Genomic DNA, 62,048 nt, shown 5'->3' with positions numbered 1-62,048 from the left:
GGTGTCACCAGAGATGGATGGCCCTGGTGTCGTCGCACCTGTCCCTGTGGCTGTCCTCCTTAATCACTGGGAAACAGAGCTGTCAGACAGGACGCCGGCAGCGCCGCCATCTCTGGTAGAGAATCATTCCCGAATCCTCACGTGTGTGGTCCAAGAAATACAGGAAGCCTTTACTAGAGGCCGTGAAAGAGGCTCAGAAGAGGGGTCCTGAGAGCTGGGGTCTGGGAGGCGGGAGGCCAGGGGGCAGACCGGAGAGGGAAGGAGGCAGCTACAGCTCCTGACCCTGCACGTGGACCCCGCCAGCTGCTTTGTTTCCAGCATCCCACTGCAGCCCTCAAGGTCACCCCATTGTCCTGATGCACCACAGAACCAGGGGCAGAGGGGCCCTGCCCAAGGCCACCCCAGGCACATCGGGGAGTCCAGCCCAGGTATCTTTAACTCCAGTGTCTCTACATCCCTACCTATGCAGGGTCCGCTGGACAGAAAGTGTGTGGAGCCAAGTGAACATCCCTGGGAACTGGGGGTCATATAAAGACTCACGTCGGAGGCTTTTAACTCCACCATTAACTCCAGCCCCCTTGACTCCAAACTCCAACTTAGACCAGTGAGCGAATCACACAGAAACCATGGGAACATGCTTAGAAGATCAGAGGCTTCACACAGTGGTTATATTTCTATTAAAGTGCCTCCACCGAACGTCATTTCTTCTCAAACGTGAGACCTTAATGTAGGATTTGAAAGGGCAAGGAATTTTTATTAATATGTCTGTTTTTGCAAATGTTTCCCAAGGCCAGCTGCCAGGAGTAACAGAGACAGAGGCATCGTGCCCTGGAGGAGGCGGGACGTCCCCGGTGAGCCACCAGCTCCGGCTGCACGGGGTCCCGCCCTCCTGCTTTTGTAAGTGGAGTCTGCCCCGCACATGGCCACGCTCTTTCCTTCACGTAGCATCGTGGATGCTTTTGCTCCGCCATCCAAAAGCTGAGGAGTTGCAGCACAGATCAAAGGACCCACAAAGCCAGAAAGACTTACTATCTGGTTCTTTACAGGGAAAGTGTGCCGACCCTGCTCTAAATCAAAACGAGACAGGCTGTGAGAAAGCTGTCCCCATAACACAGACTACTGTGACCTCACCAAGCTCCTTTCCAACTCCGGGACTCCGCAATTCTCTGATTTAAAACGTGATTCAAGATCACCCTGTGCCCTCTCCTCCAAGCAAAGCCAGCGCTGCCTGCCACCTCCTGGACCAATTTGCTATCTTGCTCTCTTTCCCCACAAAGCAACCCTCTCTCCCCGACTGGGTCTCTCCGTGCATCAGGCAGAGGGCACTGCCTCTGCCCAGAACTGGCCCAGCCTCGGAGCTCCCTCTGCACCTAGGGGAGCCCCTGGGAGGGCAGAGGGCCCTGTGAAAGTTTGCCATCAGGGCGTGCCCCATTTCCGTCTAACAGGGAGTTGCCCAGGAAAACAGGTGGAGGCCAGGGGCCACTCAGCCCAGTGCGCCCACATCTTGCTGCTTCCCATCCATCGCTGGCCTGAGGACAGCCATGCCTTACCTCTACTCGGCCCCAGGGCCTCAAGAGCCCCCCACCCCCAAGGATGCCCGCATCACCCACTCCTCCGGCCAGAGCTTCGAGGAGCTGAGGCGGGCGTGCCTGCAGACGGGAGTCCTGTTTGAAGATGCAGACTTCCCAGCTAACAGCTCCTCTCTCTTCTACAGCAAGAGGCCCCAGATCCCCTTCGTGTGGAAACGGCCAGGGGTGAGTGCTACCAGGCGCGGTGGGGTCAGCAGATAGGGGGTGTGTGGCTCAGCTGCCCAAGGAGGGGGCAGCAAGGAAAGGACGGGCTGGGAGGGGTGGGCTACGCACAAACGGGACTCAGGCACCTGCCAGGTCCGCTGTCTAGAAGAAGTGAGGTCTGAAGGCAGGAATGATGCCCCGGGGACAGCAGGATGCTCCCAGTGGTGCCCCCAGCCCTGTGACTCCCCCCAGAGCCCAGGACCCAGGGTCAGAGAGGATCTTGTCTGTAGGTGGTAAGCGGGAGGCAAAGCTTTATCCAGAAGTGTCAGGTGACACGTTCCACCAGTGCCCAAGAGAAAACAGGCAGAGTCAGGCGGGAGGCAGCCCCCTCGCAAAACCCCTCGTGCTGACGCTGAGTTGATGCATGTGAGGTGTGCAGGGGCTTCGGGCTGGAGCCCAGGGTGCTTGGTGAGGACAGAAGCTCGCTGGGCAAGTGCTCAGGCCACGTGCAGTGGTCAGAAGGCACATGTAGCATAGATTGTCCCCCCAGACTGTGTGTCTCCCTTCCTGGGGGTGGGGCAGGTAGGGGGCCAGCATCCACACCACACCACACCTCCCCGCACCACCCACAGTCTGGAGGTGCTGGTCCCAAACAGCACCAGCTGGTGCCTGGAATGAGGAGTCAATATTTGCCAAGCTGGATGAGTCAGGGCTCCACCTCCTTCCCCCGGGTGGGCCCTGGTCTGGGCGTGGCTGCTGTGGGGCCAGGGTGCTGTGGGCAAGGCACAGGATACTGGACCAAAAGGGACCCTGAGTGTTGGTGCCACTCTGCCACTAATGTGTCCTGTGACTGCGGTCTTGTCATGAAAGTTGCCTCAGTCACCTCACCTGTAAGGTGTGAACTATAATGACCAATGTAGGTCTAATGTCCAGCACACAGAAGGTGTACAACAAATGACTGCTCTTGTTCTCACTGCTATTCCTAGCACCATCACCATCACCACCACCATCACCTTCACCACCATCACCACCTTCACCACCATCACCACCATCACCACCATCACCACCTTCACCACCATCACCATCTTCACCACCATCACCAGCACCATCACCACCATCATCATCACCACCACCACCATCATCACCATCACCACCATCATCATCACCATCACCACCACCACCACCACCATCATCACCACCATCACCACCACCATCACCACCACCATCACCATCACCACCATCATCATCACCACCACCACCATCATCACCACCACCATCATCATCACCATCACCACCATCACCACCATCACCCTCATCACCATCACCACCATCACCACCTTCACCACTATCACCATCACCACTATCCTCATCACCACCATCACCCTCATCACCATCACCACCATCACCCTCATCACCATCACCACCATCACCACCTTCAGCTCTGAATCTTATCACATGGACAGGTGGCACAGGGTTCACCATGTCAGCCTCTCCATCTCCCTACATTTAAACAGTGTTGGTGTTTTAACTAGACATGTCTATTTTATTTTTAAATTTTATTTATTTTATTTATTTAAATGGAGATACTGGGGATTGAACCCATGCATGCTAAGCACTCGCTCTACCACTGAGCTGCACACAACCCCCACAACACGTCTATTTTAAACCAAAAAACAAACACAAAAACCTCTGGGCTTTTCAGGGCCAGGCCCAAAGCACACACACAAGCCATTATTTACGCAGAGGTAAGCTCCTTATTGCTGTTTCCTGTTGTGGGCCATGCGTGCGCATGTGTGTGTGCGTGCACACCTACTTACCGTGCTGCCCTGGGTCAGGTGTAAGCTGCTTCTGGTTGTCTAGTATTTTCCAACAAGGCTGTCACGGAATGGCTAAGCCTTCCTTCTGAGAAATTCCTGCAGTTTCCTTCGCTTGTTACTGATCTCCCTGCCTCCTTCCTTAGTCTGTCAGGCCGCCCCTGCTGCGTCCAGGGGTCTGGCCATCCCCTGCTCGGCACCTTCAATGGGCTCGGCATTGCCCAGGAATGAGGCCAGGCTCCCCCACAGCCCTGTCCTGTGTGCAGCCTTCCCTGGTCCCCCAGTCGCCTGCAGGACCCCAGGGGACCCCAGCTATGGGAGGTGGTCCTCTTTACCCCTGATGTCCTCTCAGTGTGGCCCCGAATGGCGGGCGAGGCCCCCAGCCACAGCCCTGCCGCTTTGGACCCTTCTACTGCCTGCTGAGGGCCGGATGGTCCTTCGATTTCTCATAGCTGTGCTGCCGTCTGTCCTGAAACCGAAGCCTCTTTCAGAATCTTCTCCCCTTTGCCTTGTCTGCAGCGGACATCGCCCCCTCCGTCTTCGTTCCCAGAAGCCCCCTCAGGCCAGGCAGGGGCTTAGCATCACGACCCAGACGCCCGTGACGTCAGGAGCACGGGGGTGATGGGGCTGAGGTCCCTTTCACAGGACGGGGGCCCACGGTCGCTGGGATGGGGACGGGCAGGAGCAACAGGGAAGCGCTGAGTTCCAGTGTCCCTCCGCAAGCCTCTGTGGTTCGGGCGCTGTTTGCTTTTCTGCTCAGCACGTCTGTGGTGCCTGTCCCAGCAGCAAGAGCCCGGCCACCCGGTGAGACCGTGACAGGGGCGGGCGCCATGCCAGCACCACCTTCTTGTCAAACACAGCTGTGCGTGGGGGCGGGGGAGTGGCACCTGAGAACAAGCAGAAGCAGGAAAGTCAGGGGACATCAGGGAGTGCCCACCTGGGCCTGGGCGGGCGACAAGGTGAGGGCACCCAGTGGTGAGTCTGCACCAGGCCTCGTGGAGAGGGTGTGCGTCTCAGTGAGGAGGGTGGGGGTCTCCCGGCCGTATGGGCCACAGCCAGGGTGCAGTCCAGCTGAGGGCCTGCCTTCGGGCCTGTAGCCTGACTCAGCTCCCAAGTGCGCTGGCCTCAATTTTTCTCCCAGACTCCCTGCCTGGTCCCACCTGCCTTCATCCATGCCATTCCTGCCTCAACTTCTCAGCCTAAACCCAGACACGGCCCCCTGCAGGCACGGGTACCCCTCTAGCCCCGGCCACGTGGCCTGGGTGTCCCCGTGTGGCTCCTCCCAGTCCCCAGAGGCTGGCGCTACCCCAGGACACCCACTGGACACACAGCTGGGGTCTGCACACGGCTGTGGATCATAGGGCTCAGCTTCTCATATCTTGTTAGAAATATGGCTTATCCCTTTTCAGTATATTTTTATTGAAGTCTAGTCAGTTTACAACGTTGTGTCAGTTTCTGGTGCACAGCACAGTGCTTCAGTCATATGGGAACATACGCATAATCGTTCTCATAGTCTTTTTCGCCATAAGTTACTACAAGATAATTGAATATAGTTCCCTGTACTCTATTGTATAAATATGTTCAGCTTTTCCCCCTTTAAATGAAATGCTTCACAGGTCCTGAAAGCCAATATTCCCAGATGCTCAGCCCCCGGTCCTCCAGGAAGCCCACCTGCTGGCGCCCAGGCTGGCCTCCCTCCCTGGGCCCCTGAACCACACTCTGGGGTCACCTCCGGTCTGGGGAGATGCCTCTGATCTTCCTCTCACAGCACTGTAGTGTCAGGGGACGCTCATCCTCAAGCCTGCAGACAGCATTTCATGTGAACAAACACACCTGCGGGCCCCACACACATATGCAGGACACCCAGGCACACGTGCCACACACCGGAGCATGCACGCAGGGCACACGCACTCCCCATGCCTGCACGAGTCCCACGGTGCGCACGGGCGGCACCCGCACCTGACCTGCACCTGCCGGCATCCGTGCTAACGGGCATTTAACCCCCGCTCACAGCACACGCGTGCACAGAACCCCGTGACTGGTACACGGATGTACCGACCCACAGCAGCGCTGGACAGTCAGACATCCGGGATCTCACCAGTTTATACCCAATCGCTAATTGGCATTCACTTGGTGAGAATTTCTGCATTTTCACCTTTCGTGTTTTTCTCTATCCATTCACAGTTTGATGCAATTTGATAAAATTCTCCCGGATGAAACCAACAATTGCAAGATGGGAGCTGGGAGGCAGTGGCAGCTGCAGGCACACTTGGCGAAGGGGGGGGGGTTCAGGCCAGCAGAAGGCGGGGAGGGGCTGACAGCTGACAGCGAGGGTGGGGAGGAGGGGCCGCCATGCCCACAGCCCATCTGGCACCAGGAGGCCAGCGTCTGGCCCTGTGCAGGGCTGGGATCTGCCAGTCTTCAGGCTCCATCTCCATGCACCAGAGGAGTGGGAGCAGAGCTGGTTCAGCCCCTGGGGAGACTCCCCTGAGAGGGGCTTGGCTGTGCAGGCAGTGCCGTGGGGACTCTTGGGGTGCCCTTGGGGGCAGGGGCTCCAATACAGATTTGGCAACCAGCCAAAATGTCCCAACTGGAGGAGGGCGGTCTGTGTTCCACATGGCAGATGGGGACCCAGCCGGGAGAAGTTATGCCTGCCAGACCCCTCTGCTGACCAGAGAGGGCTTGCTGGGACCACTCCCATTGCCCTCAGTGTGCCTTTCCACCTGCAGATGCCCTTAGGAGCCAAGGTCAAGGAGGAGAAAACGCGTGGTGGGGGCAGGTCCTCATGGGCAAGACAGACTCGGAGGAGCCACCCCTCATTTACAACTGCCCACTCTGCCGTATTGGAGATGGGGGTCAGCTAATGCAAGACTCCTGAGGCTGCCAGGGCGGAGGCGGGGATCCAGGGCTGCTGTTCAGGATGCCCGTCAGACCCCAGCCAGACCTGGGCTTGTGGTACACAGATGGCACAGCATACTTCGGACACTCTCCCGGCTGAGTCTGCTGAAAGATTGTTAAAACTAACAAACCCACGGGCTGGCACATCCTGGAAATGCAGAGAGAGTGCTTTGCACTTCAGCTCTTTGTCCCGGGGACTCCTCCTCCCTTCAAAGGCATCAGTATCCTCCTCTGGTCCTTCAGGACCCAGAGCAGAGGAGAAGCAGAGTCCTGGGGAGCTTGAGGAAGACAGCTCAGGGCAAAGCTCTTCCCCAGGCACCCGTCCACCCCGATCGGGTGGGGAGTGGCTGCCTCCAGCCCTGCTTTCTGGAAATAGGTGGGGAAGTCTCTGACTCACTGCGCATTGGGATCCAGTTAAAGTCATGGGGCGGCCGCTGTGTACAGAGCTTCCATCTGCGCCTTCTCGTTTGCCAACTCCCCTTCCTGGACCTTTACATGATGCCCCTCAGCTCCCACGTCCCCGGGGAGCACCCCCAACCTATCCGGCTGAAACACCCCATCGCTCACCTTCACTCTGTCCTGGAGCTCAAACCTCCCGAACTTGAACGTCTGTTCACTTCTCCAGGGTCTGTCCCCAGACACTCGGCAGACACTTCCTCTTATTCTTTGCTGTAGCCCATGCCAGGGAACGGAGCCTGGTACCCCATCCCTCCCCCAAAAAGGAAAGAAGATACGATTCTTACGTAATTGTTTTCAAACACTTTTTGTTCGTGTTTCAGATGTATCCCCCTATATTATACATATATGATTATATTATATGGAAATACATGATGATGTGTAATATATAATAAGATACAGAATGCACTTTGATAAAATTACTTGAGAGATGGGAGAGGATATAGCTCAGTGGCAGAGCATGTGCTTAGCACGCGCAAGGTCCTGGGTTCCATCCCCAATACCTCCACTAAATAAATAAATAAACAAACAAACAAACAAACAAATAAACCTAATTACCTCCCTCGCCCCCCCAAAAAAATAAATAACAATTTTAAAAAATTATATGAGAGATCAATACACATAATCTCTCGTATATAGTACAGATATATAAAAAATTTCACCAAAACACATATTTTAAAAAAGAAAGAAGCTGGAGATGGCTGAGGGGGGATTTGTGCCCACTCCCAGGCACTGGCCTGTGGTGTGTGTATTACTTCAGTCTAAGAGGTGGACTTCGAAGCCCACAGGGGCTCAAAGCTCCCAAGTGCGGAGCTGGGACTTGAACCCGCAGCCCCCAGCTCCCAGCCCAGGTCCTGAGTGGCAACGGGGGAGCCAGGAGGGGCGGGGTCTATCTGGCCAGAGGGCGGCATGGAGGCGTGGCTCAGAAGGCAGGACCTCTCTCCAGGGGTGTGACTTACCAGGGACAAGCCCAGAGCGGCTTCCCTTCCAACCAAACAGCAATAATGCAGGAATTAAGGGGAAAAAAACCAAAACAAACAAACAAACAAACCCGCCTGTGTGGAACTGGTCCTCTGGAAGGTAAAATACGACCTGAAAGGGAAGAAGTAACCAGTTTGCCCAAGAGTATCTTCACTCTCTGCGTTGTCTCAGTGACTCCTTGGCTCCCCCTGCTGGCAGGAGAGTTTGCTCTGTAATAACATGAGGTTTCTTGACACTTTCAAAGAGACGAGAAGGAAAAGCACTGTTGAGGTTTATTGATTACATTTTGAAGGTTAAACATCCACAGTGATTTCTAAGGTTGTGACTGGCGGGTAGGGGTGGGAGGATTAGGTTGTTCGGAACATGACGCATCTTTGTAGGCGGTGAGCCAGTAAGACTGGAAGGGGCTTTAAAGTCAAGTCATGAGTCCCTGACGTTCACCAAGGTCGTTTCTCAGGTTACTTAAATTTTTTTCTCTCTCTCAATACCTAGAAACATTATACTGCTTGGTGTTAAAAACATCTTTACGTAACAAAACTGTAACGGTTTTCTTTAGCTGTCCTATATAGAAATAGAAGTAGAGATTTTCTTCACAAAACGTATGGAAGTAAATGTAAATTTTTTTAATTGAAATATAGTCAGTTACACTGTGTCAGTTTCCAGTGCACAGCATCATGTTTGTCATAAATACACATACATACATTTGCTTTCATATTCTTTTTCTTTATAGGTTACTACAAGATATACAGAAGAACCTTGTTGTTTAACTATTTTAAATATAGTAGTTAGTATCTGCAAATCTCCAACTCCCAATTTATCCCTTCCCACCTCCTTTACTCCAGGTAACTGTAAGTTTGTTCTCTATGTGAGTCTTTTTCTGTTTTGTAAATAGGTTCATTTATGTCTTTTTTTTTTTTTTTTTGGTTCCACAGATGAATGGTTTAAATGTCAACTTTTCATTGTACTCTGTTAACATAAAAGTTGTGGTCAAATCCACAGGGTATAGCATCATGGCTGCCTTTCAGCTCTCTTTGTCCCTTCTTGGGGGTAAAAAAAAAAATCAAATATAGGGAAAAGCCCCCTGGGCCGAGAAAGGAGAGAGCCCCTGCGCCTTCTGCGTCCTGCCGGCCCACCACGTGGCAGGACCTCACTCTGATAACGCTCTCCTTCTTCCAGGAAATAGTGAAAAACCCAGAATTTATTCTTGGAGGGGCCACCAGGACGGATATCTGCCAGGGGGAGCTTGGTAAGTGTGAGGGGACAGGGCTTGGAGAGATGGGGTTGAACGGACAGTCCTGGTCGGGGGGTCCAGTGGGAGCAGAACCAGGTCCCTGAAAACCCACAGGGCATAGGGTTTGGGACAACACTACTGCTGCCGCCCTCTGCCTCCTCCCTCCCTCCCTGCCGCCTCCCCAGTCTGCTGGTCTGGTCCCTGCTGAACGGAGCCGCTGACTCCAAGTCCCGTTTGCCCTCATTCCCCTCCTGGCAGGGTGGGGTGGGGGCGGTGACAGATGCACCTGTGGTCCAGGCTCGCAGCCCAGGAGTTTACAGAGAACAGAGGTTCCGGGCGCCCTGTCTTGGCTCTCTTACACTGTGACCGGGGCTGACACTTACATGAACTCGGTCACCTGCCAGGCACTCTAAGCACACATGGCCCCATTTCATCTTCCCAGCCACTCCCCTGGTTTTACAAATGAGAAGCCGAATCTGAGGGAAGTGAAATGACTTTTCCAAAGTCACGGGGGGGGGGGGGTAGGCAGAGGCAGGATCCCAGCTGGCTGTTAAGCATTGTGCCACCCTGCCTCCTGGGGGCTCATACTTTGGGGGAGCCCTCGCCCCCACCAGGGCAAGACAATCTCCTTCCTGTTACTGACTTGAGAGTGTCCCCAGGCCAGTTAAACTGAATCCTGCACTTTAGAATTTGCTCCAAAATTGGGCTAGGTTTACCTTTATCTACGGGAAAAAAAAGAAGAAAAAAAAGAAGAGAGAGACCTGAAAAAAATTACCAGTGGAGCAAACTCACTTACAGCCAAAGTTACCACCGTGGTCTCATGCTTAAAGTGGCCCGAGCTGGAACCTCCCTGCTGAGTGACCGACCTCCCCAACACAGAGCCCGGAGGCCACAGACCTGGAGTGAGGACAGCTGGCAGGCAGACAGATGGTGGGTCACAGGTAGATGACGGACCCAGGCAGAGAGAGGCGAGACAGAATTACACACGCTAGCTATAAATGACCTTTCTAAGAGACAGTGTTCACATTGGCCTTCACTTACCGAGGTTCTCCCTGTCCCTCCCCACGCCTCCCCTTTCTCAACCCGCCTCTCCCTCTGCCTGCCCTCCCCGCAGCCCCCTCCATTTCTCCGCGGTAGAAAATTCGGGGTTGACCTCCTTTGAGTTTGTAACATTGGTTCATATTTAACCTTGGTTGCAGGTTGATTATAAATTTTATTTTGTAACTCTTCTATGGCATCCAATACTGTTCGTGACATATGTGTACCCTATGAAGGAACACAACCAAATGTCCCTGGCACCCAAAAGAAGAACCAGAGCATCACCACCCCGTCGCCTGTCCTGCCCGCCCACAACACCCTGCACACCGCCATCCATCCAGCTGTCCAACAAAGCGACCCTCAGGGGTCCCTCTCCTGACCTGTGGTGGCCCATCAGTTCCACCCAACAGAGATAAAGCGATCTGGTTTTTCCCTTTGTTTTAAATTATGTCAGTAACATTGGCATCTGACTCTCTCCCTTCAAAAGCTCAGTGCATTTCTGGCTGAACAGACACTGAATGCTGCATTCTGAGGCCAGGAAAAGAAAAACGCTTCCCTACATGGAGAAGAGAGGGGCGGTCAGCCCACAGCAGGGGCCGCTCTTTCCAACTCTCGCCTGCCCTGACCACCCGAGAGCTGAAAGCAGGGACCACACCTGCAGGGCACAGTCAAGTTCGTAGAACAAATGGCCTTGAGAGCCTCCAGCCTGTGTCCCTTCCCCTTAGCACCTCCCCAAAGCCGGACCCAGCTGCCAAAGACCAGCCAATGCATTAGAAACCGAGGTGGCTTGGGGGCGACAATCACGCCTCTGGTGACATCCTCGGGAAGGTCAGGGGCAGAGGGACTCCTAAGTGGCTTTCTTGATACTTGACCCTCTCTGAGTCCCTTGCCAGCGATGACATCCAGAAGGGGTCATGTGACAATGCCCTAAGTCCCATGGACATGGTACTTTCCAGGGATGTGAATTCTGAGGAGGCCAAGTGTGATGGGGTTTTGAGTTCCATTGGCAGTGGTGTTAGCTACAGAAAGCAGATCTGGGAATAAAAGTGAGCGGTCCTGCCCAGCTGGTTAGCTGGACACTTCCAGATCCCTGCTCACACGTGGTTCACAGGCAGCGCCTAAACACGGCTGGGCAGAGAGGAGGCGCTGGCTGCATCCTCACCACGGGCAGGTGGATGCAGCGGGAGTCTGGGACGACACAGATGAAACACTGTCTGACTTTGACTTCGATTTGGAGCTTTCCTCTGGATGTTGGTTAACATGGAGACACAGCTGGGGAAATGAGTCAACAAATCTTGAAAATGCAAGATAATTGAAAGCAAATACCCACGGAGCTACATGTTTATGTGTGTATATATATATATGTATTTTAATGGAGGTACTGAGGATTGAACCCAGGGCCTCATGCATGCTAAGCACACACTCTACCACTGCGCTATACCCTCCCCTTCGACATCTGGGGAGCAGAAGAGCCAGGAGGGGAGGCAGAAGGGAGGACGGAGGTATCTGTTGGTCCTTTTTTTAAGTGCAGAAAAGATGCGGCCACATCTGGAAGGCCGCACACCCGCGCTGGCCTCGAGCCTTCCCATTTCGTGTGACTTGCTGGTGACGACGGCCTTCCCTTCGCAGGTGACTGCTGGCTTTTAGCTGCCATTGCCTCCCTTACGCTAAATGAAAGCGCGCTGGCTAGAGTCGTCCCCCCGGACCAAAGCTTTGGCCCCGGGTACGCCGGGATATTCCACTTCCAGGTAAGGGGGAACCGTGGCCAGGGGACTGACCTCTTAGGGGCCCAGTGTGACACCATGGGCCCCTTCGTGCCATGGGAATCCTGGAAGAAAGAGCCCCGATCTGGGTCAGAGCTCGTCCCAACCACATGCAAGCCCCACTTCGTTACGCAGTAGCCGTAAAAGCGTGATGGCCGCCCTGCAGGCGTTCTGTGGAACCATTTCAGGAAGCACCCAGGAAAACTCAAAGAGCTATTTTGGCAAATCAGGGGGTCCATTTGTTAAGAGTTTTAGTACGTGGAATTTCTCGGGCTTTAAGCATAAATGGTGTAAAATGATTATACGTCTTGGATACTGGAGTGTTTCTCAGAAACTGAGGGATTCTCCTTAGGAAAGAAATACAGATTTGGAAACATGAATGAGTTTCAAAAACTGAAAACTGAGAGGGTCCCCTGGAAGGCGGGCCCTGAGCGGCCCCATCCCACCCCGCCCTCGCTCCGAGATCTGGCCTGGCTGATCTGCACGCTGCCCCACAGTGTCTCTGCGGGCAAGCCACAAATACCCCCAAGAAAGCCTGAAGTGACACGCACGGGGAGGGAGAAGCCCCGCTGGGGCTGGCGGCATTCTCCGGGCTGTGCTCCCCACCCTGCACACAGCGCTGGGCGCATCACCCAGAGCCCCGAGGGGCGTATTCCCTAAGTGCACGCAGCTCTGCCAGGCACTGGCTGGCCCGGTCTGGTTGGGCTGAGGCACTGACAGTTGAGGTTCAGTATCCCCAGCAGCGCTGAGGGTCCCGGGGCCACGGGGGACCCGCCTCTCTGCCCCTGCTTCCTCCTATAGATCTATGTGCCACACACACGCACGCACGCACGCACGCACTCGTGCAGACATGCACACGCTCACGGAGGGAGAGGTGGAGGCCCGGCTGCGAGCTGATCAAACCTGTCCTGCCTTTGATGGGGACCCTGAGCCTTCAGCTGGGGTTTCCCTCAGGACCACGGGGCAGCTGGGTCCGAGGGAGAGGAGGCGGTGTTGTCAGTTTCGGCAGGTGGGCTGGGCCTCCCGAGGCCCAGCCCCCACGATTCCCGCCTCAACCCCGGCACCAGTTGTGGCAGCATGGCGAGTGGCTGGACGTGGTGATCGATGACCGACTGCCCACCTTCAGGGACCGCTTGGTGTTCCTGCACTCCGCCGACCACAGCGAGTTCTGGAGCGCCTTGCTGGAGAAAGCCTACGCCAAGTGAGTGCGGGCCCACCCCCACCCCCCAGGAAGCCCGGCCCCACCCCGACCCCCCGCGCCCCCTACCCCTGCATGCCGGCTTTGCTTAGAGCTTCTGCAGCGCGGGAGACAGGCTCTGGGGGCGCAGGTGCGCCGGGGCCCACCTGCTCGGGGGAGGTCAGGGTCAGGGATGGGAAAGGAGCCGCGGGGACAGTCTTCCTGTCAGGGCCCAGGTGTGCCCATCCTCCAGCACTGTGGTGAAGCGGCGGCACGTGTCCCCGTTTGTCTCCCTGGTCACAAATCTGGCCTTTGGAAGAGCAGGGAGGGCAAGTAGAGGGAAACTCTGGATGTGTGGACAAAACCTGGCTCCCCAGACTCCCCACCCTGCAGTGGTAGCTCGAACACCTGGGTTATTAACCATGTGGATAGTGAGACATCAGTTTTTACCCCTTCAGAATGCTCCTTCTTTCACTTTTTTAAGAAAACTGGTAAAATGTACCATTTTAACCTTTTTTAAAGGATACAGTTCCATGGCATTAAGCACGTTCCCATTTTTGTGCAACCGTCAGCACCATCCATCTCCAGAACTGTTTCATTTTGTAAAACTGTAACTCTGTGCCCATTAAACACCGACTCCCCACTCCCCCTCCCCTGCCCCTGGCAGCCACCTTTCTACTTTCTGTTCTCTTGGACTTGACCAGCCCAGGAATCTCATAGAAGCAGAATCGAGAAGACCGTTTTCAATCACTCAGCCCTAGCACCAGGTCCCTCCCAGGACCCTCGACTTCCAGCCACCAGCTCGTCAGCAAGAGGCCACAGCAGCCTGACTTCTGTGCTCAGGGGACAGCAGAGCTCCCCCGGGAGTCCCTCTTGGGCTCAGCCGAGATCTTCAAGCTGTGGGGATTCTGATCTCAGAGACAGGAACCAGGAAGCATGGTGGTGCTTGTACCTCCAAGTGGGGCATACAAGTGGCAAAATAATGTGAAAGTGAAGTTCAATTGACCCCGAAAATCATCAGGACAGGATTAAAGCCATTAAAGGAGAGCCAGAGGTGGCCGCCTTGGCCGCTGCCCCACCCAGGTCTGTGCAGACACCCTCAGTGCCACCAGACGGGCTTGAGGCGGGCAAGGGGGCCTTGTTTCCAGGCACAGTGGGGAACCCAGCCCCAGCTCTGCCCCTCGCTGAGTCCCCCCTCCCCATCCGGGAACCCTGGGGGATCCTCTTCAGGGCCAGCTGGGCAGGTGGTGGCTTCGTCCTCAGTAAGCCGAGCAATGGGCAACCCACCCCTGCAGCTGTGCGAAAGGCTTCGGTCAGGCTAGGTTTCCTAAAAAGGGAACCTTTCGTTTTGGGGTCATTAAAAGAGGCCAAACGCGGTTTGGGAGGACACCTCTTCACAGCACATAAGCACGTGGAAGGACGCCCAGTGTCATTTGTCGTTAGGAACCTGCAAATGGAGACAGTAATGAAACGTCACTACGCAGCTGCAGCACCAGATGCTGACGAGGATGCGGAGTAAGAGGAACTCCCATTCCCCGCCGCTGGGCATGTAAAATGGCCCAGCCACTTTGAAGCCCACTTGGTAATTTCTTACAAAATGTAACACTCTTACAAATGATCCAGCAATTGTACCCTTTGGTAAATGGGTTGGACAAACACTCACTTTTACCCAAGTGAGTTGGGCAAAAGCCTCTGTCACACAAAAACCTGCACACGAATGTTTACAGCACCAGCATTCATCGTTGCCGAACACCAGCAGCAACCTAGAAGTCCTTCAAGGTGAATGGACAAACAAAACTGGGGTACATCCAGCCAATGGAGTATTATTTAGTGATTTTAAAAAAGAGCTACCAAGTCATCAAAAGATACGGATGAATTTTAAATGCATACTGTGGAATGAAAGAAGCCAATCTGACAAGGCTACATACTGTGTGATTCCAGTTATATGACATTCTTGAAAAGGCACAGCTGTGGAGGTGGTAAAAAGGTCAGTGGTTGCCTGTGGTTCATCGGGGAGGGAAGGAGGGAAGAAGGGAAGGAAAGGTGGATTTGTAGAGCACAGGGATTTTTTTTTTAGGGCAGTGAAACTATTCTGTATGATACCAGAATGGTGAATATATGACTCCATGCATTTATCAAAGCCATAGAACTTCACAGCATAAAGAATGAGCCTTAATATATGTGAACTGAAAACTGATCTAGGAGAGTGAGGGAATCCCAGTAGGAAAAACAGCCTGTGACCAGTCTAATAGTATTTCAGACCCATGAAACAATGTGCTGAAGGGATGGGTGGGAAAGGTGCTGACCTAAGGATCTTTGGCAATGAGTGGAGTCTGTAAGACTGAAAGTGAGAGAGATTGTACGCAAGCACTGTACTCTAGCCGACAGAGCTGTTTCTCACAGGGCACAGGACGACAGTTCCAATGCCATTCTGTATATATGCTGACTTCAACAATGAAGCAAATGGATGGCAGATGGTGGAAGCTGATTTCTCACTGTTGGAGGGAGTGGTTGCAAAGAAGCCGGGGGAGGAGGCTAGAATGATGTGTGTGGTAGTGAATCAGTATGAACGCAGGTTTAGTTTAACAGAGGTGGTTACAGACAGATAAGTGTAACATACCAGAACGCACGCACGTGTGTCTATTTCCTTGCTTTGTCGGCCGGGAGGGCTTAGCAGCAGGGACAATCTCACAGCAACAAGCACGCCTGCCCCTCAGGTCTCAGTTTCTAATCCCGTTCTCCAGTCAGCGGAAGCAGGGCTCCATGGGGATAAGGCTGACTCTAGGACGGGGGCAGGAAACACTTAAGATGAGCCTTGAGTAAATTGTAGTGCCAGGAAGTGAAAACGTGCTTTAAACACGCACACGCACACACACGCGCGCACACACACTGAGAGGGTTATGTCAAAGGGACACAGGAGCCCACTGAAGGAGCTGAAAATCGCCAAAGCTGGAACCATCAGCACATTTACAAATAAGTCTAAAGTAGTATTGGATTATCAATCAAAGGATAAAATATTCATGAGTCCATGATTGAAGAAATAAGTGGGGGAGAAGAGACACGTCTCTTATACAGAAGAATTCCAAGTAATTTATGCAGACTCTCTGTCCTCAAGAAGGCGGAGCACACCCTGCCCCCCAAATCCTGCCAGAGAGGACAGCATGGAAGGGGAGAGGACAGTGACGTCACGGAGGAGAAACTTGATAGACATGAGACCTCTGCCAGGTGATCAAGGCGACATCACCGGTGACAAGTCATCATGTCTCTATGTACCCTCCATATGATGTGATAAGAACCGACTTCACCCCCGTGGTCTGCCTCCCCCAAACCCATCACCCCCGTCTGCTCATCCCAGCAGACAGATCCCAACCGAAGAACATTCTGCAGAGCACCTGACTGCTCCTCAGAACTGTCAAAAACAAGGGAAGCCCGAGAAACTGTCACAGCACAGAGGCGCCTCAGGAGACACGATGACCAAGCGTGATGTGGTGTCCCGGATGGGCTCTTGCAACAGAAAAAGCGCATGAGGTGAAATATGAATAAGGCAGGGGCTTTCATGATGGGGACGTTGGCCAGTCACCATCACAGATGCAACACACCGGTGTCAGAAGTTCATATGCAAACTCGCGATAAGGAGCCGACTCTGAGAAGAGCGGCCGGAGGACCCGGGGCAGGAAGCAAGAGCGATGTCTCCAGCTCCCTGTGGGCCTGACACAGCTAGCAGCTTCGTGGTCAGGCCCCCGTTCCACGTGAGATGAGACAGAGGCTCATTTAAACTTCCCAGCAGTCCTAGGAGGAAGGCTACAGCCCCACTTGGGAAGCGAGGGAGCTGAGCACCGGGTGAGTCGGCCCAAGATCACTCGGCTTGTCAGCGATGGCACTGGCCCTCGAACCTGCAGCCAGTCAGCGAGCCGCATCTGTGCTCTTTGCAGCACCCCACACTGCCTCCCGCATGGAACTCTCAGGATCTCTCATGTCCTCAGAGCTCCGGGTAAACCCCATACCTTCTTCCCACCTTCTTCCACACACCCGCTCCCCACCCCCAGCCAGGGCAAGACACGAATTGGTTTTGTTAGAAAAGCTAGAACGCTGGCTGAGGGGCGCCACCTGGTGGCCTTCCCGGTCCCCTGCAGCCGTTTCCCTGCTTCCCTGCCGCCCTCACAGGCTGAATGGGAGCTACGAGGCTCTGAAGGGAGGCAGTGCCATGGAGGCCATGGAAGACTTCACCGGGGGCGTGGCAGAGACCTTCACAACCAAAGACGCGCCACGGAACTTCTGTGAGATTCTCAACAAGGCCTTGAAGAGGGGCTCGCTGGTGGGCTGCTCCATCGATGTAAGTCCCTGGCTCGCCCGCACCCCAGGCGCTGCTCTCGGGCTGGAGGCCTGAGCCGGGTGGCCAGGCCGCACACAAGGAGGGGCATGTGTAGCGGGGCGGGGTGGGGGGTGGGGGGGGCAGGGGCAGTGTTTATTTATTTGAATTAAAATGAAAGTTTTTATTTAATGTTTTTCAAGTTACAAAAGGAAGGCATGCTTGCTGTATCAGGTGGAACAGTCCTGAAATCATACCTAGAGGCGAAATTCTATCTCCTTCCCCCAGTCAACCCCACCACCCCTCACCCGTGCCCTTCACACCTCCTACCTCACTCACACGACAGTCACACGCGTCTATGCCCCAACATAGGCGTGGGTCGGTTTGATTTTCCTAAGCGGAATCTTACTATACATTTTTCTGAAACTTGTTTTTTTCTCACTTCATATATCATAAAAAAGTATATCCATGGATAAAAATCTAACAGTATTTTTTTCTAATTTCTTTATATATACAGACACACTCACATACCATGTTACTTCATTTGTTTTTTGAAACCGACTCAGGTTTTCTAGTCCCTCTTGGATTAACCTGGGGAACTTTTTCTTTGCTAGGAAATTATCCATTTCCTCTGCCCTTTCAAGTTTGTGACATAGAATTGCGTGGAATACTGTATATGCTTCTTATTTCCTCTCTGGTGTGTGTTTCTTGTTACAAGTTGTTTTGTTTGGAAGCAAAAAAGTTAACTCTTCAGTGAAATCCAAGCAGGGCATGAGGGACCTCCCCCCCGCCCCCCGCCCCCCAATTCTGGGAAGAGGTGGGGAATTGCTGTATGTCAGTGCTAACCACTTAGGGTGTCCTGTGTACCTGTTTTATGTGCCCAGGAACAGGGCCCTCGCCTGGGGACAGGAGGGGCTGGGCCAGACACAGAGCTGAGTCTGGCTGGGGGCAGGGTGGAGGGCTGGTTTGACTTAAACACTGCTCTTTTTATGTTTCAGATCAGAAATGCTGCAGAATCTGAAGCCCGGACACCTTTTGGTCTCATTAAGGGTCATGCCTACACCGTGACGGGGGTTGACCAGGTAGGTGACAAGGACCCCTGTAGACAGGTTACGGGGACAGACTTGACAAAGCTATTTAATGCATTGACATTTAAACTGCACTTTCCGACATGACAGAGGATATCTTATCCAAAGAATGCAGGCTTATCTGACCTAGGCAAGCTGGAGGCAGTGGCGTAGTTCCGGTCCAAGTCCCAAACCCTGAGAACCAGGAGAACCAGTAAGTCCCAGTCCGAGGGCAGAAGAGGACCAAAGTCAGGCAGAGAGAGCAAAGCCTCCCTTCCTTTGCCTCTTTGGGCTATTCGGACCATCAACTGATTAGACGAGGCCCACCCACATTGGCAAAGGCCATCTGCTTTACTCAGTGCATCAATTCAAATGCTCATCTCGGCCAGAAACAGCCTCACAGACACACACAGAATCATGCACAATTAAACTTATGAGCACCCATGGCCTGGTCATCTTGACACATTAAATTAACTATCACAGGGAGAGAATATAGTTCAGTGGTAGTGCACATGCTTAGCATGCCCGGGGTCCTGGGTTCAGTCCCCACTACTTCCACTAAAAATAAATAAATAAATAAATAAATAAATAAATAAATAAATAAATAAATAAAACCTAATTACCCCCCCCCAAAAGACAAAATAAGCAAATTAAACAATTAATCATCACAAGTCCTCTTCTCTACAGCTGTAGTTGGGGGTAGACCTGATCCCCAGGGCCACCCAGACACCACACACCTCCACTCTGACTTCTGGCAAGCACTTGGTTTGGAGGAGAGCTCTTGAGGGATGCATGGGGTGCAGAGGGAGTCCTCCTCCCCCCTCATGGGGGAGGACGGGCAATGTGGCCAAGTGGGAGACGCAGTTGGAGTCTTCAGAATGTTAGCTCTCTGCCTTAGTTGTCTCCCCACCCCCGCCAGCCACAGGCCATCCAGCCCCTCCCTAGAGCAGGAGCGTGACTCCTAATGTCAGATCTTCTAAGTGTTATTCCAAGTGATGACAGAAACCTTCCGGTCACATGACACTGTTCAACTGCATTTGCTTTCTCTCCACCTGTAAGGGATCCACCTGCTCACACATTTCAGTGAATGGACCTCTTACCTGGGGAGCTTGGACTCTGGAGAGCTTGTATGAACTGAAATTATTTTTACACATAAAAAGGACAGTTCGTGACAAAGGCAGGAGAATAAATTGTCCTAAGAACTAAAATTCCTGGTTAGTTGATAAGTAGGAGTCTTGTACTCCCAGTCTCTTTCCTCCAAAACCTGTCTACCCACTGGTCCTCTTTCCAGCTCTGGGCAGAGCCTAAGGGCTGGGTCCTCTTTCTGAACTGGCTCGAGGGCTCCCAGTGTGGCAGCAGAGAGCCTCCTGTGACGCCTGAATGGGAGAGAATATCGGATTTAGAAGACTTGGAAGTGAGCTTTGTTTATTGGTGTTGTTTAAATTCTCAGCATCAGTTTACAACTTTATCATTCATCCGTGAGTAAGATGCTAAGGAAGAAAACTCAGTATTAGGTCCACTGCCTGTACCAGATGCTGAAGACGACACACGATACGTAAGACTTGTCCCCTGCCTCCAGGGAGTTCCAGTCTAGAGAGAAAACTCATTCATCTGAAGATTCATGGGGACTCCTTTCTTGTTAATTTCAGTTCCCCTTTATTTCCCAGATGCAGCGTAACCATCCTGGGGTGATTAATGCAACATCACTGGTAATGCCAGCCATTATGTTCTCTAGGAACTAGAAAACTCCGAGGGCTAGTTAAAAATGGATGAGTTTTGACATGTCCTTCGCATGTCGCAATCAAGAAGCTCTCGGAAAAGCCAGCCGTGGCTGGAGAGGGATCACCCTGGAGCCACGGGTGGATTTATCGTCTCACGTTTCCCTGATGCTTTTCCCTTTTAGGTAAATGTCCATGGCCAGAAAATTGAGCTCATCCGAGTCCGGAACCCTTGGGGCCAAGTTGAGTGGAACGGGTCCTGGAGCGACAGGTCAGTCCCCTCCCCATCCTTCCCACCCATCCCACTTTCCTGGGGTTCACAGGGGGCGGGCCCAGGACTTTCATATAATTACATTCATGTCAGTGAATGTATTACCTCCCAAGGGGAGTTTTATATCCCATGATATTGTGAAGGCTTTGTCCCAGTTATGAGGAGCGGCAGTACCTCTGTGTGTGTGTGTGTGTGTTGGGTGTGGGTGGGGGTGGCAATGAGTGCTTTGGGTGTGAGAATCTCTAAAACGTGGCCAAGCAGGTCACTAGAGAGTTCTCGCTCATGGTCACTGACCGCTGGCCAGAGTCCTAGTGGCGCCCAGAGAAACAGAGGCAGCAGAACAGGAAATCCATCCCCCACAGAGCAATCACCCAGGTTATTTATTTGGCCCCAGTTATAAGAAAGGACTGCCTGTCTTGTATGTGGCCCCTCCTCTTCCTTTGGGAAACGGCTCAGTTGACTGGGATCAGAGATGTTCCCAAATGTTCAGACAGGGTCCCCCTAGCTGTCCCCTCTCCTGCCCACCCAAGGTTCGTGGGGCTCTGAGGAGCCCAGCAGCGAGTCTGGAATTTCAGTGAAACTGAGGCATGTTTGTCCTCAGCTGGCACAGAGCCGCCAGCCCCCAACCCCTCCTGTGTTGGTGCTCTACCGACCGCCTCCACCAGAGGGCGCAGCACACAGCCCGGGCTCCCCATCCCTCATCTGGTCCCCCATCCCCGCCCCCAGCTTTGCTTCAGCCTTCTCAGCCCCAGGGTCTTCGGTAGACTGGTTCCTACCTGATCGCCATCAAAGGAGGGAAGTCTCATCAAAGTCAGCCTCCCCGTCCTGGTGGAAAGGGAGAGAACAGAGACACTGAAACCAAAATCGATGAGACTGCTTCCTCTGGCGAATGCACTTGTCTGGTCCCTGATTTAGGGAGAGCCCCCTGTGAAAGGGCCGGGTGCCTTGTTCCTCCTCCTGGTAAACCCGCAGGGGAGAAATAAGGAAATCACCCCAAGATGGCTTTACTGGATCAAAGCTGAAAACAAGCTTGCCTCCTGCTCCCACTCAGCGTCGGGGTGACGGAAGGTGGGTCCCCACCCTGATCCCTGACCCTGAGTCTGCCTGTTGTGAGAACAGGCCTGAAAGTGTGGCTTAGCGCCCCCAGCCCACTGCCGCATCCACGTGAGAGCGGCTTAGAAGATAGTGACCCAGGTTCTGCTCTTCTGACCCCAGACCAGGGACTGGAGAAGGGGCTGTCCTGAGTCTCCCCCACCAGCCCAGGTCCACAGGGTGGCCATGCAGTGGTCACATCACTTACAGCACCGCCATGGCGGTGACTCAATTTGAACTATTTGGGGGCGGCCTTGGAGGAGCCCCAGAAATGCAGTGGCCCTGGAGGTGGGCCTCCTGAGTTTGCAGGATGCTCGGCACTGCTCACCTGAGCCCTCGTGTCCACAGACGTCTACCTCACCGAGCCCTCCCCGGCTCCCTAGTGAGGTCAGGTGAAGAAGGCTCTCGGTACGTCCAGTGTTAAGCACTGGCGAGCATGAGGTGTCATTACCACTCTTCAAAGTGTCAGCTCATAAACCAAGAGGGGAGGTCAAGGGACTGCTCCGGGCCACGCCTCTCAGCCCACTGTGGCTCCTTCTGTGGGTGTTCAGCTCCCTGTGGTGGTCCCTGGATAGTCCACGGAGGAGGGGCCGGTGGTCCCCAGGGCCTTTTCCCATCAGCTACACTTGGAGGCGTACTTGCCCACCAGCCTCTAGCTCCCCTGGCACATTTCCAGGTCCCTGACCAGGGTCCGTTCCCTACATAAAACAGCCTGGTTCCTAGAGAGGGGCACCCCCCACCAACTCTGGCCAAGGCCAGCGTCGTTCCCACCACCGTCGTCCAGGACCCTGTGCCTGACGCTGACTTTGTTCACTCCTAGTTCTCCTGAGTGGCGTTCTGTTGGCCCCGCTGAGCAAAGGCGCCTGTGTCACACCGCTCTGGACAACGGGGAGTTCTGGTACAGTGCCCGTCTCCGTGTTCATTTCCACATTAACTACCTCACAGGTGTGAGTGCTCGTCTGCCCTTGGGTGCTTCTGGTTTTTTCTGCTCTTTTTTTCCTTCTTCTTTTTTATTTTATTTTATTTTATTTTACTTTTATTTTATTTTATTTTATTTTATTGATAATCAAGTACATCCATCTCATACCCCTAGTGTTAACCCAGTTGGTGGAAAATTTAACGTGATGTTTGGGGAACTCATCCCATCTCAAGTTTAAACATCTCAGGGTCATCCAGAAGACACAGGATTCAGCCTCTTGTCTCCAACCCAGTACCCTGCCTCTGATCTCCCCATCATCCTTGTTTGCACATAAATTTGAAAGCAGGCAGCCCTGCTGCTCAGAGGCCCCCCGCCTCCACAGCCAGCTTGATCCCGGGCACCCTTGAGAACGGCTCCTGAGAGCACCTAGAAGTGCAGAAGGAAACACTTCTCACCTAGACTTCCCACAGCGCTGCATCTCTGTTCAGCTGACAAATTTAAGGGACCTTCATCTCCAACAGCTTTTTTCAATCTTCTTTCTTCCTGTGGGGTCCAGAAACATGTGGCACTTCCAACCCTGCCAGACCGTGCATTTCTGATTTCTAACTCTCTTCCCTGCCGTGGGCTCAAACCAGTCAATTCTTGCCTGAGCGCCTCTCTTTCTTTAAGACCTTATTAAATACAACAAGCAGAAACCAGAACACACAAATATTTCAGTTTCTTCTGGTCTTTTCCTCTTGAGCACAATCTCTGAGACATCTGTTCTATCTTCAGTACTTTTTTATATATTTTCTTTTCTTTTTTTTTTAATACATTTTTTACTTTGTTACTTTTTTTGGTGTGGGAGATAATTAGATTTATTTATTTATATTTGTTTATTCAGTGGAGGGACTGGGGATTGAACCCAGGACCTCATGCATGCTGAGCACGTGCTCTACCACTGAGCTATACCCTTCCCTCCGTCTTCAGTATTTTTGCATATTGTACAGGCAACGGTTGGAGCAAATATCTTTGCGGATCGTACATGGATATCTGTTTTCCAGCTCCATCACTTCTTTGCAGAATCCTGGCCAGTTGCTAAGCTGCTTTTGTGTATTTTAGATTCTCTTAAGATGGTTCCATACCTCAAGGCACCTTTGACCTTGGGTAACACCAGTTGCAGTAACAAATAGACTCAAAATGTATCGACTCCAATGCAATAAAGTGTGTCTCTCACTCACTGTAACAGTCCAGGAGCCCATTTCCATTCTGTGGGTGGCTGTCTCCATGCAGTGACTCAGGGACTCAAGCCTCTCACATCCTGTAGCTCTGGCACCCCCTGGAGCCACACTGTCACCTGCAGGGAGCCAGCAGAAGAAGGGGGGAATAAAACCTTGGGAGAAGACATCCCCATTTCCTAAAAGCCTTGACCCAGAATTAACACATGCCAGTGCTGACATCCCACCCTGGGTGGAAGATCCTGTTCTGGTGGGTGATCTTGGTGGCCTGCTAAGCCATCTCTGTCTCAGGAACCATGAGCTCCTACAGCGAAGAAATTTGTGGAAAAGATACAGGGCGTTGAGAGATTGACAAGCTGTTGAACTGGAAATTAGCAACAAATGGACCTTGAATTTTGAGTACAGATACTCTGGGTTAATAAGTCATGGAAAGAGAAAAACAGAGGAGAGCGGAGGTAGGAATCCAGATCCTCCCAGGAATTGCCAAATATGAGCAGGAGGTAGGAACAGAGTTTGAGAGGCTGCCTGAGGTCACGCTGGTGGAAAGAAGGTCAGGTACAGAAAGAAGGAGAAACAGGGCTGAAGAAATGAGGGAACCCACGGGGAGAGACCCAGCAAAGAGCAGCGCCCTGTGGATGCCCCATCGCCCAGCCCTCCACCCCGGCCGCCCTTCCAGATGCAGCTGCACCTGATACCTGGGGCTGACACTGGCTGCGGCGACGCATGGGACCAAAACCATCAGCCCCTGAGCCCGGAGCCTTTCCTCCGGGAATCTTGACATTGGAGACTAGTGGAAGTACTGAGGACAGAACCCAGGACCTCGTGCATGCTAAGCACGCACTCTACCACTGAGCTCTACCCTCCCCTCCATCTTTAGTATTTTTGCATATTGTACAGTTGACAGTTGGAGCAAATATCTTTGCTGTTCATACATGGATGTCTATTTTCCAGCTCCATCACTTCCCTGCAGCCTCCTGGCCAGTTATTAAGCTGCTTTTGTGTATTTTAGATTCTCTTAAGATGGTGCCATACTTCAAGGCACCATTGACCTTGGGTAACGCCAGTTGCAGTAACAAGTAGACTCAAAATGTATCGACTTCAATAAAGTGTTTCCAGTCTCCTTCCACTATCATGTTTCACCCACTCTAGGACATTCTCCTGCAGCTCTCTCCTCTCTCCTTACTTGTGAATTCCTCCCTTTCTACTGAAGCATTTTCATCTGAATACTCTTGCTGTCATTCCACCTGCTTCAAAGGAAAAATAGCCTGTCTTGACCCACTGAAACCAACAACCCATTTCTCTCTGCTTCGCTGCAGCAAAACTCACCACTTCCTTTCCACCCTTGGCTCCCTTCAACCGCGGCGTGTGTCCCGCCATCCCACTGAACCTGCCCGCACTGAGGATGCCACGGGCTCTCTGCTAAATCATGTCATCTCAGTCTGCCAGCAGCGTTTGGCACGGTTGCCACTGGGCATCCTGGATTCCAGGTCCTCCTGCTACCTGGGCTCCTCAGGGTCCTGTCCTGGTCCCTGCCCAGCCCCCTAACCTGTTAGTCTTGAAGGGCCTCAGGGTTCAATCTGTGGACCCCTTCCTCACTATCTGTGCCCCTCCCCTTTAGGTGATCTCATCCTGTCTCATGAGTTTAAAGACTGTCTCCACACTGATAACTTCCAGGTTTACACCTTCCGCTCCTGTCCCTGGAATTTCAGATCTCAGCTGCCTGCTGACACCTCCCCTTGGATGCCTGATCCACAGCTCAGGTTGACCTCTCCCAGCTTGTTTCAATCCTTCCCCCTACCCCATCTCTAAGCTTCCAGATACTCCAGCCAAACTCCTTGATTCCTTTCCTTCTGTCCCCCCACCTCCGATCCATCGGCAGGTCCTGTGAGATCTGCCTTCAGAATTTGACATCTGAGCCCCACTCACCATCTCCCTCCTACCAGCCTGGACAGACCCAGCTTCACCTCTCTCCTGGACGATGGGGCACTAACTTCCTAGCAGGGGGCTCTCCTCCAGGCTGTGCCCCTTGAAGTCTGCTCTCAGCACGGAAGCCCGGGTGGCATCCTCTGTCTGTGTGGCTCCTTCCAGTGGGGCTCCATCTGCTCGGAGTCAAAGCCAGAAGCCTCATGAGAACCACCCGGATCCGCTACCTTTGCATCGTACCCTTTGCTGACACCCCCGCCACCTCATGGGCTTCCTTGGTGTTCTGAGAGCACGCCAGGCACTTACCTGCATCAGGACCTTGTTCTCCAGGTGCCTGGAGCCCCAGAGAGCCACCTGTCCCGTCCCCCATGCCTCCGGCCTCCATACCTGACCGGTGAAGCCTTCCCATTTAAAATTGCCCCCCATCTCTCCACCCCTCTTTCTGTGAAGTACTTTTATATAATCAACCTGCATTTTTACATTTGTTTCCTTTTCACTTTTGTAAACTTTTTAGCCTTTTCTTTTCTTTTCTTTTTTACTTTTTGGTGTGTATTTGCTGTGTCCCCCCGCCTGAGGTCTCCCGGCCCCTTGGGGAAGGCACCAGCACTCATGGCTGTTTGTTAGTTGAGTGACTGAGTGAATGAGCCACGTGGTGGGTGTCGACACCACGCCCCACACGCCGTGTCCCCGCTGTGTTGCAGGATGGCGTTCCGGGACTTCCGGGCCCACTTTGACAAGGTGGAGGTCTGCAACCTCACCCCCGACGCCCTGGGAGAGGAGGCTGTCCACAGGTGGGAGGTGACGGTCCACCAGGGAAGCTGGGTGCGGGGCTCCACGGCCGGCGGCTGCCGCAACTTCCTGGGTGCGTAGCCTGCCTGCCGTTCTCTCTGTCCCTCCCCAGGGGCCAGTGCAAACAGACGACGTCAGGGCATCAGGGACAGGACCCTGGAGAAAGGGGGCAGGTCGACAGCAAGATTTCAGGAGCCACCGGGAGAAGAGGGCTGCAAAGACTGAGCAGGAAGCCGGATAAGAACCGCTCAGGGAAACTCCCATGTTTTACCACCGAGGTTATTTTCTGCCACAAGTGATAGAAAACACAGCTCACGCTCATTTGTTAATAAAAAGGCTGTGTTGTTCTCCATCACTGGAAGGGTCCGAGGAGAAGTCAGGCACCAGGCGGAGTTCTACCAGTCCATTTGTTTTGCTTGTCTGTTTGTTTTTGTTGAAGTAGAGTCGGCTTACAATGCGCTGTTAGTTTCTGGTGTCCAGCAGAGTGATTCAGTTACACATATACATTCCTTTTCATATTCTTTTTCAATATAGGCTGTTCCAAGATACTGAACATAGTTCCCTGCGCTCTACAGTAGGCCTTTGTTGTTTATCTATTTTACATACAGTAGCTACTATCTGCAAATCCCCAACTCCCAATTTATCCATCCCGCCCTCTTCCCCGCCCCCGTAACCATAAGTGTGTTCTCTATGTCTGTGACGCTGTTTCTGTTTTGTAAATAAGTTCACTTGCGTCACTTTTTGAGATTCCACATATAAGTGACGTCCTGTGATATTTTCCTCTCTCCTCCTGTCAACCCTTTTGTTTGTGATTCTCTGTTTTGCTCTCCTCCCTCTGTTGGCCTCTCTATTCACAGGAGGGCAGCCAGCAGCACATAGGGCTTCCTGAGGCCTCACTCACATGCACCACAAGACCTTCTAATGGTCATTAAGCAAAAGTCTCAACGTCCCCCTAATTGGGAGTTCCTGGAGCTGATGTCCTGGGAGATGCTGTGGGATCGTTGGCTTTGTTCCAGTTCTCGGTGGCAAGAGGGACTAGCACAGATTAGTCAGGGTTCACCCTTGGAGCTGGGAGTGAGGTCCATTCTGCTCAAATGGCACCGCCACTAAACGGATGCCGGGGACAACCACACATGCTCTGCACTCTCTTAAATGCCACGTGGAAAAATCAGATGGTGCATGCTGTAGCCACCTAGCCCCAGAAGAAGGTCTAAAAAGCTGCATGGGAATTACTATATATAAAACAGATAAACAACAAGGACCTACTAGTGTGTAGCACAGGGAACTGCATTCAATATCTTGTAATAGCCTTAAGGGAAAAGAATATGAAATATACATATATGTATGTATGTGTGTAACTGAATCGCTTTGCTGTACACTGAAACTAGCACTGTAAATCAACTACACTTCAATAAAAAAAAATTAAATAAAAATAAAAAGCTGTGTGGGAAATGGAAGAGAGGACACTTTGCATTCTCACAGAGGGTTATAAGAAAGGAGGGCAAGAGGGAATTGGAACAGAAAGGGAAGAAATTCTATTCTCAGGTTTGGGGGGCCATGGCGGGGGTGGACAGGGATGTGTGTGTGTCCTTTGTGTTTTGTGTTTTGTGTTTTGTTTTGTTTTCTTTTAAGGAAGGGAAAATAATCTTCCTCTTTCCAATGACAGATACCTTTTGGACCAACCCACAAATAAAATTGTCCCTGACTGAGAAAGATGATGGAAGGGAGGAATGCACATTCCTTGTAGCCCTGATGCAGAAAGACCGAAGAAAACTCAAGAGGTTTGGTGCCAGTGTGCTGACCATCGGCTATGCCATTTACCAGGTGGGTGGGTGGGGGGCCAGTCTCCTTTCCAGAGCCCCCCATCCAAGTTCTAGACTCTCGGTTCCTCCTTGGCCTCACACCTGATATTCAATGGCCGATCCCCAAACTGCATCCAAACAGCCAAGACCAACGGCCCTCCCTAGAGAAACCGCCCCCCCTTCCTCCCCACTGCAGTGCCCCGGCCAAGACGAACACCTGAACAAAGACTTCTTCAGATACCACGCCTCCCGGGCCAGAAGCAAGGTGTTCATCAACCTGCGAGAAGTCTCCGACCGGTTCTCACTGCCCCCCGGGGACTACATCCTCATCCCCAGCACTTTCGAGCCCCATCAGGAAGCCGATTTCTGCCTGAGGATCTTCTCGGAGAAGAAAGCCATTACCCGGTGAGTCACAGGATGGAGAAACCCTCGTCACGTAGTGGTCCCCTCACAGAGGCGTCTCCATCCTCCCGTTTTCCGTGACCTCCACGAGAACCTGGGCAGGAGGCTTTCCTCATCTATTTGCAAAGCGGGAGGCATGCCCCTTGCATTCCCACTCCTCCCGTCCCTCAAACAAACGTTAAAAAGTTGCTCTCTCCAACTGCTTCCGCAATCATGCTCACCAGACCCCCCTGGGGAGAGCCCTTCATTTTCCAGACCCTTCAGCCCAGAGGGTCCTGGAGTAAAAGCCACATTGAGGGATGAGAGACTCACCTCTGTTCATGATGAAAGGGATGGATTTTGCAAGTTTCAAGAATGACATGTTTAGGGGTAGGAGACAGCTCAGTGGTAGAGCGCGTGTGTAGCATGAACGAGGTCCTGGCTTCAATCCCCAGTCCCTCCATTAAATAAAAAAGAATGGCATGTTCTTTCCCTTCCAGTTTAAGTTAATGTTAGCAGGTTGTTCTGAGCTGGTCTCAGCTTAACTGACAGTGATGCTATGAGCTGAGTGCCTGAGGCGCTACCTAGATCTGGACTGTTGGAGGTGAGCCCCTCAGACCTCTCCCCAGCCAGCGTCGTGGCCGGACCAGCCCTTATGGTTCTTGTGATGCCTGCCGGACACACCTCAGCAACAGCCATCAGGGAACTTTGAAAAATAAACTGTGTTATTCGTGGGTCCCTATGTGGCCCACCCAGGGCCACACAGGGGCAGGGGGTGGAGGAGAGGACCCCAGCTTCTGCCTTTACTAAGGTCAAGGATGGGATGCCTAGAGTTTCACGGGTTCACTCTGGGTGAATCTGAAACATAAGAGCTGGAATAAGAGCAGGGGAAGGGAAAGGGAAGTGGTTAGTCAAACAGTTGTCTGGTCTACCAGAGCTTTCATTTAAAAGAAGGGACTATCAGAGTGGGGCCATTGGCTTTTTGTCCAGTTTTGTAGCTGGCAATGTCTTTATTCCAGACAGATGTCTTTGGAGCAGACAACTCGGCAACCAGAAGCTTAATGTCAGGCACTTACACTGCAATCAAAAAAGCTAACACAGGGGGAGGGTGTAGCTCAGTGGTAGAGGGAACGCTTCGCATGCATGAGGTCCTGGTTCAACCCGCAGTACCTCCATTAAATAAATAAACAAGCAAACCTAATTAACTTCCCCTGCAAAAAATTTTTTTAATAATAATTGTTTTAGAAAGCTAATTGCCTGGCACTTACACTAGTCTGGCTGCCTTCTGTACACCTGGTGTTCTGTCATCTCTCCTTTGCAGTGTCTTAGCAAAATTATTTTGTATCGGTTACTTCTATGGAAAAAATTTCCCATTACTGCCCGTTCACCATTGGTAGCTCTGTGATGGAAGGAAAAAAAAATGGTTCAAGAGACAGCAACCTACTTCTTTTCTCAGTGGAGACACTTTGGGGATCACAGAGAATGGCAAGGTCTGGGAGTTCTGTATTTAAGCCAGGTCAGTCCCCAACAGAGGGCCAGCCTGAGACAACCAGGAGGAGACAGTTGTGACCATGCGGCCTGCGCTGGCTTTTCCTTCTGTCTAGTGGGATGGAGACGGGTCGGTGGTGTGCACTGAGGATACAGTCATCCCTCGGTATCTGGAGGCGGGGATTGGTTCCAGGACCGGCACGGATACCAGAATCCTCCCACACTCGCGTCCCATAGTCGGCCTTCCACACACTCAGCTTCTGCATTTGCAGCTTCAGCCAACCACTGGTTGTAACCATCATACTATATTTATTGCAAAAAACCTACCTTTTTGGACCTGAGCAGTTCAAACCTATGTTGCTCAAGGCTCAACTCTTTTAAAGTCTGGTTGAGTTTCCCAAACTGACACCAAAGGCATGGGTTTTTCTCATCAGCTAAATTGAAGCAGTAGTCTCTAATATTTAAAACCGCTGCTGGAGACCTGTGCTCCAGGCTTCCCCCAGACACCTGGACAAGCGGAGGGTGAACCCCCAATGTCTGTTCCCACAAAAGCCCTCCACACGGAGCCAGGCGGATGGGCTAGTCTTGTGGGTAGAAGAGAGAGCCAGGCTGTGCCCCGTGCTCTCTGTCTCATGGTGGGGTGAGGCCTGAGACCCCCACATTGGTGGCTTTGAGGTGGCGAGGCCAACTGCCTACTCATGCCTGCTCTGAACCAGATACTTGACCTGCTGTGATATTGAGCACAAGGATCGGCTTTGTCGTCAGTAACAGAAGAACCGCACTAAGCCCTTTTCCCGCTGGTTTAGTTCTTGAGAGAGGGTCCTAAACGAGAGAGACAGAGAGAGAGAGAGAGAGAGAGAGAGAGGAAGGAAGGAAGACAGAAAGAGAAGAAAGAAAGAGAAGAGAGAGAGAAAGAAAGAAAGAAAGAAAGAGAGAAAGAGAGAAAAAGAAAGAAAGAAAGGAAGAAAGGAAGGAAAAGAAAGAGAGAGAGAGAAAGAGAGAAAAAGAAAGAAAGAAAGAAAGAAAGAAAGAAAGAAAGAAAGAAAGAAAGAAAGAAAGAAAGAAAGAAAAGAAAAGGAAAGAAAAGAAAGAAAAGAAAAGAAAAGAAAAGAAAAGAAAAGAAGGGAGGAAGGAAGCCGTGCAGGCCCTGTGGTATGTGCCCAGGGGTGGGGAGGAGAGGGAGATGCCCGTGCCCTCCCAGTGTCTGCCTGTTTCTCTTCCCTTCGAGCATCCAGCAGTTCTTATTTGGAACTGCCTCAGGTTTTCATCTTTCATCTTCCTCATGCTTTCAGCATCAACAGAAGCGGAAGGCTGCTCCAACATTACTGCTTTGCAAACACTACAGCTTCCCCTAAAGATACGAACAGTGATGTAAACATCTTTCCAGTATTTTTCCTATTTTCTCCCAAATGTAAGCGCACAACCCCCAGCCTGCCCCACCCGCAGCGGGCGTGGGGGTTTACTTCGGCAGGGAGGGGCAGGGTCAAAGGATGCAGCTCCAGGGCTGGTCTTTTTGGTTCAGCATAACTTGATCTAGACTCCTTTAAAACCACCACGACTGGGTAACCCTCCATAGGCGGACTGTCTCCCACGATGCACAGTTCTGGGGGAGGGTGTCATGAAACCGCTCAGCTGACAAGACCTCAGGGGCTCTGTTATTTAACACAACACTTTGTAAACATCCCACTTCAGCAACATCTCTGGTTAAAGCGCATCCAGGAAATAGGGGGTGACTGCTGGTCCAGCTTCTGTCACTTCTGGAAGTCCAGGCTTTGCAAGTTCTCCCTGGGTGATGGCTAAACCACCTCCCTCTCATTTTCACGCCAGGCAGGATCTGTGGGACGAGGGTGGGGGAGACCCACGCGCGGCTCTGAGCAAGGAGGGCTCCAATGGGACAGAACCTCCCCAGAGCCCGGGGCCCTTTGGCGCTGCAGATCCTCAGGAGGAAGTTAACCCACCTTGACCCAGGTGCTTTCTGCCCTCACAGGGACATGGATGGCAGGGTAGACATCCACCTTCCTGAGGTGAGCCTTCTCGCGTTACCTTGGAGGGTGGGACTCAGTGACACCCTCCAACCTGTCCCTCTAACCAGAGCATCATTTAAAACTGTGAAGTTCAGGGGATGGTTATGTGCGATCAGGTAAGCACCTTGATTCTAACTTCCTGGAGAACAAACTTCCAAAATCCTCCAGCCCAACAGGACCCTGCGCAGGAATGAAGGAGGTGCTGGCTAGGAAGCTCTGTTTGGAGTGATGTTTCTCTGTGCTACTGACTTGCTCTGTTCCCAGCTGCTGCTCCTGGAGGGAAGGGAGTGTCTTTAAAATGTATCCAATTTAAGAAAAACAAAGGATAGGAAGAAAACAAGAGAGGCAGGAAGATTCTTTTCTAAAAGATTTCTTTTTAAAATCCTTGATGGAACACATTGTATCTTCCCTGGGTTGTGTGTCGGGGCGGGGGGGGGGGAGGGGTGCGGGTTTTTCACTTGGCCGAGGGCTGTGAGACCTCTAGGAGGTGCGGCGGGAGCGGTCTGACGCTCCCGACCTTGCCATGTGCTCCTGTGGGGCCAAAATCAGAAGAAGACAAAGCATCCAGGACGCTTACTGAGCTCTCCGTGCACCGGTTCCTGTGCTTCATGCGAGAAACCGATTCCTGCCCTCAAAGATTTTACCACCTGTCAAGACAGATAATTAAGCAAGTAATTAGTCAAGTGGATGATAAGATAGAGGAGGTGCAGGGACCCTAACTCAGTCAGGAGCCAGGCTTTTTTTAGGGAAGGAGGCTTAAGAGCCCCACTAATAAAGTCCTTCCAGAGTCTCCTAAAAGGGCTTCACGAGGAGTGAGGACCACACTCGTGACGCCACGGGCAGCAGCCAGCTCTGAGCGCCACTAAAGAGGGCGCGATCCTGCGTGGCTGGGAGGTGCCGGCTTCTCCCACCTCCAGCCTGGGTCTCCTCTCCTGCTGTTTCTTTGGGGAAGCACATGTCAAGTGTCTTTTCTTGGGGCTCCATGCAAGTTCCTCTGGTTAATTTTCAGCCTCCAAAGCCGAGTCCACCCAGCCAAGAGACGGAGGAGGAACAACAGTTCCGGGCCCTGTTTAAAAACATCGCTGGTGAGGTAGGCTGCCTTGGATCCTCTGCAGAGCTGAGGGGCCTAGGCTTGGGGAGGTAGGAAGGTTTTTTCTGTCTGCAACACTTCCCAGAGGCATGATGCCTGATGCCTGAAGCCTGGGTCCCGAGCCTTGGCCCCCTGAGGCTTGGCAGAGCTAGTCAGAAGATGAGAGCATCCCTGGTCATTCGAGAGGCCCTAGACTGTCTCCTCCACGCCACCTCCCACCCGTCTGTGCTGTCAGTGGGACAGTGGTACCCCAAAGAGCTCAGACCGATAACGGAAGCCTTGAAGAGGTGGCGCCTTTGAACTCTGCCCAGAGATCAGTCTCTGGATGGCCCTCTCTGCTCTGGCCAGAGGTGGTGGTGTTCTGGGGGGCCATCGTTAGCTTGAAAACATGCAGCAGCTGTGGGCCGGGCGCATCTGCAGAAGGAGAGACTGTCTGTGCCCCACTTCCAGCCCTTTGCACCCCCCATTCCTGTCTTCGGCTGCCCTGCTTTCTTGTTAGGGACCTTGACTGCTCCTGAGGGACCTGGGTTTTCCCTGCCCCCATCCTCCTGGAAACTGCTCCCTCTGTGTTCCCTGGAAGCCTCTCAGTTGGTAACCATAAATAAAATAAGCCTGGTAAACCAGTTCAGGGCAAGGTGCTAATGCCTGTGTGAGCCTCCTTCCCCAGACCAGAACCTTAATTGTGGAAGGGGGGTGACGCCTACCCCTGGGGATGAATCCCTCGCAGTGGGGTTTCAGGCACTGGAATGAACAGTCAGATCAGGGAGACCTGGGGACTAGGGCTGGACGAGAGCCCCGTGCTGGGCAGAGTAGGTGTGGGAGAGAGGGGTGAGCTCCCAGCTGGGGTGCTCTCTGCAGGGCTGGCCTTGGGGAGAGCCCCAGAGAGAGGAGGCATGTGGGCGAGCCACAGAAGTTGCCAAAAAAAGGAGACCCGGGTTTGGAAGGGAGGAGGGGAGTGTTGCAACTTGACTCAACCTTTAGCAGCAACCAAAAGGCGCCTCTAGAGCTCAGTTGCTCAGTCCTGACCCTGCTTGTCTTCGGACGAGCTGGTGACTGGGCTCAGGGCTCCATCTCTCTCGCCTCCCCTGTTCTGACAGGGCTGAGACCACATCGCTGAATCCTCACTAGGGCTGAACACCCCCAACCGCCATTCCCTGAGCCTCAGATGCTGGGAGGTGGAGCCTGGGCAGGTGCCTGTGAAAGTAACCCCCCAGGGGATTGCGTTTCCCACTGCTGGTTCAAAACCCTGGGCCAAAGGAGCCCTCCTGGCGGTGTTCCTCGAACTGCCCTGGACATAAAAATCCCCTAAGCATCCTGGAAATGTAGTTCTCCTGGTCGGGAGGGCTAGGTGGGGCCTGAGACTCTGCATTTCCAACAAGCTTCTCAGAGCTGTGGCTCTTTGTGCTCTGCCTCAGATCAGTGGCTCTGAAGTTCACCCCTGGAGGTTTTGAAAATAACCAGTGAGTCATACTCCAAAGTGTTCTGATTGAAACAGGCCTTGGGCTGAGTCCCCAGTGTGGGGAATTTTTTAAGGCTCTCCAGTGCTTCTGCTGTGCAGAGGCTGGGAGACTCTGACCCAAACTTCCTCCGACATAAGAATCATCTGGGGAGGTTCAGCTCAGGGATGGGGAAGCCTTGCCCGGCCCCGTATCCCCATCCTTCTGGGTTGGGCCCACAGGTCCCCGACAAGGCACTAAAAATCATAAAAAGCAACTGTCTCCACTTCAACAGGACATGGAGGTGACAGCAGAGGAACTCCAATATATTTTAAATGCTGTGCTGCAAAAAAGTAAGTGCTCCCACCCCCACCCCTTGGGGACCTCAGAGCTCCACTGGAGGGACCGTGGGCCGTGGGATGGTTGGCTTGCTGCCTGGGCTCCTCCAGACCTGCCCCCTCCCCGGGTTCCCAGCTCCTCAGAGCCACAGACCTGTCTTCCAGGGCTGACTTTAGACAAACTTTAAAAATTGCTTTCCTTGCTTATTTCCTGATTACAAAAATGATGCAAGTTTATGAGAAAAAATTCTAAAAAAAAGGCAGAAAAGCCTCATGACAAGGACAAAAACCACCAATATCTCACCACCTGTAAGTAAGGACTTTATCAGACGTGTGTGTGTGTGTGTGTGTGTGTGTGTCTGTGTCTGTGTATCATCAGTGCAGTCTGCGTGTGTGTCTCTGTATGTATATGCACACACGTAATAGATATAAAATCAGAGATACAATTTTATTTTTTATTTTTAAAATTGTATTTATTATTGTATTATTTATTTTATTTTTGGGTGGAGATAATTAGGTTTGTTTATTTTTAGAGGAGGTACTGGGGATTGAACCCAGGACCTCACGCATGCTGAGCACACGCTCTACCACTGAGCTGTAGCACAATTTTATTTTTTAATACAACAGCTTTGAGATGTAATTCACATACTCCGCAATTCACCCATTGAAAGTACGCAACTCTGCAAAGTGAAATAAGTCAGAGAAAGACAAACACTGTATGATACTACTTACATGTGGAATCTAAAAACTAAACAAACTGGTGAATACAATGAGAAAGAAGCCGACTCACAGAATACAGAGAATCAACCAGTGGTTACCAGTGGGGAGGAAGGGTGGGCCAAGGTAGGGGAGGGGAGTGGGGGGTGCAAAGAATTGGGTGTAAGACAGGCTATGTGCAAGGATGTGTTGCACAACACTGAGAACAGAGCCAGTGTCTTGTAATAACTGTAAATGGAGTGTAACTTTAAAAATTGTATAAAAGTTAAAAACTTTCTAAACGTATACAACTCAGTGGATTTTAGCATGTCCATAGATTGTGCAACCGTCACCACAAGCACTTTTCATTTGATTCAGAACATTTTTCTATCACTCCAAAAAGAAACCATGTACCGGCAGAGTCACTCCCTCTCCCCTCGTCCTTGGCAACCACTCATCTGCTTCCTGCCTCTGTTGATTTGCCTGTTCGCATATGAAAGGAATCATATAAAATGTGGGTCTGTTGAGCTGGCTTTTTTCACTTAGCAGGACGTCCTTCAGGTCCACCCGCGTTGTAATGTGTGTCAGGACATCTCCACTTGCTGTTATGGCTGGATAAGATTCCGTTGTGTGAATACAGCGGGTTTGGTTCATCCATTGATGGACATTTGGGGTGTTGCCACTTGTTGGCTGTTACGAATAATGCTGCTATGAGCAGTCGTGTACACGGTTTTTGTGCGAACATGTGTGTTCATTTCTCCGGGGTGTGTAGCTAAGACGATTGCTGGGGCACGTGGTACATCTATAGTTATTGTTTTAAGAAGCTGCCTGATTGTTTTACAAAGTGGCTGTTTAACCTCTCCACTAGCAGTGTATGAGTGTTCACGTTTCTCCAGTCATTTTGAATCTTCCCTTTTAAACTCAATTTTAAGAGCGTTTTCCCAGATCACTAAATGTGCTTCAAAAACATGATTCTTTAGGATTGGGTGATAATTTATCATGTGAACATAACCTAACTGATTGTCCATACCCTTCCATTGGTCATTTCTATCATTTCTAAATTTTCGCCAGTATGAATAACCTGATGATAAAAATCTCAATTTAGAATTATTTGCTTGGGATTCTTAAAACTAGGATAAAAGGAAGGGAGGATATGCCCATTTTTAAGGCTTTTTGAAATATTTTTCCTCCCCAAAGACCATGTTCTACTTTCATTAGTGTCTTCATGGTGACCCCGTCACCACCCTCACCAGCCCGGGTCTAACCACACTGCAGGTAGGGAGTAGGTTGATCTTTTCAGGGGTCAACTGAATCCTGCTTTCTTGTGTGATTTCAGAAAAGAACATCAAATTCAAGAAGCTCAGCCTAATTTCCTGTAAAAACATCATTTCTCTAATGGACGTATCCTTCCAAATATGTGGGCAGAAATAGATGTTGAGGCAGACTCTCCTGGAACGTGGCATCCTCAAGCAGCAGAATAGTCCTCTTCGCATAGAATGGCCAAAGCCTGGGAGGCCGTGGTGCCTGAACTGGAACAGAATCAGGAGGTGCAGATTGTCCAGTGGGGGGAATGTCTCTGAAGGAACTTGGGGATCTTGGTGCCTCGTTGGAGTCCTGTCCAAGCGAATGAAGTGTTTTTGTGTGTGTGGTTTTCGTTTGTTTGTTGTTTATTTTTTTATTTTTTGGAGGGTGGGAGGGAGGTAATTAGGTTTATTTATTTCTTAATGGAGGGACTGGGGACTGAACCCAGGACCTCACACATGCTAAGCACGCGCTCTACCACTGAGCCACACCCTCTCCGCCGTGTGTGTGTGTTTTCAACCTTTCTATTGCCGTCCCCACCTCACCCCTCATTCATGGGATTCATGGCTTAATAGTTAAACCACTTCCCTCACAGCCTGAATAGCACCCATGCCAGCCCTCCCCCTCCCCTTCCCCCTCTGCAGCCCCAGGAGGCTTGGGGTGAAATGATTCTCAAATCTTCTCTTCCTTAATGCACTCCACACAGACCAGCGGTAATGGGAAGTTAGAGTTCAGGGAATTCAAAGCGTTCTGGGAGAAGCTGAAGATGTGGACAGTACGTAACCCGGCCAGTGCGTGGGGGACCGGACAGACCTGGAGCAGAAGGGGGTTTTAAAGACTGAGGTGCTGCTGGCCAGTGGATATGTGTCCAGAAAGGGCAGAAGGGAGGAAGTCATGGTGGAACGCCAGTACTTACTTCCAATACCGAGGGAAGGACCGCAGTGCTTCCACCCCAAATGAAAGGAAAACCAAGGGACCCCTTTCTTGGAGGCCCTAACGCAACCACTGCCCCTTCCAGCTGGTGAGGAGTCCCGGTCCTGCGCGGGCCACCGAAGGGGCCTCGGCGGGGCCTTCAGATGCTCGGGGCCTCAGCGTCTCTCTCCCCACAGAACCTTTTCCTGCAGTTCGATGCTGACGAATCCGGCACCATGTCCTCCTATGAGCTGCGGACCGCCCTGAAAGCCGCAGGTAAAGGAGGGCCCGGGCCGCCAGGCGCGGGCTGGCCGCGGCCCAGCTGCCGTCTGCGGAGGCCGCGCGCCTCTCACGGCCCGAGGAGGGGCCGGTCTTTGAGCAGAACTGCTGCTTCTTAAGGGCAGGGCCCGGCCTCAGACTCAAGACTCGCTCCCTCTCGTCAGGGCGCATGTTTTAAACCACCGTGCAACACGGGCAGGGGTCTTTAAAGTGTGTCCACTGGGCATGAGCCTAGCCCGACCCCTGCAGGCCTCAGCCTCCGGCCAAGTTTTTTGGCCAAGTTCTACGTGACTTTGCTGGCAAGCTCTCTGTTCCCAAACTTCTCATTTCTGCCTTCAGATGACGATTATCACGCCATGCCGCCCCCGTGGTTTGGCATCAGGTTTGGCGTCGTGTTTGGGGTGCACAGAGCTCTGTATCCCTCTGCCCCTGTGGCCCTGGCCCCTGGCTTTGTCACTGGCAGACCAAATCCAAACGGAAGCTTCCGTGGTAGTTTTTACCCATTCCCTGCAAGAAGGGTGGGCTCCAGGTGGCACTCCTAGCCCTGTGGCAGTCACTGCCGGGGAAGCCTGAGTCTCTGAGGTTCAGCTGTCCTTTGCATGTGACGGTGACCACAGCCCACAGCCCCCGCCCAGCCGCAAGGCGCCCCTCACAAAGCACACTTCACAGACACGCCCCTGGGACTGGCCAGAGCCTGAGACCCGGCTCCCTCCCAGGTAAAACAAACATGGGGAGACACTGTCAGCCTGGTGGTCTGATAAAGGACACTATGTGCAAAATCAGGCCCAGCTTGTGAGGGCAAAGAGGACAAAATTGGTTATAAATGTGGAGACGGCCACAGAGGAGAAGGGCCTGGCTCCTCAGGGGCTGGGGTCCTGGTTCTTAGAGCAAGGGGGACAGAGCAGGACAGAGCAGGGACAAAGGGAGCCCTTCAGAGACAGGGTGTGGCCGTCCTTCTTTTCCTGACTTGGGGAGGCGAGGGGGCCAGCCCCCACCCGCCCCTCCTTCAGCCCCGCGGGGCACACGCTCCAGGGTTCCGGCGGCCGGCACCACCGCGCGGACCCCGGGAACCGCCTCCGATTGGCCTCCTCGCTCTGACCGGGTGTGGAGAAGCAGGAAGAGCCCAGGCAGACTTCTGAGCGATCCTTTGAACATCTCCCGGAAAGTGAGCAGGCAGGGGGGGTGGACTGGAAGTGGGGAGCACTGGTTTGAACTCAAAGCCTTAAACGTTGAATCTAGAAGGAGCATTACTTCGTCTAAACCCCTCACTTGACCAACAAGCAAGCCCAGACCCAGAGGAGGGAAGCAAAGCGTCCGCGGCTGGTTCTCCCTCCCTCGGGCGTGTGTTTCGCTGTGGGCGGCAGCATCCCCTTGGAGGAACTCCGTCTGCAGAGCCCCCACGCCTCTGGGCTAAAATGCCCGTGAGAAACCCCCACCTACTGGGGGTGTCCTGGCAGGAATCCCCCCCTCCTAGGGCCAGCAGGGGCGGGAAGTACAGCCCTAGAACCAGAGGAGGCTGCTGTGGGAACAGGCATGGGGCTTGGATGCTGTCTGGCGTCAAGTTCCCCTGAGTGAGGCTTCCTGAAATGTCAGCAGGACCCCGTGGGTGATGTGAGGTCAAAGCCATGACCCCGAACTCGGTGAACTCAAAAGGCAGAGACACACTGTCACACTGCACGAGGGCAGCGCCCCACCGGGGCCATCACCCCCTACCCCATCTCTCTCGCAGCCAACTCAGTTCTCCCGAAGGTGCGTCCTGTGGGGCTCAGCTGGGGTGACCGTGCCCCCTCCCTTGTCCCGACAGGCTTCCAGCTCAGCAGTCCCCTCCTGCAGCAGATCGTCCTCAGGTGTGCGGACCAGGAGCTCCACCTGGGCTTCGACGACTTCCTGAACTGCCTGGTCCGGCTGGAGAATGCAAGCCGTAAGTGTCCAGCGGGGCTGTGTGTCCTGGGGCCCCCAGGAAGAGCCCATCCCCTCTGGTCACCTTGTTACAGGAAAAAATGGGATGCAAGAGAATGGCTGTGTCCCAGGTCTCGGTCGAGTCCCTGGGATGCGCCTCGCCAAGTAAGGGGCCTTGGCTTCACATGTTAAAGAATTCAAGAGCGAGCCATAATTAAGTAAAAGAAGGTTTATTCAGAGAGATGTACCCTCCGTAGGCAGAGTGCAGGCTGTCTCAAAAGGCAAGAGAAAGGCCTGGGAGATACGCATTCCATAGGCAGAATGGGGCCATCTTACTCAGAAGGGAGAGTGGGTAACACGTACATTTTGTGTAGACAAAACAAGCCTGTCTCTGCTTTGTGAACAGCCTTCTCTCTCACTCGCCTTTAGAACACAAAGCTTGGGTTAACTCGTAAGTTTCTCTAGGACACATACTAAGAAATTTTACGGTGTTGTTCGCAGGACTCCTCAGCGTTCGACTAGCCACTCCAAATCTTAGGAAAATGTTCCATTCTCTGAAAGAAATGCATATATAAAACTTCCTTCATCTTCGCTGTTGGTAACACGCTCGGCCTCAGAGCACAGGGTCGGCTGGTCCCAGGAATTGGCCATCACCCACGTTTTGGCCTTTTACGGGCAGCCTTGAAACAGTCCTGGCACCTGTAGGGGTGACATCTAACAGCTAATGTGTTACAATGAGCAGATATTGAAGCGCAGGGTCTGCTGGGAGTTGAATCTTCGCCATCTTGGTGTTAATTGCTGTGTCATTCTTTTCATGGTTATGCCCCGCCCCCTTCTGTCCTGTCTCAGCCTTCCAGGAGCACAAAAAAACCAACTCGCTGAAAATTACAGCACAGACAGGCCAAGCACAGGGATCTAGGTGACGTGTGTGGTTCACGAGGGTTTGGGATGTGTGCATCGTCCCTGCAGTGGGTTTGTGACAGTCCTTCTCCGTCCATTCACAGTGTCTTTGTGGGAAGGTGACCGAGTAGGGGTGAGGTTCCTGCCTCAGGTCTGAGGAGAGGTCACATCCCACCACTGCACACAGAATCAGGAGTCCCCCTCCCTCAGTCCCCGTCCCTCCCCCGCTTCTGGGCTTTGTAAGCCCTAGACACCGACCCAGTTACCTGACACAAGGTTTGTCACCCCAGGGAGAGAGAGACCACGCATGGGTGGTCCTTAGCCTTGGTGGCCTATGTCCACCACCCATCCCCGGGGCGGGGTCACACAACTGAAGCTGAACGAAGCACATAGGGGCCTGTAACTCAGCGCCAGGGCAGCTACCCTGGGGGACCACCTGCCCAGGTGACCCCAGGATGCCCTCGCTTGGTTAAATGCCATCTTGAACCTAAATAATTTTTTAACTAGGCGTTCCAAATTTCCATTTTTCCCTGGGCCCCACAAATTTTGGAGCCAGTCCTGCTTGGCACCGTCTCAAGTCCGTTTGCTGGATGACTTCGAGGCACTGGCTAAACCAAGGCGGGGTCTGTGCTCTCGGTTCCACGGGAAAGGCGGTCACTTTAATTAGATTTACAGGGTGGTCAACCTGTAATGAGATGTGATGACTTGTCTCCTTGCAACTTCCCTTTTCCTTTCTGAATCTGCGCAGCCTCAGTCCTTTCCTCTAGGGAATTCTCAGCGTGTTCTTATAACTGAGGAATATCAGGGACAAGGCACTTAAGACTTAAAACATCACCCTCTCCGGGACCCTCACGTTAGCTTCACCATTGGGAGAACTTTAAATGCACTAAAGCTAAGGCTTTACTCCAGGCTGATTTTAACCTTTTTTCCTAGAAATTTTTGCTCATATTTTGCTTTATACTTAAGTATAAAGAATAGTATCAGTCTCCTTGAGCCCCACCCCCACCCCTACTTCTCAAATCCTGCCACACACGACAGTCCCTGGGAGAGCTTCCAAAAAATGTGATGACCAGGATGCACAGACCAATTAAATTAAAATCTAAGGGGTGGCACACAGCATCTTTTTTCTAAACCCAGTGGTTCCAGCACTTTCTAACCAGCCCAGCCTCAGCAATTATCATCTTGCTAGCCTTTTTCCTATGTTCCCCTAATGCGTACACTTTTTTCCCTGAATGACTTAATAACAGATCCCAGAAACTTGGTCCTTTCATCTGTGAACATCCCTATCAGATAGACTTGTCTTTACCATATGTCGACCTGCACCCCTCACAAAATTCTCAGTAAGTCCTCGGCATCCACTAAGATCTGGTCCATGAAGAGATTTACCAGGGGTGCTGGGCTGCTGGGCTCTGTGCCCTTTGTTCTACGGCAGCCCCCTCCCCTTCGTGTTGTATTTTAAATCTCCCAGGGTGACTCGCAGGTGACGCTGGGGTTGGCTGGCTCCACATTTCGACTGAGATGTGGAGGCTGAAGCCAGGAGAGGAAGGTAACTGTGTTAGGTTATTCAGTGCAGCACGCAGGGCGTCCAGCTCAGACGGACTCCCTCTCCAACCCACGTTCCGCCCACGTGGGGGTCCATCCAGGGCTCACCTTCTCAACAGGGGCTCATAGAGACTGACCAGCTTTCAAGACTCATGCAAAACTCTCTCCATGTGCTTTTTTTCTGGAGAGAAGGTCCACGGATTGCAGTGCAGATCAGGAAGGTGTTTCAGGTCCAGGAGCTGGCCGGCTGAGCGGTGCCCGGTAGTTGGCAGACCTGCGATGCTAAGGCCACCGGCTTCTGCCATCCCAGGAATTCCAGACGCTTCCCCCAGTTGAGAGAAATCCCTACCCTGGGCCTGAGTCTGGCCGCCCTAGAGGATGCTCGTCCCTGCCAGCAGATGGGGCAGCACCTCACAGGCCCCTCGGTGGCCAGCAAATAATGAGTCCCGTTGAGGGCACTTCACAATGATGCCTTTCTTGTGTCTCTCCCATCAGGGGTGTTCCAGGCCCTCAGGACGAAGAACAAGGAGTTCATTCATCTCAACATAAACGAGGTATGACCGATCCAGAACTTCCGCTCAGGGATCCAGCCAGGGCTGGGCAGAAGCCACACTCCAAAAACACTTGCTGAATACATGATCCCACGTGGGGGTTAACACCTCTCCTCGGGGTAGTTATAATAATAACATTGTTCATTTTTTGAGGTGCTATCCATTTAGCACTCAATATGACCACAACAGCCCTTCGAGCTAAGGACTAACAGTATCCCCATTTTGCAGGGGTGGTTACTGAGGCACAGAGAGGTCCATCACTGGAAAGAGTGAGCGAGCCAGCCCTGCCCGCTTGTCCTTCCCCTCCTCCTGCCACGTCAGCTCCTCAGCCCCCTTCCAGTCCCATGTTATGAACTTCAAAACTGCTCAGAGACTGGATCTTAACTGTCCTCACCGCAAAAAAGAAATGAGTATGTGACAGGTGCCAGCCGACACCACGTGGTAATCATGTTACAATGTATCAACGTCTCAAATCCACACGTTTACACCTGATACTGATGCCATGTCTTGTGTTAATTCCATCTCAGTAAAACAAATCAACAACATAAAAACAAAAGAAGAAATGCAGAGTGCCAGGCCCCATCCCAGACCCACTGGATGGATCTCATTTTAGCAGGACCTGCAGGAAATCCTAAACCCACTAACATACGAGAACACTGGTTAGACATTCTTCTGCCCAAAGGTGGCGGGGGGGGGGGGGACTACAGGACTCTTTCCTTTAATCATTTTTTGGGGAGCTTAATTAGGTTTAGTTAGTTATTTATTTTTAGAGGAGGTGCTGGGGTTTGAACCCAGGACCTTGTGTATGCTAAGCATGCGCTCTACCACTTGAGCTGTACCTGCCCGACGACGGTCCTGTAATTTTTATCTTTTTTTTTCTTTCTCTCCCTGTGCTTTCTGTCCAGCTTTGCTTTTCCTAGGACCAAAGGGCAGTAAAGCCAGGCAGCCTGTGACCCTTTCCCCATCTCTGAGCCCTCTCTCCTCCCCTCCCACGTCTGTGCTCTCACTGCACACATTGCCAAAGTCAGCATTTACTCTGGATCTGGGTACCGTTTCACTGTCTATTCCCAGAAGAGGAGGTTGACGGCGGCGTGTATTAGACAGGGCATGAAACTGTCAGTCAGCCCGCCCTGTGTGTCTGTCTCACCATTTGCAGAGAGCTGGGCCTTACTCTGACACCGGAAGTCTGGTTTATGATATCATGTAACTTAGCAGTTTGTCGCGCTGACCGATTGTCTCATGGGTGGCTCAGACCCCTGGATGTATTACAGTTTCACTGAGAACAGAAACTGGGCCTTTCTCCTTTCTGGTATTCTCTCTCACCTGTAGCAGGCACAGTGCATTCAGTCCATGTAACTCCTCTAACTCGCAGTGTGCAAAACACCCCAGGACGCCCTTGAGAGAGGTACGCACTCAAACTATCCCTTATGGAAACGAGACGGGCCCCTGGCCCACCTTAATTTCTCACTTACTGCAAAGTTTTGCTACCAATAAGCATGAAGAAAGAGTGGCTGTTGCCACGTGTGCACAGGGCAGGGGAGAGTGGGCAGGCTTGGCTGGCATTCGATGGCTCTTAGCCAAAGACCGCAAAGTACCAGACTCATGGAGCCAGCATTCCATTGTTTCAGGTTCAAGGTGCCCCTTCCAACCCAAGTGTCCACAGATGTGGGGGCTGGAGTGAGTTCTGGGTCCCCATTTCCTCCTCCTCAACAGACCGAGCCATTTGTTGTAAGCGAATGTCCTTACCTCATACTTACCACTCTCCAAAACAGCAGGAAAAACCCTCTCTGTCTCCCTTTGAACCTGCCGCCCTAACTCTAGCTGCAAGTTAGAATCGTCTAGGGGATTCTCAAAGGTCTGGCCATGCCCCCGACCAATTAAATCCAAATCTCTGAGGGAGGGGGGACCCAAGCATTGATATTTTAAAGATTCCCCTGGTGCATCCAGTGTGGGGCCGAACTGACAGCCACTGTTTTAAACGCCCCCTCCCCTCCACCCAGGGAACCGTCCAAGCCTTCCTCTGGCTGGGCCGGCCTCAGCTGCAGCTACTCTGCTGCCAGAGCCTGTGTGTCTTCCTCCATCCAGCCGCCTTCCAGAACCCTGGCCTTGGCACATGCAGTGCCCGGGAAGGAGGGCAGAGAGGAGAGAAAACCATCCCACGTAATCATGTTCCCCCAAGGCACTGTCACGATAAAAAAGCTGGTGGGAGGCATATGACTGTCAAAAGTCTTCTCTCAGGAATTGTTAGGAAAAGTAGACACCCCCCCCCCAAATCATTAAGGACATAGAAGAAATAATAGCAAATGTCAACGAAACCAAAATTTGGCCCTTTGAAAACAATCAATAAAATGCATAGACCTGATTCAATATGGGGCAAGGCTTGGGGGAGGGCAGGGGGAGGTGAAGGAGGGCGAGAAGAAGGGAGAGTTGGAGGACAGAGGGTGTGATCGCCAGTATTAAGGAAATAAGGGACATTGCCACATTTACTATGTGACATTAAGGCGGTGCTGTGGAAAAATCCAGGGCAGTAAACTTGAACACTCAGGGAAAATTGACATTAATTTACCAGAAGAGACACACAAGAGAAACAAAATCAGAACAGTGCTGAAATTGATTTGGTATCTAAAACCTCACTCCAAACAAAATTTGAGACCAAATAGCTCTATTGATGAGTTCTCAGAAACACTGAAGGAAGAAACACTATAAAACTTACAAACTCCTTCAGAAAGTAAAGGAAGAGAAGATACTATAGATATATATATCTGAGTTAGCAAAGCCAGAACCAGATTAAGAATTGATTAAGAAATGAAACAAAAATAATTCTTTACAAAATCAAACTCAGCAATAATCAGGAATGAAAGATAATATTTTATGGCCAAGTGAGATTTATTCCCCAAATGCAAGGCTGGATTTAGCATTGCAAAAACCAACCAATGTAACTTGTTGTATTAATAATTTAAAAGAGAAAAATATGGTAATTTTAGTAGATGTAGAAAGGGCTTTTGATAAATTCAAGATCCAGTTGTGGTTATGGAAGTCTACCATAAAAGACCAAACACATTCCAAGAAAATAAAGATGAAAAAGAGAAGAAAAAAAAAGCTGGTGGGAAGGAGGAGGCAGGAAGTCCATGCACTTCTTCACCAGCTCACTTGTAAAGAGACCAGACGCCCAGGCTGCTTCCCTTTCCTGCAGACCCTCCATGACCAAGAATCACCTCCATCCTCAAAACATTCTTGTCCAAGAGGAAAATAATGCTGATTTTATATTGCTCTGCCGCAGGTGCCTCAGGGAGGCTGTCTCTTTAACAGGGAGGAAGCACCTTTCTCTCTCTCTCCCCATCCGCCCTTGACCTGAGCTCGCTTGGAAAGGACTCGGGACCTCTGGAAAATTTCAAGTGCTGAGAATTAATTAATTAGTTTTTGTAATGTCTCATGTTGAGGCAGAAGTCCACGTTTGCAGGCAAAATAATCAGCTGGTGGAACTCCTGTGACGTCAACAAACGGGCTGGTAGGAAGCGGAAGGATAACCGTTCTCTCGCTCTCCTTTTATTCCCAGTTCATCATCTTGACAATGAACATTTGAGGCTTCTCTGGCGGGGATGCAGTCTGTCTGGCTGAGTCTTGGTTTGGACCGTGAACTTCAGAACGTCTGCTGGTGTACAGCCTTCAGGCGCAGGCGTCTCTCCGCTTCCACTGTCCCACCCTATCATGACCCCACCCCCGATCTTGGAAGAATGAGATGAACTCAGCTGTGGTCTCTGATTTGATGCGCCTTCTTTGGAAAGTCACTGCCCCGAGGTGGCTGATGCCAGCACCTGTGCCTTCCATCCAGGTTAAGGCATTGCCAGCGATGCCTCCCCCTCACTTCCCCCACCTCCTCCTGTTGCTAATTCATCAAAGCGCAACTCGGTGCTCAGAACCCTGGTTTCCACATAGCTTCAATCACTGTACTCAAACATCCTCCACGGAACAATGCTTTTTTAAATGTGTCTGTGGCCTGAGATGAGAAGGGAAAGGTGTGAGGTCATAAGTAAGCATTTTCTGCATCCTGGGCGTGATTCCTCATTAGGGCAAACCTCAGGAAATCCTGGATGCTTAGTGGTAAGAATGGAATAACATGGAGATCTCTGCCTCCTCCAAGAGCTGGTAACCACCACAGCCTCCATCCAGTCCAGACATTCTTTGTGTCCAAAGCTTTTGGATCAGAAAAGCCAGATACAATGTTGTTTTATCTCAGGGAGTCCAGATTCAGGTCAGACTTGATCTCATTCATCTCCCCCATGGAGGGGAGAAGAGAATGAAGCCTTGCTCTCTCTAGCTCCTCTAACACTGAACAGGAACATCCCACCAAATTGGAATAATGGAAAAACCATAATAAGATCTGGACTCAGTAAGGGCTAGGTCTCAGGTTCTCATTAATACATTTGTGGCAGATGAGGCGAAATGGAGGGAGAGGTGGCTGGGATGAAACCAAGTTAGACTGAAGCTTCATCAGAACCCCCACCCCTGGGTAAAGAGGCCAGGGCAACGTGGTCTCCTCCCTCACCATCCTTCCCCGAGTCACCCAGCAACAGATGCAGGATGGGGGTGTTGTGTGATAACCATGTTTGTGTACCTGATATTTGACATCTTGAGGCCTTCTGAGCCCAGAGCGACTAACCCTCCCAGAGCTACTCAGGTCCCGGGGACAGTAAATAGTTCACCTGAGAGTGCCTTTCATGTGCAAACTAACCAATCCAGAGCCTACATCCCAACTACCTCTTTTATTGGGCTCTCACACTCCACGCCACCTTCCACCTGCCCTAATAATCCTACTGGACAACAGAGACAGACCCTGTGCCCTAGACCCTGCTGGAGTTATTCAAACTAGCCAACCCTCAGCCTTCTTACCCTGCCTCATCTATTCCTTCCATGGAAACTACAATAAAAACCCTCACCCACAGTTTTCCTTCACTCTTCCTGCTTCATGACTGACCCTGGTGCTTCCCCATGTGGCCCTGCATGGCACAGGGTGCCCCCTCTTCTTGGGGTCTGTGAATATAACAAGTTATTTTTTCAATGGCAATTGTCTTCTCATCTGTTGGCCTCACACTAGATGGTAACTTGAATTTGCAGGTAGAAAGTAAGAGTACTGGAAATGGTATCTAGGTAAATATAAAAGATTGTGTAAATATATTTTTCTCTTTTCTCATAATTTTGTTAAAAGATGTAAGATTTTATAAAAAAAATTCTAACACTATATTGTTGGGTTTATAACACATGCAGAGATACACGATAATCACAGCACAAAGGAGAAGGGAGGGAATGAAGGTATATTAGAGCAATATTGCTGTATTTTACTGGAATGAAGTCAGAATTAACCTGAAGTAGATTGTGTAAGTTAAAATGCATACTGTAATCTGTAGGGTCAGCACTAAGAAAATAACCCAAAACTGCAGTAAAGCAACAAAGGAATCAAAATGGTGTGCTGAAAAAACTGTTTAGCACAAAAGCAGTAAAGGGAGAACAGATTTAAAAGTGAGATGTAGAAAACAAAATGGAAGACCTAAATCCAACCACATCAATAATTATATTAAATATAAATGGACTAAACACTATAATCAAAAGGCAGCTATTGTCAGATTGGATTAAAAAATCAAGATTCAGTGGATACAGTCTAGAAGAGACACATTTCACACACACACACACAAACTCACAAATAGGTTTGAAGTAAAATGATAAAAAGGGTATACCATGCAAACGGTAGCAACAAGAGAGCCAGAGGGAACATATTACCATTAGACAAAATAGACTTTAAGAAAAAAATATATATTACTAGAGACAAGGAGGGGCATTTCATGATGATAAAGGATAAATACATTAGGAAGATATAACAAATTTAAATGTAATAGTGTCTACCAGCAAAGTCTTAAAATTTATGAAGTAAAAATGGATAGAAATGAAAAGAGAGAGACGATTTAACAATTATAGTTAGTTCAATACCCAACTTACAGTAATTGAGAGAACAGCTAGACAGAAAATCAGCAAGGATATAGAGGATTTGAACAATACTATCAACCAACTTGACATTCATAGAACACGCTACCTAAAAATAACAAATACATATTGTTTTCAAAGGTATATGGAACGTTCTCCAGTTTATACCATATACTAGGCCATAAAACAAATTTCAATATATTTAAAAGGATTTAAATCATTTAGAGTATGTTCTCCAGCCACAAAGGAATTAGAAATCAGAAATAAAAGAGATAAATTTGGGAAATCCTCAATTTTTAGAAATTAAACAACACATTTCTAAATAACCCATGAATCAAAGAAAAAATCAGTGAAAATTAGAAATATTTTGAACTGAATTAAACAAGAATACAGCATATCAAAATTAATGGAATGGAACTAAAGTAGGACTTAGGAGAGCAGAAAGTTCTCAAATCAATGACTTCTGTCTTAAGAAACAAGAAAGACAAAGAGAGAGAGAAAGGCAAATTAAACCCAAAGAAAGCGGTAAGAAAGAAAGATCAGAGCAGAAATCAATGAACTAGAAAACTGAAGAACAGAGAAAATTGAGAAAATGAAAGATTTGTCCTTAGAAAGCTCAATAATATTGATACACTTTTAGCTAACGTGACCAAGGTGCCAAGTCAACTCAATGGAAGAAAGGATGGTCTTTTCAACGAATAGTGCTGGAAGGACTGGTTACCCACAGAGCCATATGTGAAATAAACAAAGCCAAACTTAGATTGGCATCTTACCAAGTAAAAAAATCAACTCAAAATGCATCGTACTTAAAAGTGAGTTAAAACTACCAACCTTCTAAAACAAAATGCAGGAGTAAGTCTTTGTGACTTTGCATTAAGCAAAGATGTCTTCGACATGACACCAAAAGTGCAATCCATTAAAAAAAAAAACAAAACTTTGTAAATAAGACTTCATTGAAATTAAAATATTTCCTTTTCAGAAGGCATCATTATAAAAAGAAAAGCCACAAACTGGAAGAAAATATTTGCAAATCATCTGTCTGATCAATGATTTATATCCAGAATATATGAAGAACTTTTACAACTCAGTAAGAAAAAAAGAAACAACTCAAGTTTTCAAATGGGCAAAGATTTCAATTGACATTTCTCCAAGGTGGATATACAAATGGCTAATAAACACACGGAAAGATGCTTGACATCATTAATTAGTCATTAGGGAGATGCACACACCTACCCTTTAAAGCCACAGTGAGATACCACACATACAGTGGCGATAATGAAAAAGATTGGCAATATCAAGTATTGGTGAAGATGTGCAGAAACTGAGCCTTCCCCTGCTGGTGGTGGGAATGTAAACTGATACTGCCACTTTGAGAAACAGGTTGGCAGTTTCTTTAAAAGTTAAACACACGCTTACCATAGAAATAAACAATTCCACTCCTGGGTATCCTCCTATGAAAAATAAAAATGCAAGGTGGAGACACAGAGGCTTGTGCGTGACTATTCATAGCACCATTCTTTACAAAGCCCCCAAAATGAAAACAGTCCATGGCAGGGGAATGGATAAACAGCATTCTTTACAGAATTATTACAACTGTTGTAAAATCAACCACTGTTACATGCTTATTCCACTTCCATTTCCATGAAGCTCCTAGAAAAGACAAATCCACAGAGACAAAAAGCAGACCCGTGGCTGCCTGGGGCTGGGAGTGGGAGTGGGGATTAACTGCAAACAGCGTGAAGGAGCTTTCCGGGGGGATGGAAATGAACTAAAAATGGACCGTGGTGACGGTTGCACAACTCTATACATTTACTAGAAAGCATCTCTTTGTACACTTATAATGGCTGTGTTTTGCAGTATATAAATTATACCTCAGTAAAATGAGTAATAAAAAGTACATGATCTATGAGATAAAGAGCAGACGTAAGAGAGAAAATAAGTAGATAAATAATATTGAATTAGTCAATGTCTAACACAGCTGCTGGTTTTTGTTAAATCAGTCAGAATGCCAATCCACGTTTGTGTTTTTTCCTTTAGTTTCAAGAATGATTGTTGCTTTCAAGCATCTTCTACAGGATGAGGGTTCATATTTAGGGTGGTAACCACCAGTTCAACAAGACACGGTTTGAACTGAGGTCGAACACATCAAACTCGGCCCATCTGTCTATTAATTTTCAATTGTTTAATATCAGAAGCTTCAGCTTGACTGGGAGCAATAGGTATATATCTAGACAGGTCACGGCTCCTCCCCTGACTGCAGGGATGACTTTGGGGTGATATTCAAAATATGTAACTACCACATAGACCTTTAGTCCAGTTACTGTGTCAGTGGATTCAACCTCGATGGCCCATCTGGACCTTGGATGAGACATTTTAATTACCGACTTGAGAGTGTGCTTCTTGACTTCCAGTGTCCATGGACTTGTCTGCTACCTGGGGAGGACCAGCGGAGGCCTGAGGCCTGCCCAATGTCTCGCCCAGGGCCGGGAGGGACCAGGCCTAGTGGGTGAATTACAGTGAAAGACGAGACCAAGGTTGCTTCCTGAGTTCATCTCGCTCCATCAGATGATCAGTTACACTTTCTAATTAGTTCATTTAATATTCACACAATCTTTCAAGTTGGGTTTTCTCTTCCCTATAAAATGGATTTTAAAGCAACCCAAACTGAGGCTCAGAGGGGCTCGGGAACAGTCGAGGGACACTAGGCCGACCCAAGGCCGACCGCTACCGGTTCCGGCAGAAGTTGCGCAGACATTCAAGACTCAGTTGGCGGGAGTGGCCTCCTTCCCAATCTTGAGATTCGATGAGGCTATAAAATAACCTGAGCATCATTCTTAGAATAATATGTAATAGTACAAGGGACTAACGACACTAAAGGAAAACAAATCTCCTCTCCTCCTTACACGTTGAAGGGTGACGAAAGCTTTCAGCTTTAAGCTTCAGGAATGATATTCTGCTTCAGGATTTCAGGTTCAGAGAGGAGCCTTATCTGCAGCTTGGCCTGTCTCCCTCTGCCAGGAGTTGCCTCTCCCCTGGGGCTAGCTTAGCACCCAAAGCGTGGCTCGTGACCGTGTGTATCTTTTTTTTTCAAATGGAGGGACTGGGGATTGAACCCAGGACCTCATGCATGCTAAGCACACGCTCTATCACTGAGCTATACCCCAACCCCCAGATCTGTATATCTTAACTTTTCTGTGACCTAACTTTCCTGGATGCAAAATGTACAACGGATAACAAATGGGAATTTGTGTATGGGATGGCAGTGCCTGACACTCTAGAATATGGTAAGCCCTCAGTAAAGTACCATATAAAGGAAAAAAATTCTCCAAATGAAGACTTCCGTGGGCCCTGAGATGGAGCAGGGGCAGCCTGTGGGCCACTGCAAAGAGAGGTCATTCCTCCAGCCCCGTTCCTTCAGGCAGCAGAGATGACCTGCCTCTCAGCTCTCCCTCTCCGGAGGGCTTGTCCCCAGGTCTGATGGCGTCCTGTGTCACATCTAAAGAATCTGCACCCAACCCTGGGAATGGAAATCTTTTCCCAAAGAGCCTTAGACCAAATCCCTTGTGTCCTACCAGAAGGGAGTCACAGGCTGCAGGCACCTTTATCTAAAATTCAGAGCCTGCCCTGGGCTCCTCTTCACCATCCTAGGCAGAGCCACAGGGCTCACTGAAGGGCCCGGCTTCAGAAAGTACCAGAGCATGTGACCCGGTTGGCAGGGGCGCGGAGGTCTTCGGTGCCAGCTCAGTTCAGTGCACTGGATCATTTACGATAACAAAGCGTCATTCTACTGAGAGCCAAGACTGCATGCCAAGTACCACTGGGAAGGCTGTTTCAGCACCGCAGCTGTGAATCAACAGTAGGCTTTGCGGCTCCTGATGCCCCGCTGGGGCATTCTCCCAGCCCCACTGCCCGCTGCGCCCTTCTGAAGACTGGAGGGGCTGGGGAGGAGGGGTGGGGGAGGGGCAGAGTGACATCCACTGAGACAGAAGAAGAGAGAAAAAGATGGAGAAGAAACAAGAAGGAGAGAGAGATGCTGCTGGAGAGAGGAGAGACTCTCTTTGCTACACAAGGCGCCTCTAGACAGAAGAACACAGCCCAGGGATGTTCCTGAGGAGGGAGTTCATCTGATTCCTTCCAGGAGAACTCAGCTGGGAGGAAAAGTTCCTCTCCTTCCAAGGAGAGGGAACAAACATAGCAAGCGAGGCACTGAACTGCCTGGGGCAAATGCATGATTACCTAACGGAAATGGCATTGGATTTAGAGTTTGGAGACTCGTTAGTCTGGAATGTACTTCCAGCTTGCTGTGTGACGTTAACCATACCACTTAACTTCTCTGGGCTCCCTTGCACTGTGCAATTACATGATTCCTTCTCTAACTCCGGGACCTTGAAGACAAATCAAGTGCGAATGGAAAGACTGGCAGAGGCAGCAAAGGTGGGGCTGGCGGGCCTGAGAATTCATTCATCTGATTCCCTGATGGGGCTCAGGGTCCTGGGAAGGACGTGGTTGTCCAGAGCAGTCTCTCTCGGCCACAGCAGGACCTCTTCCTTTCAGCCTGTCAACAAGCTCAGCTCCTCCCTCCTCTAAATTCTGTCCCTCTTGTCACTCACAGTTTACCTTCTAGATTCTGAACAGTCCTCCACCTGGATGGCCGTCCCCACGGTCACTGCTCAGTGCTGCTGGAACTGGCCTCCTCACCCCTGTGCTGACACCTCAGCTGGGACGCTGCCAGCTCAGGGGGACGCCCATCAGTCCCCACCCTCTGTGACTTCTCTGCTGCCCTGGGAGCCCAGCCACGCCCTTCAGTGTGAAGGACTCCTCTGTTCTGGGCCCTGTTACCACCTTCTCCTGTCTTCCTGGCCCCCTTTTTAAAAACTGACAGTCAATTTACAATGTTTTGTTAATTTCTGGTGTACAGCATAATGATTCAGTTTTATATATATATATTTTATATATATATATATGTATTCCTTTTCGTGTTCTTTTTCATTATGGGCTATTATAAGGTATTGAATATAGTTCCCTGTGCTCTACAGTAGGACCTTGTTGTTTATCTATTTTATATATAGTAGTTAGTATCTGCAAATCCTGAACTCCCAATTTATCCTTTCCCATCCCCTTCCCCCCTGGTTAACCATAAGTTTGTTTTCTATGTCTGTGAGTCTGTCTCTGTTTTGTAAATAAGTTCATTTGTGTCCTTTTTTTAGATTCCACATATGAGCAATCTCATATGGTATTTTTTTTCTCTGTCTGACTTCACTTAGAATGACATTCTCCAGGTCCATCCATGTTGCTGCAAATGACATTATTTCATTCTATTTTATGGCTGAGTAGTACTGTAGTATTCCACTGTATATGTGTATGTGTGTGTACGTGTATGTGTATGTGTGTGTGTGTGTGTTTGTGTGTACACCACATCTTTATCCAGTTGTCTGTTGATGGGCATTTAGGTTGTTTCCATGTCTTGGCTATTGTAAATAGTGCTGCTGTGAACATTGGGGTGCATGTGTCTTTTCAAATTAGAGTTTCCTCTGGATATGTGCCCAGGAGTGGGACTGCTGGATCATAGGGTAAGTCTATTTTCAGTTTTTTTAAAGAATCTCCACACTGTTTTCCCTAGTGGCTGCACCAAATGACATGCCCACCAGCAGTGTAGGAGGCTCCCTTTTTCCCACAGCCTCTCCGGCATTTATTGTTTGTGGACTTTTGAATGATGGCCATTGTGACCAATGTGAGGTGATACCTCGTAGTTTTGATTTGCAGTTCTCTGATAATTAGCAATATTGAGCATTTTTTGGTAAAGTCTCCATTATTTATTAATGGAGGTACTGGGAATTAAACCCGGGATCTCGTGCATGCTAAACACGCGCTCTACCACTGAGCCGTTTCCTTCCCCCAGCCCCTCGCCACTTTTTGACCCTCTCACTTCCATGCTCTCTCCATTTTGTTCAAACTTAAAGATTCAAGGAATAGCCCTCAGCCCCTGTTCATCTCCCTCTATACACACCTGCATTTTGTGTACTCGAGGCTTCAGTCACCATCTCTATGACACTTACTCTCAAATCTACGTCTTCCTCCTCCCCTCCGGGCTCCCTGACAACACAGGGTGGAGGAGAAGTGCGTCCGCATTTGCCTCTGCATGAGGCCTTCCACAGACATCTTCATGTTTGCATTCTGCAAATACTGACGCTCACTCAGCTAGCGCTGTGACGGGAGCTACGTCACCTTCCTGCTTCAAATATGGTCACCCCTCCTCACTGCTCCCGGGAGAACCCAGGGCTGTGCTAGCCCTCGAAGCACATTCCTGGCTGAGTCTGACTTGTCCTCAGGGAAGCAGCCCGGAGCTGGCCGGCTGTCCCCCGACCGGGAACCATGCTCTCGGTCTTGCTGGAGGCCAGCACCGCCTCTACTGTGCTCTTGCCCTTGCCCCACTGCGGTGTCCCCTGCAGACCAGGAGCAAGTGATGGCAGAGGCAGGGTCAAGTCATCCCCACCTCTGTGTGTCCCAAGTGACCAGCACAGCTTTGGCCCACGTTAATGGCTGGGCCCTCTCTCTTCTGCCCAGTTAATGTTTGTGGACCACAGGTGAGGAGGAAGGGAAATTGGACCTGAGACAGGAGGGAAGGAGGCAGGGCACAGCCATAAAAACAATGACACAGCCTTTGAGGACAGGACAAAAACTGGTTAGAACCAAGATGGCGGAAGATGCAACTCCCAGTAAACTTGGAGGCTCAAGATGGCGGAAAATTCAAATTCTAGTAGATCTGGAGGCCCAAGATGGTGGGAGGTTGACTTCCAGTAGACCTTGAGCTTCATTATATGCTTCATTATATGCTTGTAATAATATAGCTGCTAAATGACATACCCACAAGTGCCATGACAGTTCCCAGGCTGACCATAAAAGGCCAAACAGTGGGTGGTGGCCCAATTCCTGCAAATCCCTGTTCCTTCCCCAAAGTAGTTGGAATAACCCTCCCACTTGTTAGCATAGGAAATTACCAAGCCCATAAAAACTAACCACCCCCACCCCCGTCTCCATCCTAGATGACCCCATGCTCTGGGGCCGCCTCTCACCTGCTGCCTCTCTCTGTCTACGGAGTGAGTATTTCCCTGAATAAGTAAATCTAATTTCGCTCTACTATGGCTCCCTCTTGAATTCGTTCCTGTGTGAAGCCAAGGACCCTCACTTGGTGGGGTGCTGGGCCAACCTCTCACACTCTATTTTCCTGCATCAGACCCGGTATATGTATTTCTGTGCCCCTCTGATCCCCTTGAAGAGTCAGGAGAGACTGGCTTTGTGGATGCTGGAAGTGCTGCTCGCTGCACATTTTTGCTGGCTCTGCCCTCGACACTGGCTCAGCCACAGCTCCAATCTCCCAGGGTGTTCTGCTCCAGAGACTGCATCATGCCTTCCAGATACTAGACATTTCCAGCATACAGAGGGCCTTCACTGAAGCGATGAGCACTATGGTAAAAACCTTTGACAGAAAACAGGGGCAAGTTCCTTTTCCTACACAAAAGAATCATGAGGCGGTTCACAGAAAATGCCTGCTGTATGCAATAATTATAATATTTTTAAAAAGCAACCTATCCAAGCAGCATTCAATTGGTTAAAAGTCCCTGGAAGAGTGAGAAAAGGTTCCCACAGAAATCTCACATTATATTTATCTTTACTTATTATTACATTTGGTAGAAATATATAACAATCAATATGTTTAAGGTTTTCTATGTACAAGACCATGTCATCTGCAAGAGAGAGAATTTTATTTCTTCCTTTCAAATTTGGATGTTTTTTATTTCTTTTTCTTGCCTAATTGCTTTTACTAGAACTTCCAGTACTATTTTGAATAGAATTAGTGAAAGGTGACATTTTTTCTTATTGATCTTAAGGGAAAAGTGTTCAGTCTTTTATCATTGAATATGTTAGATGTGAATTTCTCATGGATGGTTTTATCCCATTGAGGATGGTCTCTTCTATTCCTAATTTATTGAGTGTCTTTATCACAAAATTATGTTGAATCTTGTCAAATGTTTTTTCTGCACCTGAGATTATCTGTGAATTTTTTTTCCTTCATTCTATTAATGTGATGTGTTACATTAATTGACTTTTATTTGTTGAACCATCCTTGCTCTCCAGGAGTAAATCCCACTTGGTCGTGGAACATAATGCTTTTAATATGCTGCTGAATTCGGTGTGCTAGTATTTTACTGAGGACTTTTGCATCAACATCCACCTGGGGTATTGGTTTCTAGTTTCTCTTTCTTACAGTGTCTTCTTATAATGTCTTTGTCTGGTTTTTGTATCAGGGTAATGCTACCCTCATAGAATCAGCTAGAAAGTGTTCCTTCCCTTCAATTTTTGGTAGAGTTTGAAAAGGATTAGGATATTCTTTAAATGTTTGGTGGAATTTACCAGTGAAGCCATCTAGTCCTGGGCTTTTCTTTTGGGAAGATTTTTGTTTACTGATTCAATTTCCTTACTAATTAGAGTTCTCAGATTTTCTGTTTCTTCATGAGTCAACCTTGATAGAGCATTTCTAGGAATTTGCTCATTTCACCTAGATTATTCAGTTTGTTACCATACAATTGCTCATTGTATTCTCTTATAATCCTTTTTATTTCTGTGACACTTGTTGTCATGTCCGCCCTTTCATTTTTTTCCATTTTTCTGTATTTTTATTTTTTATTGAAGTCTAATTGGTTTACAGTGTGGTGTTCCCCTTTCATTGCTGATTCTAGTAATTTGAGTCTTGCAATACTTCTGATGAGGAAACTATTGTCATCTCTTTTTTTTGGTCCTTTGTATATAAAGTGTCTTTTTTTTTTCTGGCTTCTTTTAAAATTTTCTCTTTGTTATTGCTGATTATGATTGATGTGCCTTAGTAGTTTCTCTGTATTTAGTGTCTGTTGAACATTTTAGGTCTACAAGTTTATAGTTTTCACTAACTTTGGAGAGTTTTCAGTCATTATTTTTAGAAGTATGTTTGTTTCCTCATCCGCTTTCTGCATTGGGCATGTCAAGGCACCTTGACATTGTCCCATAGCTTACATGTTCTATATTTTTCCATCTTTTTTCTCTCTTTGTTTTATTGGGATAGTTTCTTTGCAACATCTTCAAGGGTACTAATTATTTTTCTTCAGTGTCTACTCTGCTGTTAATCCCATTCTGTGTACTTTTTATTTCATCTCAACCATTCTGGTTTTCATCTCTAGAAGTCTGGGTTTTTATATCATCCATGTCCCTACTTAACATTTGCAGTCTTTCCTCTAGCTTCTTGAGCACATGGAATACAGTTATACTAACAGTGTTTATGTCCTTGTCTACTAATTCTATTATCTGTGTCAGTTTTGGGTCAGTTTCAACTGATTGATTTCTTTTGGGGGGATTATGTAATTAGGTTTGTTTGTTTTTAATGGAGGTACTGGGGATTGAACCCAGGACCTTGTGCATACTAAGCATGCCCTCTACCACTAAGATCTCCCTTCCCCCCATTATTGATTGTTTATTGATTATTTTTGTTGACAGCCCCATTGCAGTGAGCCCTCACGATGGGCCTGAAGAAAGTCTGCCTTACCTTGAGTGTCAGGAATCATTTTTTTTAACTCTAGCTCCTTCCTCAGCCCCTCCCACCCAGTCTAACTCCACCTGGAAGGAGAGATCCAGCTGCATCTGCTGCACAGCGTGCCTGCTGAGCCCTGCTCCAAAGTCCCAGGATTTTTTCTTCAAGACTAACAATTTTCCTAAAGCAAACCATACCACTGGCACACGTTGCGCAGTGTACTGTTATGGCCACGGTACTGAAAGAAATAGATTTATTGAGGCTCATATATGCCTTGGAACTATGCATATAATTGTTATGTATGAAATCACTTAGAAAGAAGCTGCAACACATTATGTGTCTATTAAATAATGGAAAATGAAATGTGCACTTTAAAAATAAACCTTTCACCAAGATAAATGAGATCATTTTCTTGGAAAGAACTTGACCGGGAAGAAGTCCTATCCTCCTTCACAGGTCGGAGGATGCTAAAAGGTCAGAGGCCAAGACTTCTTAGGACATTCACCAAGGGTGTGGGGTTGGTCCTCCCTCAGCGAGGGAGAAGGAGCAGCACAGAAAATCTGGTTCCTCCAATGCTCGCGCTCCCCTCACATCTGGACTATCCGGCACCACCCGCAGCCCTGCTGCTGACGTGGCCCAGATAAATCAAAACCCATCGGGGCCTCATTTCCTTGGATTTCCACAAATCCAGGAATGGTGGTGTTGTCCTTGGAAGAAGATGGAAAGGGTACAAAGAAGGGATTACTTACTAGCGTCCCCACAGCCTTCTGGAGTAAAGCGATGGGCCAGTCTGAACGCTGACGGAAGAGAGAAAGGGGCAGAAGTCATCACAGGAGGGAGAAAACATGGGCGGCTGATGTGTGACTGTCGGACAGCGGGGAGACGGCCCTGCTATGGAAAACAGGCGAATTGGGATGAGGAGCCTGCTTCTATTGGATATTTGAACTAATTTTAGCATCTCAGTATGGAAGGATCTGGACAAGACATGGGATGTGGGACTGTGAGATCTCAGAGCTGGTGACGGAATTTGGAAGGTGTCCATTCAGATAAGCTGTTGAACGTCAAGCTTCTATAAAAATACAAGTGTAAAAAGAGAGCACCTAAGATCTAGAACCCTAAAGAAACCTGATGTTATGACACAGAAAGAAGGAAAAGCTTTTCTTAAAAAAGTGAGGAGACGATCAGAGAGAACTGAGAAGTATCGCGTGACCCCAGGGGTCCGTGGGTTGGAGGAGAGAGGGGTTTGAATCTGAAGCTCTGTTTTCCCGTCTCAACTTCCAGAACAAAAATGCAGCCCCTCAACCCAAGCCATCCCTCTCCTTGGGCTCCAAAGTCTCTTGGATGTGCAGAAAACCTCTAGGTCTTCAGAACAGGAGTTTGACTCGGGTCACAGGCGAGGAGTGGGAACCAGTCGCTAGTTAAGGCTCAGAGGAAAACAGACTCTTGTACAGTGAAGAGATGCTGCCTTCCTGGGGTGAGAGTCTCACAGCTGAAAGGTGTTAAGTCAGGGCTCAGTCTGGGTGTTTCTGAGGTGCAGGACCAGGCTCTGTCCAGGGTCCTGTACCACCTGAGGAGGAAGTTTTGCACAAGAGACAACTATTTGTTATTAAAAGGTGAGAGGGGCTTTGAGATGCTGATGAGTGGTTTGAATGTAATAAAAGGTGACCCGGCCTGGAGAGGTCAGGGCGTGGGGAAGACTGGTTGTTCCAGACTGTACCCGTCAGTGACAGTGAGGGCCGGAGTGGGCAGCAGGGACAAGGAAAGATGTGTGATTAAAGACGAGAGAGGACATCTGGTCAAAGGCAGAGCATAACAAGCTTTTTGAGGCTGAGGTGGAGATGGGAGAACCAACTCAATTCAGTCAACTGCCAGCGAGAACCTTCTGGGGGCCGCACCGTGCTAAGCACTGGTGATGCTGGGTGAATTAGACATAGTTCCTGCCACTACAGGAGCTGGAACCCAGGCCAGGTGGGGAGGGACAGGTGAATAATCACACAACTGCGACACAGAGTGATGAATGCTCTCCTGCTGGTGGACAAACCATGCTGTCTGGGCTGGATGGACTGCATGAGGGCCCCGCTTCTCCCGCCCCTGACCCAGGCCCTCACCCTTGACCCTGGATGGCTCCGGGACAGGCTTTATGTTGGCCAATGGGACCCAACTGAAGTCTTGAAGGTTGTACTTGGGAAGCTGGGCTAGTTCTCTGCTACCAGAACATTGGGGCTGGCCCAGGGGGTCAGGAGAGGCATGTGGCCTGGTCACCCCGATGTCCTAATGCCCCCTGGCTGAGAAGCGGGGGGGGGGGGCAGGGAGTAGCTGCTCCTCATGGGTAAGAGGGACAAGCTTACAGGACCAGCAGAGGACAAGCTCTGCACAGACACCTCTGCCTCCGAAAGTGCCAGAACAAAGCAGCTCTGGGGGACGGAGCGGTTACCGTGGGCCGGCTCAGCCTTGTGCTGACTACTTAACACGCACAGGAGCCCAAGGAGCAGCTCCTGTCATCACTCCCCCATTACAGGTGAGGAAAGCCTGCCACCAGAAGCTGGACACCTCGCCCGCACCTCCAGCTGGGGACTGAGAAGGCGAGAAGAGGGGAGGAGGGCCGAGGCCAGGCAGGGACTCTGTTTCCAGAAACGCGGAGGGAAGGCTGCGGAGGGATGAGGGCTTAGGAAGAGCCGTGACGTGAACTGGCTGCTGTGGGAAGGAAGGCCAGGCGTCCCGAAGAGAAGGAATTCCGAGGGACAGGGCAGTCCCAGCCCTGCTCAGCAGCCCAGAAGCAGGAGCCAGACACTTGGCGGGGAGGGGGGATTCAGGGCCTCAGCTTTCGAGGGCTCTCCCACAGCCAAGGAATTTAAAGTGAAGGAAAATGTGCCCATGGTGCTAGGGGTGGGGGGAGTAACCCAGCAGAAGGCCAAGGACCTGGCAACCGGAGAGTCCCTACCCCCGGTGCTGAGCGGGATGGAGGATATGGCTGGGGCAGTTGCGGGGGGGGGGGGGGGCACCTTCACTGTGGGAAGTTATACCTCTGCCCACTGAGCACTGTCAGGTCACAGGGGCCATGGTCCTGGCGAACATGAGGCCCTCAGCAACATCGGGGGTGGGGGTCACGCCCCCTGGGTCAGGGGACCCCCTGTGGCAGGACGCTTGGAATTGTCTCTTCAAGGTCTTGACACGATGTTTCACCATGAAGATGAGAAACCCCACCTGAGGTCTAAGATGTCCCCGTGGTCTGGAGGATCAATTCCGCATCCGTCCCCTGAGGCTCGGCCAGGCCCAGGCAGGGCTGAGGGGGAGGCCATGTCATCAAAGAGACGTAGTTCATGGCACCAAGCTCAGGAACCTGGACGTCACCAGAAAAACCTTCCTGGCTCCTCTCGTTCAGGGAAACACTGCCTCCTTCCTTGGGGAGAGCCGGGTCTGGCTGGCTGGGGAGGCACCTGGCAGAGAACTAACCACGAGGCCCTCGGGTGGAGAATG

At 50.4% G+C, this 62,048-nt stretch overlaps 1 protein-coding gene across 2 annotated transcripts; it reads left to right on the top strand.

Moving 5' to 3' along the window:
• The first annotated feature begins 1,460 nt into the window (after positions 1 to 1,460).
• On the top strand, positions 1,461 to 47,989 carry CAPN9 (calpain 9). Of its 2 annotated transcripts, none has more exons than XM_074373191.1 (20): positions 1,461 to 1,754; positions 9,059 to 9,128; positions 11,781 to 11,899; positions 12,982 to 13,115; positions 17,256 to 17,424; positions 18,399 to 18,482; positions 20,371 to 20,456; positions 22,369 to 22,446; positions 26,309 to 26,469; positions 28,063 to 28,220; positions 28,395 to 28,603; positions 32,055 to 32,091; positions 33,101 to 33,181; positions 34,913 to 34,970; positions 36,988 to 37,052; positions 37,660 to 37,728; positions 38,063 to 38,141; positions 39,949 to 40,065; positions 42,981 to 43,039; positions 46,593 to 47,989. In XM_074373191.1, exons 1-20 carry the CDS (start codon positions 1,542 to 1,544, stop codon positions 46,617 to 46,619), a joined length of 2,073 nt encoding a protein of 690 aa, XP_074229292.1. In that variant the 5' UTR covers positions 1,461 to 1,541; the 3' UTR covers positions 46,620 to 47,989. The 2 variants fall into 2 exon arrangements, with proteins under 2 accessions (XP_074229292.1, XP_074229293.1); XM_074373192.1 differs by having other exon boundaries at positions 1,687 to 1,754; positions 13,041 to 13,115.
• The last annotated feature ends 14,059 nt before the right edge of the window (positions 47,990 to 62,048 follow it).

The sequence above is a fragment of the Camelus bactrianus genome, chromosome 11 (genome assembly GCF_048773025.1).
Source record: "Camelus bactrianus isolate YW-2024 breed Bactrian camel chromosome 11, ASM4877302v1, whole genome shotgun sequence".
In the NCBI taxonomy this organism is placed as follows: domain Eukaryota; kingdom Metazoa; phylum Chordata; class Mammalia; order Artiodactyla; family Camelidae; genus Camelus; species Camelus bactrianus.
Note: the sequence above shows the minus strand (reverse complement) of the source record. Positions and strands in the feature narration are given on the sequence as shown.

What these genes read in the sequence shown, in the direction of transcription:
- CAPN9 (XM_074373191.1), top strand. Translation starts at nt 1,542, where the DNA reads ATGCCTTACCTCTACTCGGCCCCAGGGCCTCAAGAGCCCCCCACCCCC. An exon ending in TCGGCTATGCCATTTACCAG is followed by an intron (nt 28,221 to 28,394) that starts GTGGGTGGGTGG and finishes TCCCCACTGCAG; the next exon opens with TGCCCCGGCCAAGACGAACA. An exon ending in GACCGCCCTGAAAGCCGCAG is followed by an intron (nt 38,142 to 39,948) that starts GTAAAGGAGGGC and finishes TTGTCCCGACAG; the next exon opens with GCTTCCAGCTCAGCAGTCCC.